This window comes from the organism of the source record quoted next, unplaced genomic scaffold (genome assembly GCF_019419815.1).
Source record: "Pyrus x bretschneideri cultivar Hongxiangsu unplaced genomic scaffold, Pyrus_bretschneideri_v1 Contig2, whole genome shotgun sequence".
NCBI classification, from domain to species: Eukaryota; Viridiplantae; Streptophyta; class Magnoliopsida; order Rosales; family Rosaceae; genus Pyrus; species Pyrus x bretschneideri.
Window position 1 is genome coordinate 10,950,076 of NW_025999501.1, and position 60,948 is coordinate 11,011,023.

A 60,948-nucleotide genomic window follows, 5' to 3' on the forward strand; every position below is an offset into this window, starting at 1 on the left:
TATTAATGATTACGTATCAACACAGCAACGCATGAAGCATTGCAATGTAATTGCGAAATTATATGTTCATCATGGTTAATTATCGTGACCTAATTAAGTCATTGTGGTTTAGAGCTGACTTTCATAATCCTATCTATTAACCGAATAAAAAATATATATCAAATCGAATTTTATAAGCACATCTATATCCATGCAGATTTTTAATCTATCTCCTAATTCAAACGTTAGTTAATATGATTATCTTGTCACATATGTAATACACGCATTCCACATGCTGCAAATTGGATAATTGTGGCAATATTGGGGGGAACAGTAATATACATCTGCATACTTGTCCTCAAGTTGATAAAAAATGCTTCTTGATGCCCTGAAATAATGTTTGCTCAAAAGAAACTAATCTCTGGTATCCAATCAAAGAAACGGGCAATCTAATCAGTCAACAAATAAAAACAACTTTAGAGTACATGTTCTTGGTCAATGCCTTCCCTATCCAAAAGCTTCAAGTTATCCGAGTATTGATTTGAAGGAACAAATGCAGAAGACAAAACTGATAGTAAAATATTAGGTTTTTATTAAGTTGGGTCAAGTTTTCAACTAACAAATTCTGCACTTGTCGTTTTATTTGATCTTATTTTCTTATTGCCTTGTGTCTGATCAAGTCTCTGAATGCTGATTGCTGTCCATAACAACTGTATCGGACTAGATTTTAATATTGAAGTTTAGAATGCATGCATGATCGAAAGTAAACGTGATGGTCTTCATCAAAGTGATAAAATGGGAGGTCTCTGTCTTGATGTTTGTGTTGTATTCCTTGATTGATATTTTAAACTAAATCTTAATAATATACCAGAAGCAACGACACATGGTTCAACAGGTCAAATATGCTGAACAGTGTATTAGAAGTTTTGAACATTGTATGAAATTATATGGAATATCTTTGCCATACTGATTTTTATGAGACTTTAGAGCGTGCCTTTTATTTTATATATTATACATAATGAATTAACAAGCTTGGAATTAATTACTCAGACTTGATGGTGAAAACCCAAATGGGCAAAATAAGCTAGCATGGGCTTGCTTTTATTTGTGAGATATAGGAATTTTGGTCATTTTTAATTATACCATAGTACCGTTGGTCTTGACATCATAGCTCACACATTTTGTATGTAAATACGCAGAGCTTTCTCACACCATAGCTCAAAGTCCACAAGCCTTCCTTAACCTAGCTTTCTAGTTATATAGATATATAATTGAGCAAAATCATAGCAACATGCTATCTTTTGTGATTTTTTAATTTTATTTTCTATCAGGGTATATGTTGATTCTAAAGGTGTTTATATAATTAAGAAACGTTAAGATATTAATCTGGATTACAAAGCCAAAAGACATCTTCTTACTTGAATCTCTCTACAACCACCCATAAGAGCTTTTCTATTTTATTTTTAAGAAGGTACGATTCATTAAGACGAATAAAACGTACAAGTTGATAATAGGTACATAGATGGGTCTTAATAAAAAACTTGTCTAGGATTTCAACTCGTTCGAAGAAAAAAAGATTGTCCCGCACAAGGAACTATCCTCAACGAAATGTAAGGGAAACATTACAATTGATTATCTTCTAATAGATCCTCTAAAATCAAATCTGGATGGTCTCCTTCCCAGGGTACTTCGACGGAAGCACCCAGTCCCATACGAGCCAATCTATGGGCAACTTTGTTTGCTTCCCGATGCACAAACTGCAGCATAATACCATTGATACCATGTAAAGCTCCTGTGATGTCATTGATTAGGGATCCCAGTAGCGAATTATCTTCCTCTTACCGACTCACAGCTGCAATGGCCACACTCGAGTCCCTTCCAATACCACGTTTGAGGTAAAATTTTGATGTTCAAGAAAAAAGTCCACAGCTCTTCTAGCCGCATTCAACTCAGCATGAAGATGAGATCGATGATACTTGGCACAGATACCCAAAAGTTGCAGCAAAGGAAGCTGCCATTACCATCTCGCACCGTAAGAGCTTTTCTATTAGTTATAATACCTAATAAAGAGTATTATATAAGTGTAATGTGCATATATAACAGAAATAGAAACCCTTAATTTATATGGAGTACAGAACCATAATGACATAGATATGCATCATAAGGCCATGCATCTATACTTCTTAAGTAGGTCCATAATAGGATAAGAACCTTATTGCTCATATTATATATTTATTCTCACAAATCCTTAGATCAAGGCCAAATTTTAACAACTCAGATTTATTAATTTCTTTTTCTTTCGCATTTAAGGAAAATGCTATAACCCGTTTGTAAACTGCTTATAAGTACATTTTTATTGAATATTTAAGCACAAAAACAAAAACAAAAAAATTAGTAAAAAGAATTTGTACTGCCCGTTTTTTGTTAGCCCAACATCTCTAAAATGTCCTACATAAATTTTACAAATCTTACGGTTCAACAAAAATGACGCAAAATAAGTTTTATGATTGTTTTTGTAGAAATTCAAAAAACCAATTAAAAACAATGAGTGTTTGCTTACATTATTTCTGAAAGCTTATTCTTTAATATTTCTGTGGATATTAAGAAAAATGTTCTAATGGATTTTGATAACCACATAGTCATATTTGACTATTACAGATAATTTTTTTGGTAACAACATAGTCATTTTTTAATATTAAAAAACATTAATAAGAATACAGGTGTGTCCTTCATCGGCGAAAACATCTCCAAAAATCCCTCATGGATTTTAAGAAGATTATGATGCTGCAGTACATTCCTAACTGTGCATTAAGTCTAGCAGTCCAAAGCAGTGCATGAAGCATGTTCATGGTTCATGACCTAATTAAGACAAGTGGTTTAAATCCGACCTCGATAATCCTAGCTATCAGTTGGCCGCCGAAACAAAAGTATATATATGTCAAATAATTAAGCATCAAATTGACATGTTAGTTATTGTAATTATCTTGTATATGGGAATAGAAGCTAGATTATTATATTCATCTTCACACTTGTCCTCAAGTAGCTAGATAGAAATAAATCATGATGCCGGGAAATAATGTTTGCTGATCAGAAGATACTAATCTCTGGCATTCAATCAAAGAACGAGCCATATAATCAGTCAACAGATAAAACAAGTTTAGAGTACATGTTCTTGGTCAAGCTCTTCTTCCCTATCCAAAAGGCTTCAATTATCTTCAAGTATGTTGATTTGAATAATAAAATGCAGAGGACAAAACTGATGCTCAGTAAAATATTAGGTTTAGAACAAGTTTTTGTCTCATAAATTATGCGCTTGTCGGTATTATTTGATCTTATTTTCTTATTGCCTCATCACTAAAAATAACAAATAAAAAATGGATAGATGAAAATTATTCTATGGGGTTAAATGGGGTTTCGTCGTCTGAAACTTTAGGCGACGTACATTCGTATAAAAAAGTGGTTGTGCAAAAGTCGTTACTCGAAGTCTTTATCTAATGAAAAGAAGTCATTTGTCAACAAAATTGAGTTTGGCCGACGAAAAAAAGCGTTTGGTAAAAGGTGCGCTTACCGCCTTGACTCAACGAAAATATCTTATGCAATGATATTATTTCGTTGCCTCACACCAAATTAAATACTATTACAAACTGGACTCGATGAAAATTTCATCGGGTAACCGTTTGAAACACAAAAATAAAATAAATAAAAATTTCTGGTTCCTGTTGTAGAGAAGAGAGTGACAACGAGATTGCCGTCTGCGAGTAATGTTGGGAAGACGGTGGATTTAGTGAATTGACTGGAGGCTCACTCTTTTTATTTAATATATTGGCTTAATTTTTTTTTTTTTAATTTTAAAATATAAAATTTATTTTGTAATCAACATAGTACAATTGACTGCCATGTCAGCAAAATATAAATCTGTATTTGCCACGTCATCACTTAACAACTATTTGATGGGTTATTAATGGAGGTCTAATATTGCAGCGAATTCATAAATTAATGTATAATATTGCAATGTTCAAACAATGAGGTATGAATTTGTTATTTAACTCAAAGTTGAGATTATAAAACTGTAATTTACTTTATAATAAGGAACTTTAACGAAAAGCTCTCGGTCATGTTCACTTTAATGAAAAACCATATTTTTACACTAAAAAGTCAATCATAGTACTATTCACTTTACCCTTTATTTTGTCCTTATCGTTAAAACTCAAAGTTTTCAAACCATTTTCATTAGTTGTCTTTTATAATAATTGATACTTTGTTCATAAAGTGAGCTTTGCCAGGGTCATAGAGTGAAATTTATATAACTAATAATCCACCAACTTAGTTGATCTTCTTTTTACAACATAAAATTTAAAGAATCTGTACAAAAAACTTCTTATGGTAAATCTCCAGCAGTCTACACATTTGCTGCAATAATTTGAAAAGAAAGTAGCAAAAAAAAAAAAAAAAAATCCATTTCTAGCTAGCTTCGGTTTGCCCAGGTTTCAACTCTGATCAAAGGAATTGAATTCCATTCCAAAGTCATCTCATTCCCATTCTCTCCTCCAACTCTCACTCCAAACGAGCTATCTGCTCCCACAATTTCTTTGGCCTCCATTAACATTTTCCTGCTCACTCTCCTACCCTCCAGCCCGAACCAGGGATGAAGATTTCCACCTTCTCTTGCTTCGTTCCACTTCTCGAACCAAGCCTGAGAAGACACATACGGCGCCACAAACATCAACTCCATCACCATCCTTGCCTCTCCTAGATGGCTTGGGAAGCTCGATTCCAAAGACCCTAACAAGGCTTCGTAGTGCACAACATTCGCGTCAAAGAAGGAGCTGAAACCCGAGTCATTTTCCCTTTTCGCGCAAGCATCTCCGTCACCAAAGGTTATGATACCTCTTGCCGAATTGGCTAACAAATCCTTAGCTAACCTTAGGAATTCCATGAGAAGTCCTCTGCTTCTTCTCCTCCTCATGTGAGGAAGCCCTACCATAGAGTTGAAGGCTAGAAATTCTCTCCTTCCACCTCTCTTGTTGGCCTTCTTGATTAGGCTCACCAAATCCTCGATCGCGATCTCTTCCACCTTCAAGTTTAGCCCAAAGACCTCGCGTGATGCTGGAGTTGCCTTTTCGTCTCCTCAAATCTCCAATGTGGAGGAGCAACCTCATCACTCTCTTCCACATCCCATTTAATTGCTGTCACTTTTAGTGTCTTGTTTCTCTTTGCCACAGCCTCAATCATCTGGGACAGTTGAACCCCTTCACCGATATCAAATTCCACTACATGAACAGTCTCTACATCCTCTGGGACAGCCTCGAGGATCGCGGTGTTTGCTGCGTAGTGAGCAAATCTCCCAAAAGGGAAGATTTGGTAGAACAAGTTGAATGCAGCCTCGTAATTCTTGCAAGATTCTTGTTTCAAATAGTCTCTCTGCTGATTATCAACAACTCCTTGACATAAGTTGAAGGCAAGGCGCTCAAGAGGTTCAAGAGGTTGACCAAGTGGGTTTACTTTCTCCAAAAGGCATCTCATGATTACCTCCTCCAGCTTCCTCTGCCCCATCTCCATGGCCTCGCCGAACGCCTTGAGCATATGGCGAATTCTCACTTCGTTGTTGATTTCCATCTCGTCTCTCGGCAGGGTTATTGATTGTTGGACGGATGTCACATCCATAGAGGATGCCTCAGATGTCACAAAAGAGTTTGGACTCCACACACCATTTCCTTCAACAAAAAATTGCGGTGAAGGAAGCTGATCACAATCTGAGGCATACATATTTTCTATCTCACCCATCAAATAATTCGTCTCGAATCCTCCCAACTCCATGGGAAATTCCTCTTCCGCCATCCATATGGCTTGCAGGGGATGATCACAATCTGCAAGTTGTTCAAATTCACCAGAAAACATGGTTGAAAATGGAAAAGAACTAGAAGTTTCTGAAAATTCGTCCGATGGCATGAATATCGAAGAAAATTCAGAGCTCCCCATCTGCTCTGTGTATTCATTTGTATCCAAAGTTGAATTTGTTTCATTCAGGCATGGCCAGAAGGTCTGAAACTTCATCTCTGATTGCATCATCTTTTTCTTTATTGGTGAATATTTTTAGAGGGTTTGAAGACTTTTTCTCTTTGGGTTTGATTTGCTGATGAATTTTAAGCCATCATTATATATCAGTTGGTGACAACGTAATGACAAATTAATTAAACATAAAATAGTTAAAAAAAAACAGATGATTATTGAAATGGAGAATTATTAATCACTATGTTATCTTCATAAACAAAAGCCAATTGCTTTCACCAACTTTCTACACACTGTACACGTAATTCAACAAAAAGTTCCCAACTCAATTCTCTTCGCAGTTTTGGCTGCTTCTTGAGGTGGTGACTTACACGTCACACGTATCCTTTGTATTTTAATCAAGAAAATTAGATAGATAATGATTCCTGTCTTTTCAACGTAATTACCTTTCATCATAAGAAATATAACCTTAATTAATTAACTATTTAATGACTTATTGTGTATTTAAAAAACCCGGGAGCATTTTTGCTCTTATGTTCACCATCCTATTTATTACAGTTAGATGAGTTTGAATTTCGAGATTCGTGTAGTAAATAGGTACAAATCTCAAAATTCAAATTCATCTAACGATGATAAATAAGATGGTAAACATACACCACACTAAATGGTGGTGAGTAAAAATGCACTCTAAAATCCCTCAATGTGACCAAGGGTATAAGTCCAACTTGGTGACATAGTCCTGGTCATCCTTCCATACAGTGACACCTAGCTAGCTCTTTCACCTAGGGCTGGGTTCGGTTCGAAACGGTTCCATTTTTTGTCAAAATCAAAACCGAACCGAAATTTCGGTTTAGTTTGGTTCGGTTCAATTTTTTTTCAGTTCTGTTTCGGTTTATTTTTTGGTTTTTTCCATGAATTTTTTTTTTAATCTGGAAGAAATCTGCAACGATTGAGCAGTAAAGATGCAGAAACTTCTGCATCAAATGAATACGAACTGGGACGATCAGCCATGGATCTGACATTATTGGGTGTCGATGCGTCATTCTTGTTACGGATCCGAGAGCTCTCGCAGAGAAAACGCATGCATGTGTTAAATCTTTGATTTTTCCATGAAAATAAACTCAATAGAACTAAATAGCAGCCAAGAGAGATTTTTACCTTGGTGGTTTATTTTTAGTCCCAAACCTCTCGTCAGCAATGGCAACACTTATGCATTTGCTGCCAAATTGGAAGATTATAATATGCAAAACCCCAACAAAATAATTAAAAGAAAATCCCATTTTAATTCAGAAAATCACAATATAAATCATATTCGTTTTGATTCGAAAATTACCTTTGAGAGATCGGAAAACCTGGGTTAGAATCTCCCAATTCGAAGGGGTTCCGATTCCAAAGGGGGGGGGAGGGAAAATCATGGTTTGGAAGAAGGAATCCGCGAGGAGGACATGAGAAGACTGGAGAGTGCGATTTGGAGGAAGAGAGGAAGGGGAGAGAGAGAGAGAGATTGTGTCACACCTCGATCTCGACATATGTCCAGGATCAACATGTGACGTCACCAAATACTCGTATATCTAACATACCCCGCCTCCAGGATATGAATAAAGCACCACTCAAGGTCTAAATTGCGTAGTAATTTTCGAATATTTTATGGCTGCATCTAACCTCCTCGTTAAACTGCCTACGTACCCTCAACAGGGATCAAGCCCTTCGTAGTTCACCAATTCACTATACTCGAACATTCATCACATAAATCACTATGCCTCAACATATATCACAATGCCTATCATACAATATTACAAAGAACAAACAACGGAGCACAATCATATTCACTAGTCACAATGGTCAATGAGTCTAATAATAATTACAATAACCATAACCCACATGCTTCCATAATCACATCAAACAATAATGCTAAGCATCACATCATCAATAACACATACCATTCATCGAATGCAGGGCTAGAGCGACACAGTTTGGCCAAAGCCTATATCTCGGAAGAATAGGATTTTGGACTACTCAATGGAGCCAAGACAACAAAGGGGATTCCAGACCATCACTCAACATAATCCAAACCAGGATACGATTCCGGACCATCACTCAATGGAATTGCGGAGTAGAAGGGATTCCGGACCATCACTCAACGAAATCCAACCAGGATACGATTCCGGACCATCACTTAACAGAATCGTGGGTTATAAGGGATTACGGACCATCACTCAACGGAATTGCAGAGTACAATGCGTAACACCAATCAGTGAAACAAGACATGGATCAAGTTACTCAACTTACAAAGACTCAACTAAACGAGAATGAAATAATGACACGAGGGGTGACACATGTTTCGAAGCAACAAACCCCATGACAATGGGTTAACGGTCCACTACTAGCCCTCACATTTCATCACATCAATCCAATCATACAATATAAACCATATTTCCAATGCAAGTCAAATCATACTTAATGAAAATAGATAAATGGTCAGAAATGAAAATAACACTTCAATAGAATTCATATTTAATAAACATAGATATGTGGCACATATATATACACATAATTCACATTTCAATATAAATTTCATTTATAACCCAAATTATATTCACAAATGATATCAATATAAGAAATTAAGGTAATAATTACATCACATATATTCCAGTCACTCTCTAATCAATGTGGCCCCACTAGACTTCACCTAGTATCCCGTGGTAATAGATTTAGTATTTAAACATGTCGAGACATGTTAACCAAAATCAACTCTCGGTCAATGATAGGGTCCACAACCCTACGTAATTCGATCCGGAAGATCCGTACATCGGATTTCCAATCCATAACTCCCCAAAGTCCACATTATGTTCATAGAACCACATACTAAATTCTCATTGCGATCCATCGGTTGGATCATCCATTCATATAATAATCAAGTAATGTACCTTAATCAAACTAGGTTCACAATAATCAAAACACATCATATGGATATCAAATATGAGATCAAGATATCAATTTAGCGTAAAATAGCATCGACGGCCCACTAGCCACGCCCCGCCGCAGGTGTCGGTCGGCCACCTCAACTCGCCGGAACATTCAACTATTTTTAAAAATTACTAAATTTTACAGGCAAGTAGATCTCAGTGAGTAGAGCAAACTTTATACCTGTGGCCAAGCCCAATTTGGCCTGGAAAAGCCCTAATTTAGCTCGAACCCGCCAGAAACCCTAAGGTGAGTGTTATTCGATTCTCCTTCCTCGGTGTTCCAACGCCCCTACCACTGGTTGGATCTTGTTCCTGGGTCTAAGGGGAGTTGATTAAAGGTGGTGAAACTCGCCAGAACGACCGAATCGTTGTCGAACACCTCTGGGTTCCTCGCACTGTTCTTCACAATTTTTGACCTAAAAACCCACAATCTTGGGTGAAAATGGTAGAAGGGATGTTGTAGAAGAAGTTGCAGGTGTTATATGGTGGTGGTTGGACGGGAAAGATGGCGAAAATCGTCGAAATTTGCTCGGGTGTAGGGGCGTGGGTGTACGGACGAGAGGGAAGGTCTCTTCTTCCTATTTTTTTATCTTTACCCTTTCTTTTCCTCTTCCTCTTCATTGGTTGCTTCCCCCCCTTTTTTTTTTTTTTTTTTCAATTCTGATGGTCCCCTTAACCCCATATCGATCTGGGCTGCTTACCCACAAAGTGGGAGATAATTAATTCCTAAAATCTATAGTATCACAACTTCAAAAGTCCATAACTATACCGTTAGAATCCGGACTCGCAAACAGTTTTCGTCTATGCGTTCGTGGGATCGAGCTCTATTCAGAAATATAAATTGTGACCTCAAAAGATCTACGGATTTTAAATAATTAATTTCCAAACTTCAAACTTCGCAATTGGTTTAATTAAAATCTAAATTCAAATAAATTAATATAAATTCTTGAAAATAACATAAAATTTGAATAATAACAATGTGTAGATTATAACAATGAAATCCAGGAATAGGATTTCACAGATTGAGGAAGCAAAGGCAGAGACTCAGGGAGGAAGCAGCAGAGGGAAGAGAGGGAGTTTGAGAAAAGGTGAAAAACTGAAATGGGAGTGTGAGTGACGGCTAGGGTTTGTAACTTAAGAAATTTTATAAAGTGTTAAATATTAGAAACCTTATGGTCAAGTTGGCTTGAAGCAACTACCCAACTTGGAGGTCAGGTGTTCAAACCCTGACGCGAACATGTTTTTGATTATTTATATATGATTTTTTTTTTTTGGATTCGGTTTCCAGACCTTAAAAACCGAAACCTAACTGGCCAGATTCAGTTCGGTTTGGTTTTGGCAGTTTTGGTTCAGTTTTTTTCAGTTCAGTGTGGTTTTCGATTTTTTTCGGTTTTTAGTTTTTTGAACCCACCCTACTTTCACCCTTTAAAAGAGCCTTATTAATTTAATGGGGGTATTTTGTTATAGGCGCCTCAGTTTTAAAATTCTTAGATTTAACATCCATAGTTTTTAGAGTTTTGATCAAACATTATATATACTAAAACCCAGTTGGATTTCGGCACTGTTCAGCAATAGTAAAAGGGCGGAAATGCCCCTGATTTTTTGTTTGCTTAGCCGTTTTGCTGCTGCTTTGCACAGTTAAATATCTGTTATGCCCCTGATTGCCACGCGTTGATCATCCTTTGTCTGTGTGGTTTGATTCCGTCACAGCGAATGCACGACGTTTCCCTTCTAGCCCACGCGTCCATCATCGATGGCCCTTTCAGTTCGATTTCTTCCCAATTTCGCTTCTCTCGCCATTCTCACCTTTTGGGTATTTTGGAACCTAGGTTTTTTTCTCTCGCGCATTGCCATTTTACTTGCTGTTTAGCGTTGCCATCTTTCTCCAGATCGGCAGGCCGATAGAACCCGACAAGGTCAGCATGTAGTTCTATGGAAGTACCGCCTGCAATCTCAGCCATGCTCGCGCCGCCGTCAATTTCATTGTTTTGTTCAGGTTCGCACATTCAATCTCATTATTTGCATGTTTAATTTAATATTCATGCAATTAATTGTGCTTTCAATTAGTGTGGAAGTTGATATGTTTGATTTTGTGCATGTACTTTATTTTTTCTATTTTCTGTTAGAAATTAATTTACTTTTCCTTGGAAATCATTGAGCTCCTAGAAGTTTTTGCCTTTTTTCTTAATTTGATCGAAATCCATTTCTTACCCACATAACCTAGAGCCTCCTGATGAGTTTTTCGTCGTTCTCAGTGTGTCTGATTTAATTTTTTTTTTTTTTTTCGATTTACAGATGGATTTTGTGTTTAAATTTTCTTTTTATAATTTTGGGGGTTTTGTTTATGTGCTCGGATGCTGTGTGTGACTGTCTGATTTCGTTCTTTTTTTGCTTTCAGCAAACGCTGGTGTTCTTATTTTGGGGTTTTGCTGAGGGTATATAATTTGTTGAAATATTTAGTTTTTAATACATTAACAATTTTGCTGGGTCAGTTTTTGTTACTGACTGTTTTTTCTTTTTTTTTTATTTTTTTATTTTTTTTTATTTTTTTTATTTTTTTATTTTTTATTTATACAATTTATTGTCCTAAATTCACAATCTTACACTTCACAAATTTCACTGCTCAACCTATACTCAGGTAATCAGTTCAAAGTTGGACTATTTTAACCCTTTCAGTTTTTAGACTCTATAATGTTAAATCCAGTGTTTTATTTTGATTCTACATTCATTTTGATTTTACTTTTGACTTTCAGTCTACGTTCATTTTGATTGAGTTGTTTTAAGGATTTTGTGGGAGGACTCCCTTTGGAATTGCCGAATGCTGTTATTTGTTGGGTGGATGCCTTGGAAGTAGAGTTAATTCTTACTAAAAAGGTATAGAAGCTTAGCTAGACCTTGATTATCATGTCAGGAAGTAAATAACTATGAAAGCAGCTTCACTATGGTCTGTAGTCATTTGCCACACCTTTGCATGACTCTTATATACCTTTGAAATTGAATTTGGGTTTTGATTATTTCAATTAGTTTCTCTGGTTTATATTTCAAGGTCAGCTGGTTTTGTATTTAGCATCAATCAATTGCTTTTTTCTTGGTGAGTACCTAAACGTTTACACTTTTAGTTTAACAGAAAATGATAAATTGTAGCAAACCCATAAACTTATTTTGTGACTATCACAATATTCCTTCAATATTCTACGTTTTGCTTACAATTCTGTTCTCTCTAGGATGTTTAAGGGCATTTTTGGTTTTTAAGTTTCACCGCCAAATACCAACTGTGTGATTGTGTTTTCTAACCCCTATGTTCTCAATAATGTTAATGTTTTTTGATACCATTTTTACATCTTTCAAACACAATGTTTAATACAATTTTCAAATCCGCAGTCATTTCGAACTCGGATTCAGCCAGCCTGTGGTAAGCCTTTATTTTTCAATTGCTTTCATTTGTTTATATGTGAATCGATAACTTTTTGGCAAATAATGAATGTTGCAATTGCTGATAAATTGATTCTTTGTTTAAAAACTTGAACTGTAGATCTGTGCAAAATATCCATATATGGATCAGTGCCATGGACTCTTCTCAACCTATGGACCTCAAATCTCAGTGCGTCTTCCATCATTTCTCCAACCTCACTATATATGGAACTATTACATTTGCAATCATATTAATTCCTTGAACACAATATTTATATTTCTCTGTAACCTGCTAATTTTGGAATATATTATCGTTTCCTTACTGGTACATGAAAATGAAAATATAAAAATACAACCGGTTTAAGAAGCTAATCTCTTTTAATGTTATTGGTTGTCTACAATAATTTTTAGTTATGTGAACTAGAAACCATGTGTGAACTTGCAAAGTTTCTCTTATCACCCCTCTGGATAGTTTTGTGAACGAAAATAAGCATGTCTCTGTTTGTCTTTGAGTTTTCTCTAATTAAAAGTCGGAACAATGTCAAGACAAGTAGAAAATCCGTTTCTCTACAAAAGAGGCAGTTGTCACTGGTAATCTAGGGAAAATAATTCAGTCAAAGGTGAAAATAAAATTATTAAAGTAAATAATAAACCTTATATAATTTGTTTCTAATCTTTGAATAATTATTGTTGTGTCATCCTGAGAGCACGATTGGTGCAGCTCAAATGGATCTGTACCAGAGCATCTTGCGCAGTAGTATGGTGGCTCTGCAGCTCACAACACTCTTATGTTCTTATTTTATTTTTGGGTTAGAGCATGCATATATTATCTGCTGCTAGATGTCATGATCAATCCCTATATTATATGTGAAATAAGAAAAGAAGGAACACTCTATAACTCTAATCAGATGTCCACTGAAAAGAAAACAAATCATATTATAGACCAATACGTGTTAAAATTGTGTTGAAATAGAAAGATGAATAGAATGTTTCTGATAGAGATTACCCATGATAACAAAATGGTCAGACACTATTTAATGGTTGTCAAGGTTGGATCTTTGTCTTAGTGAATAACAGTACATCTTATATCAGGGAAAAACACTAAGATCTGATACACTATCAATTTCGTATGACAGGAGAAATAAAAGCTTTAGAACGCACTCCTTTTTTTTTTAATTTTTTTTTTCATGTTTCAGTTTGTTTTTCAAATCAGTTGTCAATGCTATATGCTTTTTACTAACATATGTTTTTTGTTTTTAATAGTATACGAACATAAAAAAAAGCCTCCAAACCTCCAAAGACAGTAGCAAGATCTTTGTTGATGGTAAGCTATTATTCTCTGAGATCTGTTTCTTTTTGTTTATTTCACATGTGTGGCTATTTATTGAAATTTGATTTGTCAAGAACTGGAGATGGTCTCGATTTTAAGGTTAAAATTGAATCAACCATGATTTTAAAATAATGGTATTTTTATTAAACCTATAACGATGGACGCATAGGTTATACATGCGGATTGTCACATTATTGTAGTTCTCAATTGATTTATGGTAGGTAGTCTTAACTCTTTGTCTATGTACCAATTTTTTTTATTTTAGTGCTCAGGTAGAAATTACAGAGGAGCTTATTTGTTGGAGATTTGAAGAATAAAACTTAGCAGCGTGGTACCGCCGAAAGTGGTAATTGCTAATCAGGTTTCCACTCTTTTTTCCACACACTTTGGTTCAAAAGCAATATCATTTGAATGATGAAACATTAAGTTAGCATCTCAAGTGAACTGTATTTGCCACTTCTCTTTTAAATGAATTTTAAGATCAGCTCCAATCCATGTTTGTTTAACAATATTGTATCATTCATTATATAGTTTCACAAAGATCGTGCATAATTCTTGCTGAACTTGGTTTGGTTTTCTTTTGTTTAGGGATAGAGTGAGCGAATCATAGTTTGACCAAGTCTTGAATGATGAATTGAGCCAGATCATTGAGGTCTCTTTGTCAAGTTAAATTTTCATTCGACTTTTTATTTGTAATGCTCGGTTCTTCACTCAAACATTGCTTATGAAGTGAACGAATTTGCATAAGTTTGAATACATTTCCAATCCCGCAGCAACGCGCGGGTACCATTGCATATTTCAAAAGACACTTTCCATTACTCAAATAAAAAATATCATTAAAAGTCTAAAAATACAACTAACATCCTATTAAACATAACGTACCAATTATGGACATGATATATGAATGCACATATGTATTAAACATAACGTACCAATAACTTGGTACATAATTGGTACATTATATAATCTTAGTTTTGGTACGTATTAATATTTTGGTACATTACATATTACTAATTTTGGTACGTTATGTTTTTCTTGTTTTAGTATGTACCATGGTATTGGTATAATGTGTTAACTTAACTTTGGTGCGTACAATCTAGTGGTACGTTATGACCCTTAACAAAGAGAGAATTTTTCATATTAAAACTTTGTATTGAAAATTAATTATATCAAATTCTTAACAATTAATTAATGGGATAATGATTCAATCAAAATTTTCAAAAAATATCACTAAAAGTCTAAAAATACAACTAACATCCTATTAAACATAATGTACCAATTATGGATATGATATATGAATGCACATATGTATTAACATAATGTACCAATAACTTGGTACATAATTGGTACATTATATAATCTTAGTTTTAGTACGTCTTAATATTTTGGTACATTACATATTACTAATTTTGGTACGTTATGTTTTTCTTGTTTTAGTATGTACCATGGTATTGGTACAATATGTTAACTTAACTTTGGTACGTACAATCTAGTGCTACGATCACGTGAAGACTGGGCGAATAATTGCAGGTCACCTATGAGTCGGAACCACCTATAGTGGTCTATATGACAAGTCTGTGCACCTACCTTGAGTCCAAGGTGAGCGTAAGGTGCGAGAGGTGAACATCACGTGAAGGACTGTGCCCTGACCACGGGTGAGAGCACTAACATCGGGTGCAGTTATCCATATCTCATCAATCAATACTAGCATACAAGTCGGGAGTCACCTATAGTGACCTGAACTACTTAATCTATAGCTCATCAAACATCCCTGCACACGAGTCGGAACCACCTTTAGTGGTCTGTATGACAGGACTGGTTGTAAATAAGTACACTCAAGTGCTACGATCACGTGAAGACTGGGCGAATAATCGCGGGTCACCTACGAGTCGGAACCACCTATAATGGTCTGTACGACAAGCATGTGCACCTACCTTGAGTCCAAGGTGTGCGTAAGGTGCAAGAGGTGAACATCACGTGAAGGACTGTGCCCTGACCACGGGCGGGAGCATTAACACCAGGGTACAGGTATCCATATCTCATCAATCAATACTAGCATACAAGTCGGGAGTCACCTATAGTGACTTGAACGACTTAATCTATAACTCATTAAACATCCCTGCACACGAGTCGAAACCACTTCTAGTGGTCTGTACGACAGGACTGGGTGTAAATAAGTACGCTTCAAGTGCTACGATCACGTGAAGACTGGGCGAATAATTGCGGGTCACCTACGAGTCGAACCACCTATAGTGGTCTGTACGACAAGCCTGTGCACCTACATTGAGTCTAAGGTAAGCGTAAGGTGCGAGAGATGAACATCACGTGAAGGACTGTGCCCTGACCACGGGTGGGAGCACTAACACCGGGGTGCAGGTATCCATATCTCATCAATCAATACTAGCATACAAGTCAGGAGTCACCTATAGTGACCTGAACGACTTAATCTATAGCTCATCAAGCATCCCTGCACACGAGTTGGAACCACCTCTAGTGGTCTGTACGACAGGACTAGGTGTAAATAAGTACGCTCAAGTGCTACGATCACGTGAAGACTGGACGAATAATCGCAGGTCACCTACGAGTCGGAACCACCTATAGTGGTCTGTACGACAAGTCTGTGCACCTACCTTGAGTCCAAGGTGAGCGTAAAGTGCGAGAGGTGAACATTACGTGAAGGACTGTGCCCTGGCCACGGGCAGGAGCACTAACACCGGGGTGCAGGTTTATGAGCTCTCAAAGCATCTCAATATAACATGTGCAACTCATGGCAACCAGTACGATAGTATCGGAGTTACCTAACACATAAATGTAGTCATGCTATAACGTAATCGATTCAACTAATATCATAAACTCACCTGAACTTACCTGGGTATCCTGCGTTCACCTTTGCACTTGAAAGCATTCCCAATAATTATATGCAAGTAATATACATATGGATATACCATGATGCAATCTAATACTCAACCATGTCGTAGCATTTTCAATTATAAACAATACGGTGTGAAATGTACAATCAATAACGCCCTACTCTCGAACTACTTATTTTCAGGGATAATTATCCATGACAACCCAATTAACACTAATTTAACTAACTAATTCACAAAACTAAAACTTGCCTTTACCAATTTCCTTCGCGTTACTCAATTTCCCAAATAAGGCTTTTGTCTCAAATATATTATGGCTGCATCTAACGTCTTGTTAGACTGCCTACGTACCTTAAACAGGGATCAATCCATTCGTAGTTCATATAGTACTTCAAGCATTCACAATAATTATATATGAAGGTAATATACCTAATCAATTTAAAAGTGTCGATAGAACTCTCAATAATATGTATGATAAAAAGGAAAAGATCCACTCACCTGGAGTCCACGCTATGATTCTCTAGCGCACGCATCGAGGCGTCCTGAATGATTGGTCCTTGTGACCAATTACAAATTACATCTCAGGACTCTTATCCGTAGAATACGTAATTTACATAAAACACAACCTTAAGGGCATTCTAAAATAGTTTGAGACCCATTGACTACAAGTCAACAGTCGATCAAAGATCGACGGTAGGGTCTACAACCCAGTATAACTCGACCCTAAAGATCCGCATATCAGATTTCCAATCCGCAACTTCCAACAATCCACAATATGTTTCTAGAATAATATATTAAAATTTCATTACAATCCAACGGTCAGATCTCCGCCAATTGCCTAAAACAAGTGGTACGTGAACATTTATTTTACTAACTTACATATCCAATTCAGGACAATCTGTAAGTCGGATTCCCGATTCATAAATTCCTATGATCTTTAAATATTACGTATTATAATGTATCCAATTTTGGTGACGATCCAACGGTTGGATCGTCGATTCACATTTTTATCAAGTAACGTATCGTAACGAATTTAGGTTCCAACGATCAACCTACATCATTCAAATGACAAAACTAAATTCAAGACATTCGGAATAGCCTAAAAATAGCATTGGTGGCCCATTGGTCACGCGCCGCCGCACGCGTTGTCGTACGTTGCGGTCGGCTGCCCCGACTCGTCGGAAAATCCAACTATTTCCAAAAATTCTCAAACTTCACAGAAATGAATTTCTCAGTGAGTGGAGCAACTTTCATATCTGCCACAAAGTCCAAAAGTGGACGGAAGATGATCAATTTTGCCCACAAAGCCGGCGGGTGCCTAAAACTTCCCGGTGTCGATTCGTCTTCTACAGTGGTCCAACGGGGTCAAGGTTGGTTGGGTTTTGCTCCTGGGATGATGGGCTACAAAGCCCAAGTGGTGGCATCGGCCATCACTTTGCCGATTTGCCGGAAAATTAGAAAGGGTGCCCGGAGCACCGTGAGAACCGCCAACTTTCGTGGCCTCAAATCGACACATACCGTGGTTAATCAAGGTGGTTCTTGGGTGGGTTTTGTAGAGGGGAATGAGAGTTTCAAGATGGTGGTGGTGGCGTCGAAAAATTCCATCGGAGTTGGCCGGAATTGGCCTTGGAAAATGGATGGTCACACAGGTCGGGTACGAGTGCACGGGAAGCTTACCCATTATGATTATTATTATTATTATTATTTATTATTATTATTTATTATTTTTTTTCCTTCTTTCTTTCTGATTGGCTGCAGGCTTTCCTTCCCTCACTAATTGGTTCCTTGTCCCTTTAATTTAATTGGTCCACTAATCCTACAAAGTGGGAATTCAAATATTTAAATAACCAATTTCAAACGTCCATAACTATACCGCTATAATCCGGACTCGCAAACGGCTTTCGCCCATGCGTTCACACCAACAAGTACTATGAGAATATGTTAAAAGAATAAGTCATACGTCTCTCTAGACGATGGTCAACAGAAGTCAAAATCTTTATATCTATGACATTTTTGTAAATTCACGCTTTTAAAATAAAATAAAAACGTAAAATTTGGAACGGATTGTCACATATTTGGTCATAGCCGTTAGATTATAAGAAAAAAACAAAAACAAAAAAATGTTTGAAATATGGCTTGGTGGATCTAGAATAATTTAAGTCAAGCTTACATCGTGAGAGAATTTAGCGACGAGATAAAAATTTTCAGCATATCTTATTTTAGCCAAATAATAAGAGAATCAAGCAAATTTTTTTAGACAACTAGAGACATGCAAATTGATTTCAACCGTGACAATGATATGGATGATTTAAGAAATATTTTCTAATATGCGTGGGTGTATTCTATAAACAACAAATTTTCACCTTAGTATCCTCAGTGGAATAGTCAACGAGTAAAAAAAAATTAGCAGTTGAGGTTGGTAAATATTATATTGCACATCCTCTTTCTCTTTCCCTCTTTATTTCTGTCTATCTTTTCAGAAATTACTAGAATCTTTTCCGGATTCAATTATGCAGATCCTTTTGATCACGCAATCTTAATCGTTTATACAGACTAGGAATCAATTATGATTTTTGTAATTTTTTTCCCAAACCGACCCATCAGCGCCGTACCTTTTCACTGTTCAAGATGGCTGCAAATCCGAAAATAATTTTTCATCCTTCGCTGATTTTCAACAGAAAAAATTGAAAGTGTTTCAATTTGTTTCAAACTTTTAGGATAGTGAAAAGAACAAGAATGATGCGTATCTCATTAAAATGGTTGATCTCATTTCTTAGTAATTATAATTAGTACATAATAAATATATGTTAGTAATTCAATATCAGTTCAAGTGTAGTGAACTAGGGAACTAACGAAATGGGGTTTGCGTACACGTCACAATGTGCTCATATTTGTCACAATATAGTAGGGGAGAAGATAAATACACTGTGAAACACTTTGAACTTTGAAGTCTTGTCGTTGAATTTTTTTTTTTTTTTTTTTTTTTGAAACCCCTTGTCGTTGAATTATGTAAGTCATTTTAACCAGAGTTCTAAGATTTCGTTGGTGCAATTTTTCCTAATATTTATGGGCAACTTCACACGCAAGGGTCAAAAACAACACAAATTAAGAAAAAGTGAAGCCCTTGGACTAGTTAGTCAAAGTGTCGAGGTAGGGTGGGTTAGGATAAGGACAGGGTCATATCAACTTGACTATAATTCACTGATATTTGTCTAATTGTGAGTCTGATGGACGGAGTTTGACAAGAGATTTAGTGGAGGACTATTTTCCATGCATGCCTACACGTGGACTTTTGGATGGTGATGATAATGCAGCTTGAAATGTATGGGAGATCCACGTGAAATTGTTGGGTGGTTTGAGTAACGAGTAAGTATCGAATCCAACAGACAGATTAGTGATGAGATATTATAAGCATCCTATTTTTTCTTTTAAAAAGAAATTTTAACGAAAAATTCGTGATACTGTTCATTTTAACGAAAATTTTCATTTTTACACTAAAAACTCAAAATTTTCTAGTATTTTCATTAGTTTTTCTAAAAAAAAAAAAAAAAGGATTATACCGCATGGGTTTTTATAATTTATTTTTTATCTGTATGGACAAATTTGATAGGCAAACATGAGATCCACAGTTGTCACTACGTCACTTAACGATCAAATTGACAATTCAATTAACGGAACTATGGAATTGTAATAAAACACAAGTAAATTTATATGATTGAAATGTTTTTAAAATGACGTATGAAGTTTCAATTGCACTTACAATAAAACATGAGGGAATAAAATGTAATTTACCTTACATATTATTTATATATATATTGGATGGTTTGATATGTAGGATATGAAATCAGCCGAGCAAGATATATGATGAACACATACAGCTGAGGATATATATTATCAATTATAGCGGCTTTGTAGTTTATGTAGAACTCAAGTTTATAATGATATAGAGAAACATTGTAGTAATTCGTTGGCTTCGGACAACTCATAAACCCAGATAAATTCACCATCTATTTTTCTAAAAATACCCCAACGCCTTTTAAGAGAGATCCTTTGCCAAAATTTTCGTATGACGGAATCAAATGAATATCTTGGACTCCCTTCCATTTGGGGCCGGTCAAAATGGGTGGCCTTGGCATTTGTTAAGCATCTTATAAAACAAAAAAAATTAAGGGATGGAAATCAAACTCTCCTTCTCTTGATGGACGTGAGGTCCTTACTAAAGCAGTTGCTTACGCTATTCCTACTTACCGATTTGTGGTTACAAGTCTCTCTTCAAAACTGCGGCAGCAAATTATACATTTGTTTGGTTTTGTACTATGGCCTAAATTGGCATAATAAGGTTTATAAAGCACAAGATCTTGAGCAAAAAGTGTCAATTTCATTGTAGTGCAATAGTGATCAAATGGGGTATATGAAAAACGAGTAAATCATTCATTTATATTATAACACGTAAATTGATTAATAGTATTATGTAATAGCGTGACAATCATAAAATGTTGCCTTGTCTTGAAGAGCAACGCACATTGCACATAAATATTTTCACATAACGCATCGGGCCAATAATATTATGTGAAGTGAGAAGAAGCTTTCGTATCTATTTTTTTAATTTTGCTAACACCCTATCCACTAGAAGACCACATGGGGGAGCTTTTGTATCAAACATATTTACAAAATGTCACAATAACGGCATATCCTTTACCTGTAATTATTATTATATTATTATTTTGGATGGTCATAATTCATCTCTCACAGTCGGACCCAGAGCAATTTATATAATTAAGGAATGAACAAGAAAAGAACGTGGGGAAGAGAAAGTCACAATGTGCTCATATTTGTCACAATATAGTAGATGAAATTTGGGAGAAGATAATACACTGAAACACTTCGAAGTCTGGTCGTTGAATTATGTAATTCTTTTTGACCTGAGTACAAGATTTTGTTGGTGCAATTTTTCCTAATATTTATGGGCAACTCAGCCGCTAAATCTCCTTTCACATGCAAGGGTCAAAAACAACACAAATTAAGAAAAAGTTGAAGCCCTTGGACTTTTTAGTCAAAGTGTCCTGAGGTACGAAGTTAGAAATTTGTAAGAATAAAGGCATCCTCAAACAATAAAATACAATTAAAAATCTCAAGAATTTACTGCACAAAACACTTATATATTAATCCATAAAGTTTTTCATACAACATTTTACAGTATATGCATGACAACATCATTACTAATACTATCAAATATATATCTTTATAAAAATAATCATGTTTTCATTCATTTATTGATCTCCCATTCGATTTCTCAATCGATTCTTCAGAAATTTCATGGCCAAAAATATTCCTTGAACGGTGGCAGAAGCAACTGGAAGAGTTAGTGCTAATGTCACAAGCATGTAAACTAACAGATACATCTTGTATTTTTTCCATTGAATCAATTTTTTTATAGTTTAATTAGAACTGACGTTGGAATTGAAATGCAATCTATTTTTTCATTTGTAGTTTAATTAGGACTTCAGAATTAGAATGCAAAAGAACACACATGCATGCACACACAAAATTGGGTGGGGGCGGATGCCCCCGTAGGCCCTATACAGATCCGTCCTTGATGGGTAGGGTATGTTGGTGGATTAGTCGTGGTAGGGTAAGCTTGTGGATTAGAATAAGGAGAGGTTCATCACTCGAATTTGTCCAATGTAGCAAATGATAATAATAATAATAATAATAATAATAATAATAATAATAGTGATAACCGAGTTCTAGAAGCTTTTAAATAATAATAATAATAATAATAATAATTAATAATAATAATAATAATAGTAATAACCGAGTTCTAGAAGCTTTTAAATGGACCGACGCTTCCGGGCATATTGGATGCCTCTCGTTGAATAGATGAATCTTCATACATGGATCGTTGAATTAGTTGAGAAACGAGTGAGTTATAAGCATTTGAAATTCACCCAGAAACCGGCCAAAAATTCCAGAAACCGATGAGTTTTCCGGCGGGTAATAATATTATTTTTATCATAAGTTTATATTTAAAGTTTTCATACCCTAATATTCTAATTCATCTAATATTTCTATATTTCTTTTCTTTCTCCTCACCTCATCATTTCATTCCACTGATATTGTCAAAGCCATTAAATTTAGCCGTAATGAGAGACGGAGAAAATTATATTGTCCAGCCATTAACTTTGACTCATGTCAATCTCTTTTGTTGTTGTGAGTGGTCACCATCTTAGCAATCAGCTTTCCACGTGCCGCATACTAGGGCCTCGTCTCTCTTGAGCATCTGGTTGCACCGCCACTTTTTTCATTCATAGCTCCCAAAACCCTCGATAAATAATGAGTGGGCGCTCTTTTGACCACATCTTCGGCGGGCTCCGTGAATATGGAACTCTTATTCATGTTAATGGTTTTACGCCTTTTTTGCACAGAATTAAGGCTAGTTTCTGGCGATCTCGGGACAGCAACTCCATACGGTCCTCCTTATATTCGTGAGTCAACAACTTATTCATCTCAACGCAATGATTACTGTATTGTTGTGATTGCCTTAATCACAATTAGGGGGTTTAAATAGTTTTCAGTGAGTAATTCATGTCTTGTTAGTTGCAGGTTGAATAGGGCATTGAGAATTAATTGGATATGTTCGCTTTTCTTATGCCATTATTGTAATTGTTGAGCAGCAACAAGATGCTTTGGGACTAGTCCATACCAGTTCCCTCCGATGTACCTTTTTGTGGCGGTGAGTGAAGGGTTGTGGGACGGTGGGTCTGCGTGCGGACGGATCTATAAAATTAGGTGCTTGAGTGGACCTAATCTGCCCTGCAAGGGTCGTGCTACTGTGGAGGTGAAGGTGGTGGATTTTTGCCGTCAATCTCCATGCCCTTCTACCATAGCCATGTCAACCGATGCTTTTGCAGTCATCTCACTCTCACCTTCTACACGAATCAACATCGAATATGTCCAGTAAATAACTATCTAAATTTTCCACTCTTTTATACTTCTACTGTTGCTTTCCTTGTATCTATATACGTATAAATATATGTACACACACACAAACACACACACTAATATACATGTCGATGGTTTGATAAGTGCAGGATATGAAATCAGCTGAACCAGATATATGCTGATCACATACAGCTGCGGATATTTCTCAAAGAACTCTCTCCGACGGCCAACGCCTCTAAATCTATGTAATAATGGTCAATAATTTCAACCTTTTTATTATGATTTAATAATTTAAATAGGATGTTTCTTCATATGTTTAATCTTTACTGTTGCCTTGTTGGTACTGAAATCTGTTAAAATTAAAGTTGCAACTTGTAAGCTTATTTGCTTGTTAGTGAAAGTTGATTCATCTTCATTGAGTTCCATTCTTTCTCTTCACTGTTGGTTGTAAGTCTTGGGCTAGTTTGGAGCCTCCACTAACTGAGAAGCAATACTCTGGAGTTTGGAATAACCAACTGGATTTGGAAGTTGAGTAGTCTTAGTCAACTAAATCTTTCTTGCAACTCTCTGGTAAATCTACCAGGTCCTGTGGTGCTGGCATATCAAAATTGAGCTTTCTCAAGAGATTCCGATGGCTGTATTGGCAGCAAAGAATCCTGACAAACTCCAACCAGTTCTCTCTGTGAAAAAAGGGAAGCATGTTGTATTCCCATCCTCCATTGCATTGGTGGTAAATGTGGCAATGGTGGCATGTCTTCCAGATTGACCACAGGGGCCAGGACTGATCTAGCAAGGGTAGAATCTAATGGTTCCAGTGTTTGCTTCATAACATCAAGTTCCTGGCCTAATGGTTCTGGGAAGAACTCTGATGTTAAAGCTTGGCTTGGAAGATATTCAGGATGAGATTCCGGGGAAGCATCCCAGCATACTTCCTGATTGATGTGCTCCGTAAATGGTAACTGGTAGGATTTCTCATACTCCATGTGGTTTTGAGACCATGTGTCTGTGAAGCATCCTGCTGCTGGTGCTAATCAAGTGTCTGTGGAGCATCCTGCTGCTATGTTAAGCCATGTGCCTGCCAAGCATCGTGCTGATCTATCAGACCATGTATCTATCCTTGCTTGTTGAAGCAGATATCCTCCCTGCGTGTCCTTTTTTTTCGATCCAACCTTTTTTATGGACACGTTGGATGCAACAAAACCAGTGGTACCTGGCCAAAGCTTCAAAGACATAGCTCACAATAATTTAGGTGGTGAATTACCAGGAAGATGCTTGAGAACCTCGCAAGCAATGATGGCTGTTGAAGACGATACCGGGTCAAAAATTAATCACATACGATTTGAAGTTCTAAAGTTCAGTCAGGTATACTATCAGGATGCTATAACAATTACCAATAAAGGACTGGAAATGGGCTGGTAAAGATTCTGTTTTCAGCGACATTGACATCTCATGCAACAAGTTTAGTGGAGTGGGTTACGGAGTGGGAGGACGAGGAGGAGTTGTTATTCTTCATATTTTTTTTCCTTAATTTTTACTTTGTTCGTGCGATACGTTCATATAATTATAAACCCCGTAATGCCGGCAAGGACTTTCATCAAACATGTGGTAAGCCATTAAACGAGTACACCAAATAAGCGGCTAAAAGTGTAAATTTTTAGGCTCTCTCGCTCTCCCCTCTTTCAAAACGTGGTGCGCAGCATGGCAAAGTGTTGGAACTTGTTTCTATCCACACTATATACGAATAAAACGTTCTTTGTCAATCAAAAGAGGGTAAAAACTATTTAGTGTCTTATTACAACAAAAATAGGTAGGGGCGAAAACATAATTTCATAAAACAAAATTTTGATTTTTTATGTTTAAGCCTCATTTACAATTCATTTTAATACCTCTAATTCTTAAAAAATTAAAAATAAAAAATAAAAAAATAAACTTCTCTCCCTATCTCTCTAGTTCCATGTTCTCTCTCATTTTTCCCTCTCTCATTCAATTTTAAAAACAAAAATAAAAAATTTCACACACTTTGTGGTCATGTACTAGTTTTTCTAACAAATGATATTCTCCATACTAAGGGAGGTGAGCTTACCTTCATAATAGTGCTATAATGTGTTTTAAGTTCGTTTTTGACGAGAATCAAATCTAAAAACTCTTGCAAACAAGTAAAGAGCAACAACAATATACTGTATTACAAAGTGACAATTCTTGGAACTTGTTAGATTTGCTACGCGTACGGTTCCTGCCCGTGGGTCTTGCGACGGAGTCGTTGTTGGACCATAAACCGTAAAAACGAACCACTGTTTGGGCCACATAAAATGCATCCGGGCTTACTATAAGCCCAATGGGCAGTTGTAAAAAATGGGTAAAAGCAATTTTGCCTACAAAAAAGAAGAAAAACATTTCGGTTAGGTAAAAATATTTTTAACATTAGGAATCAATCATGTTTTTTCTTTACTTCTTATATGATGAAGGCTACAAATTAAATTTATTCACCCGAAAAAAAAAATTAGAGGAAATGAACTTCACTTTTGTTTGACATTAGAAAGCAAAATGATAAGTTTGGTAATCTAATTTCTACATTTCACTTTTTTTTTTTGGTAAGAGAGAAAAATGACTCTGTAACAAACTACAAATAATAATAAAAAAAAACAACTTGAAACAACAACTATAAAAAGGTACACTAACCAGTTTCCATTTGACATGTGCTTTGTGCATTCTTATTAGCTTTATCATGTCTAATGTTGTTACTAAATATTATTTTGGAATTTTTTTTTAAAATGTCATATTACCTTATAGCCCTTTTTAATTTGTTATATAAACTTAAATTTTAAATGATTTGTCATATCAAATTTAAAAAATAATTAATTTGTCATCTCATCTTAACTTGGTTAAGTTTTCTATCCAAAATAAGCCATGTTCAAGGCACATGACTTATTTTCAAGGTTCTTTGGAACATTTCAATTGCCTTTTATTTTTAATAGACATGATTGACCATGTTGAATTCTCAAAGCTTGTAATTAGTTAAACTTCATGTTAGTGAGCCTAATGTACTATTTTAATAGTTCGCCATAAGTTAATGAAAACTAATTTATTGCCCACCCTAGCATACATATATCTTTGTATAAATAAATAAACTTGTGAAAAATGAGGTTAAAAGTCCAAAATAACATTCTTTTGGATGAAAAACTTAATATAATTAGTGCGAGATGACAAATTAATAATTTCAGAAAATTCGTATGACAAATTGTTTAAAATTTTAGTACCAATGACAAATTAAAAATATGTATAAATTTATATGACATTTCAAAAATTTCCGCTATTATTTTATTTTCTAAGACCATCTTCAAATGAGATGTCAAAATGTTCACATCAACAATAACGGTAAAAAAAAAAAAAAAAAAAAGACATCACAAGTGTTTTCCAACCGAAATGCCAATTCCTATGTGGAATGACATGGAATGGTAGCAGAGGAAGTTGCTGTCAAATTTGACAGCTGCTTCAAATCTATTTTTAGAAATTAATAAAAAATTTCATAATTTTTATTCTTATCTTTTGTTTAACAAAAATACCAATTACAACTATAAAAAGTAAATAATGTAATAAATAATAGTTTACATTTGACATATCAGTTGGATAAAAAATTAAAAAAAAAGATCAATGTGCTACATATTTATAAGCCTTTAAATTTAAATTTTATGTTTAAAATTTGACATCTCCTTTGGAGAAGCTCTAAGCGGGTATATATAGGGAAATCTAGGCCGGCTTATTATTTTTTGACAGTTTTTCAGAATCATTTTTATTATTTTTTATTTTTCATGCAAGTGCTATATATTGGGAAATCTAGGTTGGCTTGTGACTATGATTTCAAATGCAATACATCAATAATATGGTTAAAACGACCTGTCAAATCCACCCAGCACAATCCGATGATGGACCATCGCCTCATTTTTACTCAAAACGATTAGGGTTAGATACGCCTTTGTGCTCATGCACAATGGCACAATGGCACAATGGTTAGGAGTAGACATGGGTGGGTTGAGCTGCGTTAAACCTCAACCCATTAGCCGACCCATTCAATTGGGTTATCATTTGGTGGAACTTGCGCGTGACCGAACAACATTAATCACCATCTTACCCAAACTACATACATTCAGTTTGGGTTGGGTGTTTTTGCGGGTTGAAGATGGACTAATGCTTCCAAGATTTGTGACCTTAACTTGCTCATGCTTTCAAGTAATGAGCATTATCAGCATCCCATAAAGAAAAGAATGGAGTTTGAGCGAGTCTGAGTTTCTACAGGTTAACAGTTTAAAACCGACTACTAATCCATGTCCAGGTGGTTGGGCGGGTTATAACACAAATCCAAAAAGTTGATCATTAAATCCGACTCAACGTACCCCACCACATGAGTGTAAGGTAGATTGGTCGGGTTGTTTAAAAAGTACCCACACATAAAATTGCCGTTAAACATTGAATAATATTTGACAACTTAATAGATGTGTAAGAGTTCCTACTCAAATTATTCATTGCCGATTTCATCTAACTTTGTGCTTATGATAAGAACCGTTCATATTATAAATCGTTTTATAAATATCGTCTATGCAAACGTTTAGTCATCAAACTGTATAAAATAGATTAATGGAGTTGGTAAAAGTATTACAAACTGTTCATGTATTTGCTACAATAGATCGCATTTGCAAAAAATCAATTAAAACTAAAGTCGTTTAGTCATCGAACTGTATAAAAACAGATGAACGGAATTGGTAAAAGTATTATGAACCGTTCATGTATTTACTACAATAGATTGACTAAAAGACTTTAATTTCCGAACAAAACATCTATAAGAATTATTCATAAGATTCGAACCTAATACTTGGCTACTCGACAAATTATTCATAAAATTTGAGTTCCTACTCAAATTGTTTGTTGCCGATTCATTGAACTTCTTGTTTATGATAAAAAAATGTTCATGTTATAAATCATTCTATAAGTATTGCCTCTGCACCCCAGAAAAAAAAAAAATCAATTAAAACTAAAGTCGTTTAGTCATCGAAATGTATAAAAACAGATGATTGAAATTGGTAAAAGCATTCGTTTGGTGAATATTCCGTCCAATGTTGATTTCGGGGTTCGGCCCAAGACACTTGTTAGGCTAATTTCAATGCCCTAAATCTGTTTTTTAGCATATGTTTTGTGAAATTCCGATGTTTTAATAGCTTCGTAGTGGTTCGCCACTTAAATTTGCGATTGGCGGCGATCCAACCGTCAGATCTTCACAAAATTTTAGTACATTATTCTAGGAGAAAAAAGAGCCCTTATAAAATTATGGATCGGAAATCCGATGTACGGATCTTCCAGGTTGGATTACTATGTTTGTTTACTATTCCGTTGTCCAAGTTGACCAAGGGTTGACTTTTGGTCAACAAGTTTCAAATCGTTAAATTATCATTACTAGAAACTCGGTAGAGCCTAGTGGGCCTATCGCGGTTAGCAAGCTATGCCAGTTAACGTGCAACTTGGTTTATGTGCAAGTTAAGAAGAGAAGTCTTTTAACAAGTTAGCTTCAACAACACGACCAATGAAGAATCTGTTAACAAGTTAGCTTCAACAACACGACTAATGAAGAATGAAAGTTAAGATGACTATTTAGGCCTTTAAAACTTAAATAAAAATCTGAATCCACCCCAAAATTATTTTCTACTTGTATCCTAATATTATTATTCTTCTGCCTTTTGTATGAGATAGAAGTGTTAACAGAGAAGCGAGAATCTTGTTTTTAGGTTTGTAGGCTGGTGGTGTGAAAGCATGCAAATTCTAACTGGACTTGGTCATTCGATTATAAATTCCATATGTAATTCTCCACAGGGTTTGCTAATTCATTTTTCATGCACAGTGTATTGAATAGCTTGTATTTAGATTAAGTACTCTTTACACCAATATTATTTTTAATTAAGGAATTAACACCACTTGAAACCCATATTTACTATCTAAACAACCCCCACAAACTCAATTCAAAATGTAAATTTATTTTTGCACTCATTTAGTAAATAAAATCCTAAAAATCCATCTTTCTCAAATTCGTGAATTGAAACCCCCGAGGACTCTAGTTTTGTTAGGTTAATTCTAAAATGCTTTTTTGATTGAGTGACTAACATGGATTTGTAATAGTTGAAGACCTTCCAAACTTTTTTGTGATGTCTGCCTTTACCATTGTAACTTATTTTATTCTCAAAACAAAGAAAAATGACGACTTTTGAAGAGGTTTTACAAATTTATTGTTGCTTACAAATTGGGAAGAGAAGTCTTTTAACAAGTTAGCTTCAACAACATGACCAATGAAGAATTTGTTAACAGGTTAGCTTCAACAACACGACTAATGAAGAATGAAAGTTAAGCTATTTAGGCCTTAAAAAGAGTTTAAAAACTAAATAAAAATCTGAATCCACCTGAAAATTATTTTCTACATGTATCCTAATATTATTATTCTTCAGCCTTTTGTATGAGATAGAAGTGTTAAAAGAGAAGCAAGAATCTTGTTTTTAGTCCGACACTGCATCAAAAGCTTTATTAAGTTAGTTCAGCTTAGTCTATTCTAAGCCAGTTTATCTTAATCTCTAAAGCTAGTCCAAAGTAACAAACACACCTTTACATTATTAATAATCACATGTTCCATGGCCAATTGTCAAGCTTTACCAACATGATTGCATGACTTTTTGATGTTTATCAACCATGACAATGAAATCAGCTTCAAAATCATCCATAATCAAAGGTAACAAATAAATGACAATTTGTCCTTCTTTTCCAAAATTGACCTCCAATTCAAGATGACCGGACTTATCAACGGTTTCACACAGTAATAGTTAAGTAATATTTGTGTTCACTATCATTATGTGATGGTGATACTTATTACCTTTTTATCACCATTAGATGAATTTAAATTTCGAGATACGTGTAGTAGATATACGCAAATATTAAAATTTAAACTCATTTGACGATAATAAGTAGGGTGGTAGCATTACTACCACTTGATGGTGGTGAGCTATGACAGAGTCAAGATTTTACGCCCAGGCCCAGTGTGGGATAGGCAACCGTTTGGGGCCCAAAAAAATGTAGGAGCACCAAAATTAGTTGGGTGTTATATTCATGTATGTTTGCATAGGAGTATAAATTTATAAAATTTGGTTAAATGACCAAGAAGTTCAACTAGAACTACTGGTTCATGTTGGTTAAAATTAAGAAGAAGGTCTTGGGTTCAAAATGTTATGCGTGTTTATTTATTTTTCAATCTTTTATGAATTTCATAAGAATATAAATTTATAAAATTTGGTAAAATGATCAGCATGAAGTGGTGATTTATGTTATTTAAAATTAACGTGGAGGTCCGGGTTCAAAACGCTATGTGCTTTTTTTTACGTTCTAATTTTTACAAATTTCTTTTCATAAGAATATAAATTTATAAATTTCGTTAAATGATCAAGAAGAAGTTTTATAAGAAACAATGGTTTCTGTTGTTTAAAATTAACGAAAGGTCTAGAGCCTTGAGTTCAAAATGCTATGTGCTTTTTTATTCTTTCCAATTTTTACGAATTTCTATTTGATTATTGATTTCTCTTTAATTACTAGTTAGTAGCTATGAGGGTTGTAGTTTTTAGACATTCATTCCAATTCAAGTTAAATCTTCAACAAAGAGTTATGTGTATACCAAATTTGCAAACCATATGACATGTCACCAATAGTAAATAAACACATTTATCGAAATTTTACATGTGAAAACAAATAATTTTTCTTAAATGAAGTTAGGGCACATTTTTTGGTTCGCCCCGAACCTAAAAAATCTTAGGATTGACCCTAGTAGGGGTCTCACTGAAATGTTAAAAAATACATAAATAGATAATATTTACAAGAGAGTATAACTGTATAATACATGCTTGGAGTTATGAGCTAATTAATTTTTTTGATGCGCTAAATGCTTTTTTCTTTGTTGAAATTAACCTTCCAATATCAAGTCAAGATAGAGAGTAATTAATCAGAAATAAAATAGGATTATGAGAAATTGACCTTTCAATATCAAGTCAATGAAAAATGCTATGGAGATTATATTTTTTGACCATATTTTGGAGGCCCATGATGTTGTAATTGATGATTGGCTTCATTCTTTAATGATTCACATAAATAGTCCAGTCATTAACTGCTATCATCATGTGGTCTCAAAATATAGCTCAAGTAAATGGTATCCCTAACATCACTCTAAGTCAATATAGAATAGATTGGGAGTTTTCAAACAAAAAATGAGAAGAATGGATTGGGGATTGGAGAAGAAAATATATGAAATTTTAAAATTTAGTAAAAAGTTAAAAAAAGAGAGAAATTTACAAACCTTAATATGGTTGTGGGTGGGGAAATTGAAGGACATAATATAAGAAATTTCAAAAGTTACTGATTTGTTTATAAAATAAGATGATAAATTTAGTTTTAGGGTGAGTATTGTTGTATTGAAAAGAAAAAGAGATCTTTTTTTTTAAATTATTGGTGAATAGAATTTAAGAATTTTATGTAAACTAAAAGAAATATAATACTAAGTTTATAAAGAAAAAATGAACTTATAATACCAGTTACTTAGAAAGCTGAAAGAGTGAGGGTAGGCCTAGGCCAGTGCTGGTCATATAGTGTCTATGCCCCTGGTGGAAAGCAAATATACACCCTAAAAAGTATAGATTAAAATCTTTCTGGCATTGAAATCAACATTTCTTACCAAGAAAATGATGCATTCCAAATTAGAAATTCACATGTTCATTGTTTAATACGCAAAGCACCCATTAAAAACCAAAATAGTGAAGATATTTGGTACATAAGAACGTACGTGCATATTTTTTGAGGCAATAAGATTGAAGGGAGCCTATTTATTAAAGGATGATGACGGTCTGGTTTTGCAACAACCAGGCCTTACAAGAAATAATCTATATACATAGAGAGCTACTAGACCCACATCCATTGTCTTATTTTTCCACTCACGTTATAATCCCACCCACCTTTAAAAAGTTAAAAAAATTAAAATGCTATTTTGCCACCATCTATTATTCCGAAAATAACCTTTAATATATACGTACATATGAAATTATAAAATTGTCTCTTAAAAAATATAACAAATAATATGTAAATGAAAACCACTAAGGTCTGAAAATCAAATGGAAACGACAGAGGTATCCAAATTCAAAAGAATTTGACAACAAAAAATTTAAAAATACGATGGACAAATTCAAAAGACCTACACACAAATTATTCTTCTACGTTTTCAATGGAAACATAATCTTCTATGTCTTCCATAGAAGCGTCATCTTCTACATGTTCAATAAAAAAGTCATCTTCTAAGTCCATTGCTATTTGTTACTTTCTTTGGATGAAAGGAGATGAAAATATGAGTTAGGGTTTAAGGTAGACAAATCATGCCCAATTTTTTTTTTTTTTTTTAAATTAAGGAAACCAAGATAATTAATGTCCTTATCAGTTTTTTTTTGTAAATGGACAAATTTGTAATTAAAAAATTCATTAAAAGGTGGGTGGGAAGATAAGACATTGAGGTGGGAATAACATCACTCTATATATAAAGTGAGCACCCTAAAATTGTCACAACCCGTCCCGGAATTTTTAATTCCGAGGACGTGAAGTTACGAAAATGCCCTTAAACGGGACTAAGGGGCGTAAAGTTGGCATTGGTTTTTACTTGAAGTTCCTAAACTAATGTTAATTGGAATATTCATTAGTTTTAGGGACTTAAATTTAAGACTTAGAATTAGGTTTATATGTTATAACTTGATGATTTGGGGATTGGGTAGGACCCCACATTCCTCAAATCTCTCCCCCATTCCCGTACCTTGTCCCTCTCTCTCTCCTCCCTCACAAATCTCTCATTCTCTCTCAGTTCTCTCTCTCTTTTGAACTCACACAGACCGCCCACAAAACCACCCTAAAACTATACCAACGAAGGATCTAAGACCACCATCGTACTCCTGAGGACCACACGAACACGATGGTACCAATTTCAGGTGAGTTTCACTTCGGAAAACATGGATTTCAATTTCACTATGTGTGTGCACTGTTCATGCACACGTAAAACTTGATGTTTTTGGGATTTTGAAGCTTGTAGGAAGCTTGGTGAGGTCCTAAGGAAGCTCGGAGTGCTTCGTTTGAAGGAATTGGACATCGGGATCACGAACTGTAAGTTTGGCCGAATTTTCATATTTTTTGGAAAGTTTGATCCCGTTGTTTTTAGGCCCTAAAACTAGTCCAACGTGGTAGATTATGATTAGGGCTTCATTTTGGTATAAATTACGTGAAAAATGGACGTAAGAACACGGAGAACGACAAGTTCAAAGTTTGGCCGGAGCTTTCGAGGCTTTTTCTGGGGAATCCCCGCCGAGTTAGGGGTCAAGGCAGGTATGGATGTGTTCGTCTCGTCAATACCTTCATTTTGATATAAAGAACGTCGAAAATGGTTAAGAAATGAAGAAGTTATGACACTTTGAAATTTACCCAGAAATTCCGGCAAAACACCCACCTCCGGCGAAACCAGTCCGGCGACGCGAGGAAGAAGACGCGCGCGTGGGCAGCGCGTAGACAGGGCGCGTGAGAGCTCCAAATTTAGTTCTAAAAATTTTCACGTGTTCGTGACGTCGTGTAGATCACCGTGGTATATTCACATACCCAAATTGAGCAACGTATGAGAAAGTTATTGACGAATGTTTGTGTATGTGCGTTAAATAACGTCAATTTGGTTACTTTTTGTATAGGTGAAAATTATACAGAAGAAGAATGTAACCAATCTAGGGGAGGCTCAGGGACCTACGAGACGTCGAAGTGATCTGTGAGTGGGTAGTTTTGTTTTTCGTGTATATATATATATATATATATATATACACACTTGACGTTTTCCCAGAAATTGAAATATGAAATGAATGGCAATGCATGAAATGTTATGAAAGTAGGAATTGATATATGATGCATATATGTATGAATTGGTGCGGTGGACGCACATGTGAGTATCAGGTAAGTATTTATTGTTGTTATGATGATGTTGATATATGCTTAGAGAGCTCATAACCTGCACCCCCGGTGTTAGTGCTCCCGCCCTGAGCAGGGCCCAGTCCTTCACGTGATGTTCACCTCCCCGCACCTCATGCTCAGCTTGGATCCAAGCTAGGTGCACAGCCCTGTCGTACAGACCACATTAGGTGGTTCCGACTCGTAGGTGACCTGTGATTATTCGCCCAGCCTTCACGTGATCGTAGCACTAGAGCATATATATATACGTCACACCCAGTCCTGTCGTACAGACCACTTTAGGTGGTTCCGACTCGTGGGCAGGTTCAGTTGTTTAGTTATTGAGATTGAGATTTGAGCTCTAGATTCAGCCGTACAGGTCACTTTAGGTGACTCCAGCTGCCAGTAACATGTTATTGATATGGTTTATATCTGAGCACTTGCATATCATTATGAGGCTTTGATTGGCATACCTGTGAGTATGATTGGCATACCTATGAGTAGGATTGGCATACCTTGAGCTTGATTGACATATCTATACATACGTATATATGTTTATTTTCTGGGAAAGTATACAAGTTTTACGGAGAGGGGTTACCAAGTTTTTGAGAAGTGTTTGGATTTGGAAAAGATTTGTTTTACTGACCCACTCAATTTTGGTTTTGCGCCCCTCCAGGTTCAAGAATTGCAAAGGTGTGGTGACTAAGAGGAAATTCAACGGTGTTCTGACAGAATGGACCAAATGAGGACTCACCTTCGGGTGTTTCATCTTAGAAGTTGTATATTTTAAAGCTTCCGAACTGTGTAAATGGTTACGTCACTCTCACGTGACGGCCATCATGCCCTCCTTCGGGACGGGGTGTGTCAAAAATGGTGAAATGTTCAAAATACCATAAATTGCCCTTTAAGAATTTCATAAATTACAATTGAATCAAAAGAAGCTAAAGTATGTAACCATATTTTTATTTTGAATGAATTTAATATTGAAAATTATAGAAAAAAAAAAACAAAAACAAAAACAAAACCTCCCACGTTAGTGGATGGTTTCACGTCATTAATTCATTTTTTTTTAAAATAAGTTTTTAAAAATATGTAAATTAATCATTTAAATAAAAATATATAAAAAGATCAATTGCTACACTTGTATGCGTGTGGCAAAAGACTAGTTAATATATAGGTGAGAGATAACCACCGGTTGGTCAGAATTGAAGTCTGATTCTTCTAATTATTCTGTTATTTTGAACAAAAATAAGATTCTACGATTTTATTTTCCAAGAATTATTTAAACTGTAAAGTAAAAAAATCAATTAGCCTTGGATCTAATAGTAGTAGTCTTCACCTGATTTTCTATCCAAAAAAAAAAAAAGTCTTCACTTGTTAATTATATTTATCTACCTATATAACAGATTCTTTTTTTATAATCAACCTGTCACATATTAATGTGTCTTACTTGTAGGTATGTTATGTTTTTTCTACCTTTTAATTAGGTTTCATATCTCATGTATAGATATTATATACATTCATATATTTGTTACTTGAGTTAGGGTAGAATGTTTTGCAGATAAATAGTAGATTAGTTTTTTTTGTTACAAGATATGTGACATCCCACATCGCCCAGGGGTGATCCTTAAATGTATATTCCCATCCCTACTTAGCACGAGGCATTTTGGGAGCTCACTGGCTTCGGATTTCATAGGAACTCCGAAGTTAAGCGAGTAGCGCACGAGAGCACTCCCAGGATGGGTGACCCATTGGGAAGTTCTCGTGTGAGTTCCCAGAAACAAAACCGTGAGGGCGTGGTCGGAGCCCAAAGCGGACAATATCGTGCTACGGTGGTGGAGCGGGCCCGGGAAGTGGTCCCACCCGGGCCGGGATGTGACAATTTGGTATCAGAGCCTAACCCTGGTTGCGTGTGTGCCGACAAGGACGTCGGACCCCTAAGGGGGGTGGATTGTGACATCCCACATCGCCCAGGGGTGATCCTTAAATGTATATTCCCATCCCTACCTAGCACGAGGCCTTAGATGCAATGATAATATATTCTTTTCATGAGTCTTTATATTCTTTTCACATGGATGCAATGATAATATATTTTTATATAAGCTTGAGATTTGATTGTGGCATAACTTTATCCTATTTGCGTTGTCTCGTAAGCAACTTTTTTGATGAAGATGTTCTTTTTAGTTTGAAATAACAAATTTTGGACCAATCGAAGTGATTCTAATATTCAATGTCAATAAATAAAGTTAAAATTGTTAAAAAAAAAAATAATTAGAAGTGAACTTGACTTGATGCGTTGGCTCGTTTGTTGAACTGAGAGAGTTACTTGGAATGAAATCAATTCAACATATAAAGGGGAATGTTGAATGGTAAACGGTTGAATTGATTTTGTATATACATGTGTTCATATGCCAGGTGGTTAAATTCCGTTATTAACTTTTATGTGTTAAAATGTCATGTGTCTTAAGCTCATAAGTTGATAAGATGAATGGCTAGGATTGAAAGATGTGATGTTGTGACGTTGGAAGAGTGATTCGCTCTCATACACTCTTCACTTGAATTGTATGGAATAGTGGAGAGATTTTTAGTTGTGTGATGGGAATACAGGATGGTATATCATATGTCATTATACAAATGATGTGATATGTGTGTTAAAAAGTTAATAACTTAAAAAATAAAAATTTGCACCACTTATATAAAAATACGTGGTGTACCACTTGTGTTCCGATCACAGTAAAAAATTTCTCAGAATAGTGAGGTCATACGCTCTTTGCAAGTTTTCTGAAAATTCTCCTACACATTCTCTGCAACTTTCCTATCATTCTTAGTCCTCTTCTTCTTGATTCTGTGTACCTCATCCTCAATAGCTTACTGCTTCCATGTCAAAATTCTTTAGCAGATTCAAGTAGCAACAAGTTTGAAAGGCCAATTCCGATGTCTGTCTTTAATTTCCGTGAGCTCAAGATACTATACTTTCTTCGAACATCTTCAGTGGCTCCTTTCCTTTGTAATAACCTAGCCAAACTGTTCGTCATCAAAATGTAACATATACAGTGCTTTCGATGAGAATGGCATCGTCGCAATTTAAAATTTCCTGCATCTTGTTTGACAAGCAAAATCATAAGAAAAGAGAGAAAATTTGGAAAGACGTTAAGAAATGATATGGAGTATTTGAAGTTAACAACATACCTAGTGTAAAACCGAGTGCAATAGCATTCTGGAATTCATACTATCGACTTCACTTAGACTATCTCCAATGATGACTTATAACCTAAAATTTCCCTTTTTTTTCCCCCAAAATCCACTCCAACCCATTACTCAAAATTAACCTAAAACCTAAAACTCATTTGAGGGTCAAATACCAGCCCAGTTTTAAGCCACAAACCAAAATGGGCCCCACCAACTGAGATTGAAACTGGGGCTGTGAAGCCCAGTTCCCACTTCCGGACTCGCCCACGCGCTGCACGCGCGATCACTTTCAGCCAAACAACAACCCCACATAGGGCTGTTCCCTCATGTTTCAAAGCAAAAAGCAGCCTAACGGCTACTTTTTGTAATCCAATGGTGACGTTAAATGGGTCGTTGGTTAATCCAACGGTCCAGGTTCAAATTTTTTTTTATTTTTATATTTATGTATTTATTGAATCCAACGGCTTAGATCAAATATAATTAAATATAACGGTAAAAAAAAAAAAAAGATCTAACGGTTCAAATTTAAATCCAACGGCTAGAATAATTTTAAAAAATTATTTAACTTAAAATTCAACCAAAAACTCTATAAATACCTATGCATTTGTTCAAACATCCACACAAAACGCACTTTTCTCCTACAATTCTTCCAATTTTTCTTTATACCATTTATTCTCATTTCCAGAATTTTCAAGATGGCAAAAGAGCATGTTAGAGGTTGTAATTGGACCTTTGACGAAGATATTGCTTTATGTTTGGCATGGATTTCGATTAGTGAAGATGGTGCCGTCGGCACCAATCAAAATAGAAAGGTTTTATGGGGTAAAATCGTTGATAAGTTCCATGAAAACTCCAATGCCGGTCGAAGGGAAGTTGGTGGTGTTTATGATCGGTGGAAGATTATCAACAAAGCGTGCACTTTGTGGAAAGGAAGCTTGGAGAGAGCCATGGTTGACATGACTAGTGGAAGGGGCGCCTCAGAAATTGTGAGTTTATTTGTTGATATTTTAGTTGTCATGTACATAATAGTATTTTGCAACTAATGGTTTTTATATATTTGTTGCATAGGGTGACAAAGCAATGACAATTTACAAGACAAGAACTACACCAAAAAATCAAGCTTTTAAGTTGCATCATGCTTGGAACATCCTCAAGGATTGTACGAGGTGGGGAACCGATGCGAACCAACAATATGGAAGATTATTTCATAATGAAGCCCCACCCCCAAATGATGTTAATGAAGGTGTGAATTTTGCCGACAATGAAGGTGTTGAACAAATGACCCCAACTTCTTCTTTTGCAAGGCCCTCGGGTAGAGATAAGCAAAAGGAAGCAAAGAGAAAAGGGAAGTCCCAAGATCCGACACGTGCACAATTTGCTAGCGAAATGGCAATAATGAACAAAATCCAGTGCCGTCGGCAAGAAGAATCGGCCCAAATGCTTTTGGCCATGAAGGAAGAAGGGGATAGGGAGCAAGAAAGGTACGAAACTAATTTGATAATGGAGGACCTCGACAAATACACTCCAGAGAGGAAGAGATACTTACGTGGTAAGCAAAAGGAAATTTTACGAAGGAATGCCACAAGGAGTATATTTCAAGATGATGATTCATCTCAAGACTATTACCCAAGTCCATCACCAAGTCAAGATGGTGAATATCATTATTAAGTTTATGTAGTCTATTGAGTTTTTGATTGTATTAAGTTTATGTAGTTTATTAATTGTTTTTTTTATTTTTTAAGTTTATGTGGTTTATTAATTGTCTTTTTTATTTTTTAAATTTATGTGGTTTATTAAATATCGTTGGTATTAAGTTTATGTGGTTTATCTTGATTTTCATGTATTGATTTAGTGATTTTTCAAAATTTATTGGAATTTAAATATTTATAGGTTAAAATGTTCATAAAATTAATTTAGGATAGTCTACATAAATTTTTTTTTAAAAAAAGTTAATTTAAAAAAAAATAGCCTTAATTCATTCTTTGATAATCTGGGGCTAAAATTTTAAACCAGAAGGGTTGGAGTAGAAAAGCTGTTTCTGGGCTAAAACCTAAATTTTCTGGGCTAAATATTTTTAAGTTTTAGGTCACCATTGGAGATGATTTTAATGGGATAAGTCTTTGTTGTTGTATGATTTGACAAGCGAAACAAGTAAAAAATATAAAAGAAAAGGTCGACATCATCTGTTACATAAGAGATATAATATTTCAAACCCTTATTTTCCTGCCCCATTTTTCTGGTTAATTAAAGACTTCGAAGTCAAGCTAACATCGAAAAATTTCATTAAGGTGTTTTCCACAAGATTATAGCCACCAGCCACCGTATCCATTAACAGCACCTAATTATCTTCCAGCAGTGTCTCTAAAAGTTTATCAAGATGAAAATTTTGCTCCATTTTTTTCTATTTTTAATGACTGTTAAGTTGATCCACCTCTGTATTAATGTCATCCCAGTTCACAGCCAATGTCTTCAAGATGAGAAACTTGCATTGCTCCATTTCAAACAAAGCCTTGTATTTGATCCTTCCACTTCCTCTAAGCTCGTATCGTGGAATTCAAGCATTGACTGCTGTTCTTGGGCTGGTCTTAGTTGCAGTGAAGGACGTGTCGTTGGTCTTGACATCAGTGGTGAATGTATCTCAGGCAACATTGGCAATTCAAGCAGCCTATTTAATCTTCAACATCTTCAAAGCCTCAATTTGGCCGACAATGAAGTTGGTCATGGCTCTCAAATTCCATCTGCAATTGGAAAGCTTACCGATTTGAGCTATCTAAACTTGTCTAATACTGCTTATTCCGGGCAAATTCCCATTGAGATCTCACATTTGACAAGGTTGGAAATTCTTGATTTAACTACCCCTTACTTTCCAGGAAATCCTTCACTGAATCTTGAGAGTCCGAATTTGAATGTGCTCATTCGGAAGTTTTCTGAATGTTGAACTTCATTTAGATGGCGTCAGGATATCAGAACAGGGGAGCAATTGGTGCCAAGTGATATCGTCTTCACTCCCAAACTTGAGAGTGTTGAGCTTGTCAGCTTGTAATCTTTCAGGCCCTATTAATAGTTCATTACTGAAGCTTCAATCACTCTCAGTTGTTCGGATAGAGAACAATAATCTGTCTACTCAAGTTCCGGAATTCTTCTCAAAGTTCAAAAATTTGACTTCCTTGCTCCTCATGAATTCTGGATTATATGGTACATTTCCAAAGAAGATCTTCCTCGTACCTACACTGCAGAGTATTGACTTATCTGGTAATCCGCAGCTTCAAAGATCCTTACCAGAATTTCCGAAGAGTGGATCTTTTCAATCCCTGGTTCTCAATGGGGCAAATTTTTCAGGCCAGTTGCTTCCAAACTCTATTGGCAACCTCAAACTGCTGTCCAACGTAGATGTTTCAACTTGCAATTTCATTGGGTCAATCCCGAGATCAATGGAAGACCTTACACAGTTGGTTTATTTGGACTTGTCGAGAAACCAGTTCAACGGTACAATTCCATCCTTCTGTATGGCTGTTGACGTTTTGATGTATATTTCATGAATAAAACTGTTACAAGATGCAGCATATATGGAAGAAGAAACAAGAAGAAAAGAGGAGGGAAGATGGCAGCTAATGCCAACATCATGATGACCTGCAATCCCTCTAAACTTAATCTATTATCCAGCTTTGGCTTTTACAGCAAGAAGAGCCGAAAGCAATGGATGAAAACAGTAGGTGAGAGGGAGGACCGAAGATAACAGCTAGGCAATGACACAAGCTGAGCTGTTTCTCCATCACCACTAGACACCACTTGTTATTCTTCTAATATTTAACCCTACTTTTAATAATGACATCCAATACTCCCCCTCAAGCTGGATCTAGTAGGTTGATGGATCCAAGCTTGGAGAGGAGTCTTTGAAACTGATGAGAAGCCAGAGGTTTGGTGAATATATCAGCCAGCTGATCGAAGCTTTTTACATAATGTGTCTGAATCACCTGCGACTGTACTTGTTCACGGACATAGTGACAGTCGACTTCAATATGCTTCGTCCTCTCGTGAAAGACGGGGTTTGATGCTATGTGCATGGTAGCCTGGTTGTCACAAAATAAGGTCATTGGTTGAGCTGTGAACACACCTAAGTCACATAAAAGTCCTTTTAGCCATATCAGCTCACACGCGGTTGAGGCCATTGCACGATATTCAGCTTCAGCACTTGATCTTGCGATGACAGTTTGTTTCTTGCTCTTCCACATGACCAGGTTTCCACCAACAAAGGTACAATAACCAGTGGTGGACTTGCGATCGATTACGTTTCCTGCCCAATCAGCATCATAGTACCCCATGATTTGAGTGTTGTCATTCTTTGCCATGAGGATGCCACGACCAACAGACCCTTTTAAGTAACGTAAGATTCTTTTGACAAGGTTCAGATGCTCGATGGTGGAAGAGTGCATGAACTGACTGGCAATACTTACTGAATGTGAGATATCTGGTCTGGTGTATAAGCTGATATCCAAGAGTGGCGTGCCTCCCAAGTCAAGCTTGAGCTTGCTATCAAGAGGGGTAAGTGCAGGCTTGGCATCACTCATATTGGCATCTTTAAGTAGGTCCATGACGTACTTTCGTTGATTAAGAAATAGTCCCTTGTAAGAAGATGCCATTTCGATTCCAAGAAAATACTTCAACACCCCAAGATCTTTAACCGCAAATTGTTGTTGAAGTGACTGTTTGAGTGTGGTGATTTCAGCAGCATTATCACCTGTAATTATTAAGTCATCCATATATATCAACACAACTAATTTGCTTGCAGCTCTTGTGCGAACAAATAATGATGAATCTGCATTACTCCTTTTGAAACCAATGCTATGAAGAACGGTACTTAGTTTTGCATACCAAGCACGTGGTGATTGCTTCAGTCCATAAATTGACTTATGTAACTTACACACCAAATTAGGCTCTTGGCTTTGAGGGTGTCCTGGTGGCAATCTCATATAGACTTCTTCTTCAAGATCACCATGTAGAAAGGCGTTCTTCACGTTCATTTGATACATAGACCAACCTTTATTGACGGCAACAGACAATAGAACCCTTACTGAGTTCATTTTTGCAACAGGAGCAAATATTTCCTTGTAATCCACCTCAAATGTTTGAGTGAATCCTCGAGCCACTAGCCTGGCTTTATGCCTCTCAATCGAACCATCAAAATTAAACTTAATCTTATAGATCCACTTACAGCCCACTGCCTTTTTTCCTTGTGGAAGTTTGGTGATGCTCCAGGTTTTGTGTTGGTCTAGTGCTTTGAGTTCATCTTTCATTGCTTCTTTCCACACAACTTGATTATTAGCCTCATAAAAGTTTTGAGGCTCACTGTGACTTGAAATGTTGTTAAGAAAGGCAGCATGAGATGGAGTTACCTTTTGATACGACACGCAATTTGAAATTGGATGCCTCGGTTTATATGTGACAAAATCTTGAAACCTTGTGGGAGGTTGTCTATCACGCCGAGGATTGCGTCGAGGTACTGGGAGGTTTGTCTCATCCTCGTTCAAATTGTCATCCACACCCTGAGGATTTTCTATGTTGCCGTTGTCATCATCATGCACCGAGTCATCATCATGCACAGAATTATCAGGATGAGTACCTTCATTATTGACTTTAATGGGAGGTGTAGAAGTACAGATTCTTGGTAGAGGAATTAGGTCTAAGATGCACTCCCCCTGACTTGTGGCTTCATGTGATTTGCTGAAAAAAGGGTTAGCTTTATGGAATCGTACATCTTTAGATACAATTATTTTTCTTAGTTAAGGATCATAGCACTTATATCCTTTTTGTGTTGATGAATAACCAAGAAAAATACATTTGAAAGCTCTAGGGTCCAACTTATCTCGATGGTGTGACTGTATATGACCAAAACAGACACAGCCAAAGACTCTAAGATGTGAAAGGTCGATTTTTCTTCCTTTCATGACTTCAAGTGGAGATTTAAACCCCAAGTACTCGGCTAGGAAGTCTATTGATGATGTACACAGCCGCCATGACTCCTTGTGACCAAAATCTCTTTGGTACGTTCATTTGTAACATTAATGCTCTCGTTTTTTCCAGAATGTCACGATTTTTCCTTTCAGCTACACCATTTTGTTGAGGTGTGCCGACACAACTTGTTTGATGCATGATACCATGCTTGCTCAAATATAATGACATGATATGGGACATATATTCGGTGCCATTGTCAGATCTTAAGGTTTGAATTTGAGAGGAAAAATGGTTCTTAACAAGATTGTGAAAATCCTTAAAAACTTCAATCACTTCACTCTTAGACTTTAAAAGGTACAACCATGTGTCTCTAGAGAAATCATCGACAAAAGTTACATAATACTTATAACCATCAAAAGATTCAAACGTTGGTCCACATACATCTGAGTGAACTAGTTCGAAAACTTTACTAGTCCTAGATAAGGATAAGGTAAAAGACAATCTGGTGGCTTTAGACAAATGACATGTTTCACACGAAATTAAATCATTCCCTAAGTTTGGAAACAAGGAAGACAAAACAGGTTGGGAAGGATGAGCTAAACGTTGATGCCACAATTGACTATCTTGGGATGGACTGGACTTGGCTTGAAATCCTCTAGGACTGCTTTTTGATATGTAATAGAGGCCATCTAGGTAAAACCCTTCACCAATCGTCTTCTTGGTGAGGCAATCCTGAAAAATGACATTGTGAGGAGAGAAAATGGCCAAACAATTTAAGGTATTGGTGATTTTTCCCACAGATAGAAGTTGAAATGGAAAAGAAGGAACAAATAAGGCTACTGACTCAATTTTGTCCGATATTAAGTTGATATTTCCCTTCCTTAAAACCTTAGAACTCTCACCATTGGCAGTTGAGACTTGAGACGGTTTTGAAAATTTTTCAAACTTGTGAAACTTAGAAACATGGTTGGTCATATGATCTGTGGCACCCGAATCAACAATCCACAAATCATGCATCATATTTACATTAAGAGCAGTTTTAAAAGCAGTCATGATACCTTGCATGTCATCTTGGGCCATGTGTTGTGTTTCTGTCAGAAATCCAGCAAACTTGCCTAGCAAAGCTATTGAATTTCCATCTTCAAAGCCGACCGTTTGGTCACTCTTAATCCTTTCTTGCTTGCTTTGAAGATACACTGCAAACTCATTTATGAGTGCAGCTGGATTTGCAGTGAAGCTCTTGAGTGCATCAAACCTATGAGAGGTTGAGGTAGTTGCATTGTTGGCTCTATGTGGTGCACAGTTCAGTCTTTGTGAGCCCTTGTTATCCTTCATGAACTCTGGCTTTAATTCTGGACGTAAAATCCAGCATGTCTCCTTAACGTGATCAGTATAGTTACAGTGTTGGCACTTTAAGTATGGATTCTTCACTTTGTATTTTCTTTCGTTGGCTAGATAAGCCCTTGCTTCAGTTACACTGGTCTTTGTGCCAGTGTTCATGACTTTCCTTCGTACTTCTTCACGTTGGATTGTTGCACATACGCTGGTGAAGGAAGGTAGTTCGGGGTTCATGAGTATGTGGCTTCGTAGGTCTTCGTATCCTGAATCGAGACTTGACAAGAGTTGGAATATCTTGTCTTCTTCTGCCCTTTTCAGTAGTAAAGACGCCTCAATTGTGTGAGGCCGATACATTTCCAGCTCATTCCACATGCTCTTCATGCTGCCTAGAAGTTGAACAAAGGGCTTTCCTTCTTGTTGTATGTTGGAAATGTTCTTCTTCATTTGAAACACACGTGCAGCATTGTTCTGGCTGCCATACATTTCCTTGACTGTCTCCCATAGTTTGAATGATGATTCAAAATAACTGAATATTTCAGCTAGTTTACGTTCCATGGAATTTAGGAGCCATGACATAACTAGCTGATCCTTGCAAAGCCAGATTTCATAAGTTGGTGAAGAAACATCAGGAACTTCGATGCTTCCATTTATGAACCCTAGCTTGGACCTTCCACCTAGGGCAAGACTCACTGCTCTCGACCAAGGTAAGTAATTAAACTCATTTAACAAGACCGAGCTTAATCTTTGATTTGGATTGACATCCACCTCAGACACGGTTGAGGAGGAAGGTATCTAGGAATTTTCATCTCCAAACGAATAAGAATTCTCTTCCGCCATGTCGGAGATGAAATACGATCAGCTGGAAGAAATGCAGAAGCAGGTTATTTTTCCTGCTCTGATACCATGTTGACATTTTGATGTATATTTCATGAATAAAACTGTTACAAGATGCAGCATATATGGAAGAAGAAACAAGAAGAAGAGAGGAGGGAAGATGGCAGCTAATGCCAACATCATGATGACCTGCAATCCCTCTAAACTTAATCTATTATCCAGCTTTGGCTTTTACAGCAAGAAGAGCCGAAAGCAATGGATGAAAACAGTAGGTGAGAGGGAGGACCGAAGATAACAGCTAGGCAATGACACAAGCTGAGCTGTTTCTCCATCACCACTAGACACCACTTGTTATTCTTCTAATATTTAACCCTACTTTTAATAATGACATCCAATAATGGCAAAGCATCTGACCATAATAAATCTTTCTTACAATCAGCTAACAGGTCAGATTAATTCCTCTCACTGGGAAAACCTTGCTAATATGGTGAAACTCGATTTGCGACACAATCTACTTGATGGGACAATTCCACCTTCTGTGTTTTCGCTTCCCTTGCTGCAAAAGTTACAGCTTTCCAACAATCACTTCTCTGGTCAGTTGCCTGAATTTGGAAATATTTGTACCCTATACAACCTTGAATTGAGCAGCAACAGTTTGGAAGGTCCTATACCTATGTCCATCTTTAATCTACAAGAGCTTAGAATACTCTCACTTTCTTCAAACAACTTCACCGGCTCTTTCCTTTTGAATGATATTCTGCAGCTGAAAAATCTCTCAAGTCTTGATCTTTCATGCAATAGCTTGTCTATTAATTACAATCACACCAATTCCTCTCATTCTTCATTTCCGAAAATTACCACATTGAAGTTAGCTTCTGGCAATTTGAGAAGAATCCCAGTTTTTTTTTGAGAAATCAGTCAACATTAAGCACTTTGGAGAATCAGTAATCTTGTTCAACTAAATCTTTCTTGCAACTGTCTGGTAACTCTACAAGGTCCTTTCCTCAATCTTACTTCTACGTTGTCTATGCTTGACCTTCATTCCAACCAGCTTCAGGGACAAATCCCAATGCTTCCACGATTGGCCACTTATTTGGATTACTCAAGAAATAATTTCAGCTCAAGCATTCCGGCTGACATTGGTGATTTCCTTACATACACCATGTTCTTCTCTTTTTCAAGAAACAAGTTAATGGAAGCATTCCAGAATCAAGGTGCAATAAACCATATCTTCAGGTTCTTGATTTGTCCAATAATTCTCTAAGTGGCCCGATTCCCCAGTGCTTGACTGCGATGAGTTGGACACTGGCAGTACTTAATTTAAGGGGAAACAAAATTTCTGGCACTCTTCCAGATAATTTTCCTCAGCCCTGCAGTCTACAAACTCTAGACCTCAATGGCAATGTGATTGGTAGTCAGTTCCCAAAATCTCTAGCCAATTGCACAATGTTAGAGGTGTTAAACCTGGGAAACAATCAGATAACAGATGTCTTTCCGTGCTTACTGAAGAGCATATCCAGCTTGCATGTACTTGTCTTGCACTGCAACAAACTTTATGATCGCATTGAATGCCTCAAGACCAACAGTGCCTGGACAAAGCTTCAAATTATTAACATAGCTCGCAATAATTTATTGGCGAAATACCAGGAAGTTTTTAGAAAACATGGCAAGCAATGATGGTTGACGAAGACGGTGCCATGTCAAAGATTAATCACCTCCGATTTCAAGTTCTACAGTTCGAGCAAGTGTACTATCAGGATGCTATAACAGTTACCAGTAAAGGTCTGCAAATGGAGTTGGTAAAGATTCTAACTGTTTTCACCTTGATTGACATCTCATGCAACAAGTTTAGTGGATCAATACCTGAGGATATGGGAGAACTGAAATCCCTCTATGGCCTCAACTTGTCCAGTAATGCTCTCACTGGCTCAATCCCATTGTCATTAGGCAACCTACGACAACTTGAATCGTTAGACCTTTTGGACAACAGATTGAGAGGAACAATTCCATCAAAGTTTTCCAAACTTAATTTCCTCTCATTCCTGGATCTCTCGAACAATCGACTAGTCGGGAAGATTCCAACCGGCACTCAGATTTAGTCTTTTTCAGCAGATTCCTTCGTAGGCAATAAAGGATTATATGGGCCACCGTTATCGCTAGGTAACATAGATGACGGATCAGCAAGGTTGTCACCGACATTAGAAGGCAAACATTCAAATCCTGCCCACGGAATTGAATGGGATCTGATTGGTGCTGAAGTTGGATTTATTGTTGGCTTTGGAATTGCTACTGGATCTCTTGCGTTTTGCAAGAGGTGGAGTAAATGGTATTATAAAACTACGTATAAAATCCTTGGTAAGATATTCCCTCAGCTGGAGGAAAGATTTGGCCCTCATCGAAGACATGTTCACATACACCAAAGCTGGACTGGTTGAAATGATTACGAAGAGCAGTACACCGTGCTCTGCAGTAACATTTTCCCTTTGAAATGTTTTGTATTATGAGTTGTGAAGTTCCAGCAAACGGGATTGAACCCTGTCGAAAGACACGGTTCGAGGCACAACCTTCTGTTAACTTGAGTCCTTAAGAATATATATTGTAAGAATCATTGTAGACATTGTAGGAGTCTTTTATTAGGAAGGAAATATGTTGTGTTTATAGTTTTCCTTGTAAGACAAGGTTTGTGTGTGTATATATTGTACAGCTTTGGTGAATAATAAATAAGAAAGTATTTTGGGTGTACAATTCTACTTAGCATCGAGAGCTAGGTCTAAAGAAAACCTAACGTACCACCGTGCCGCTGCTGCTAAGAATCTGCGGGGGCTATATTGTTTCTTCCCTTGCCGTTCCAACTTGCGAGGACTGTTTCCCTGCACTTACCGTGGGTACCTCAGGGCTGCCTCTGAGATGTTTTAGGGGCTTTGTGCCAAATTTATAAAAGGGCCATTCTTAAGACAATCTTAGAAAAAAAATTGAACAATGTATTAGTGCTAAAAAGCAAATACAGAAACAAACTTAAAAAATCACAATAATTATCGGTTTCTAAATATCATTAAATGTAAAGAAAGCTACAAAAATAATCATATTACTAAATAATCAACAACCAGTTCAATCTTAAGAAACAAATGAACAAAACTTAAAAAAGTCTAGCATTGAAGCTTCACTTAAAGATGCTTCTTCATGCATTCTTTGCTATAAAATCATCAATTAAACCTTCATAATCAATTTTGTCTATGAAACCACTTTCTATCAATATCAAAGCAAGTCCATCCAACCTTTCCTACAACATGGTTGATTGCAAGTATGCTTTTAATAATTTTAACTTTGTTAAACTTCTTTCCGTAGATGCAATCGTAACGGTACAATCAACAAAATTCTATATGCAATGCTTGTAGTCTGGAAACTACGCATTCTCTTCAAGTAGTTCAATATGTCAATGTTCTTCATTTCTTTCGGAAAACATTCTCGTAAAAGCTTAAACTCTACAAATAATGCATCCCCATCAACATTAAATAACTTAATTTTCTTGAGAAAGTTTTGAAGATGATCACAACAATCTTTCAATTTATCATTGTCCATCGAATTCAACCTTTCTGAAATGAACAAAAACCCAAATATATCATCATATGCTTAATATTCTTCAAACCTTATCTTTAGTGAACCAATAGCTTGACCTATTATATGTAAGAAGTAATGAACCCTAAAGGATTCCTCCACTGATTGTTCAGTTGATTGGGATGATTCATAATCATTCTCATCAAAGTGTCTTTTGCTACAAACTTGATGCTTTTCTGGAACCACGAAATCAATGTTCATTTCAACAAGAAGCTTTTTAGCATTAATTATGGCCTCTGCAAACTAGTTTCTCTATACTTTTCAAAATAAGCGATCAATCCTTGTACTTGTTCTATAGCAACATCAATGTGCATCTCTTTAGATTGCAAATCTTTGCTAACCTCATTATAGCAACCAATATTTTGTAACAAATACTTTATATATAGTTCTAGTTAAATACTTCAAAATTGAGACATGAAGTGATGAACAAAGATGTACTTGTATGGTGCGAAAATATCAAATTTAAGCCACAACGGAATGTTATGCGTCAAATGTTTCACTTTTGAAAAAAGACTAGAATCCTCGCAAATATAATATATGCATTATTGATTTGTCAAACTTATTAGCAATACAATACAGTTCTTTAATCACGGATAATAACCAACATGAAAGATAACAGTCATGGACTAAACCTTACAAATTGTAGAACCACCATAAAGGCATCACAACGAAAAGACTGCAATACCGTTTGATGATCTTGGAATCGTCAATAAACAAGCATTACTATGAGTTAGCTCCAACAAAAGTCGAGTTAATATCCTCTTCAAAGTCTTTTGTCATGCACATAAATCAAAAGAAAAAGAAAAATTACCATCTTACTCTGAAAATAGTCGCCGCTCAATGATCTTGAAGATGCTATGAGTACAAAAAAGTCCTAAATTTGAAGACTCATTTGACATCTCTCTTGGAACACAAAAAATCCTACATGGCACCTTAAATTTAATTTTATGAACTATCTTGAAAATGCTTTGAGTACACCATCTTACCAAACCGACTCCTTTTGGGATGCAATTCTAATACCCAAAACCGAACTAAAATTTTGGTATTTCCGAATTTCAGGATTCTCGAAATTGTTTCGGTTTTCCAGTTCGGGATCGGGAATGACTACAATCCTAATTTAGAAGATCGAATGAAGAACGCAGACCCCAAGTTCCAAATTTGCAGACAACCCCTAAAAAATCAGAGAGTCAACAATACAAAGATCGAAGAAGCCCTCGATCAAAATTCAAAAGCAGAAAGCCAAATACAAAGATATCAAGCAGTAATTGAAATTAGAGGATTTTCAAAACACAAATCCTAATTTTAATTCTAAATCCCCAAATTGAACGTTCAAAACCCTAATTCTTAATTTCAGAATCCAAATCGAAACCAAGGTACAATAATTTCATGAGTCTTGGCTCCTTCATATCAGGGAAGCTTCAATTTGGAGGTCGTTGGAGGTGGAACCATGGAAGCCTGGATCTGGAATATGGAGGAGTCATAGAAGTGTGGTGGTCGGATGTGTTGAGTCTGCTCACAGAGGGAGGAAGAGAAGAGTAGAGAGTGTAGAGACAATTCCAGAGATTAAAGAGAGCATGTTGACATAGCTGAGGAGATAAGGAGAGAAGGATCAGAAAGAGTGTGGAGATATTTGAGAGGTTAGAGGGAGTGAGGTCGTCTGAGTGAGAGAGAAAGAGTACTGACACATTTGAGAGATGGGAAAATTTATTTAAACTCATGTAACCTATTTTTACACCCAACTTACTTTTTGCACACATTTGATTTACTACCTAATATACCCCCATAAACCCAATTCAATATGTGGATTTATTTTTACACCTATAACTGTTGGTCTCTCCAGCCATCATGCTTTGTTTTTCAAGGTTAGCTTTCAGATTATCATCAGTTATTAGGACTTTTAGGCAATACTATTTCTGCAATTAGTATAACTAGTTGTGTATTGCCTATTGGTTCCATAACTATTGGTCTCTCCTGAGTTTAGTAAATCAATGCAAACTAGTGTACTACCTATTAGATCCATAATCGTTGGTATCTCCCGAGTTAAGTTATAGAACCATTGAATTTTGGCAATTAAAAGCTTCAATCATGATCTCTTCAAGCTGATAGATGAATATTGAATACCATTTCTTTAAAACTAAGACTTAAGATTGATTAATTACGCTATTTTCTTCTTTATCTTCCTCCTTGAAATTGAACTTATACAAAACAAGCAGGCATGTCTCCAGTTCTGCTTTCTTAAGCCAGAAATAATAATTTTTTTCAACAAAACCGATTCTAATAACAACTGTGAGCCTGTGACCAAAACCAGAGCCAGAAGCAAACCATATATCTAAAACTACTATAATCTACGGGGAAGAGATTTGAACTTAGGTACAAGAAGGTAGACGCAAAAAATTATAGTAAAATAACTTCTAAACTTTAAAAAATTGAAATCAAACGAACAAAAAAATTCATAAATTGAGTCATACCTTGGTTGGAGAATTCAAAACTTCAAAATCACCATCCATCAATAAAAAAACTTATTTTTCTCTATGAAAGTTATTAGGGTTTTAGTCAGAATGAAAGTAGGATAAACAAAGAGTGATCGTAGGGTTTAATTATAGTGTTTGAGTTTATTGATAAATTTGAGTTTTATTATTAATTTCATTTTGTACTTAATAGTAATTATGCAATAGGGTAAAATAGACAATTAATATTTAAAATTTAAGTTGGGTGTAAAAAGAGGTTACATGGGTTTAAATAAAATTTCCCTTGAGAGATTAGAGAGAGTGAGGTCTTTTACCCAACAATCTTAACCGAATCCAACGGTTACAATTTGTTCTAATATATATAATATGTGATAAATAAATGTATAATATGTATATAAATCGGTTCGAGATTACTAAACATCTGCCAACCAAGTCCCAATTCCTGTACCGAATCATTGGAATTTTTTTGGTATAGGTTACCAAACTTTTCGGGATTTTTTATTCTGGGATTTTTTGGTTTTGAATTCTGGATTTTTCGATTGGGTTTGGGTATTCAGAATTTTTTTTTGCAGCCCTACGTACATGAGATATGAATAGAGTCATAAAATAACAACGTCAATCTTTACATAAATTACTATTAGGGTGATTTAGTATAAAATCAATTAAAAGTTATGATATTAACAATAGGCCAATCAAATTTATTGGAATTATAAATAGGTCAATGAGACTTTAAGATACATTAAAACACCTCAATCAAATTAAAACTACAAATGATGCCATTATCATTTAAAACACTAAACATTTCCGTCTCCCTCATTGTAAATCGCTCATCAGCCATAAAACACTCTCAGACTTCAACGTCCACCGCTTCCCACCACCTTCAACCTCCATTTTTTGACCTCACAACACCTTCAACCTCCATTGCCTCCCACCACCTTCATCATCTGACGAACGATTCCAATGAACAATTCGCACTTGCACTGATTCCAACGAACAATTCGCACTTGCGAGTGAGATATCACGATTAAGGTAATTTGTTTCTTCCTATTTTCTTCTTGTTCTTCAATTTTTACGTTTTAGGTTATTTGAGTTGTGTTTTTGAGAGATTTGGTGTAATTCTGCACACTATACCTTTTGGTTTTGAATTTGAGCTTGTTTGGATGTTAAAATTGGTTTGGGCATATAACAAATTTAGTATGTTTCAGTATATTTGTTGGCTCTCTATATGTTTATTCATGGTGGTTATGTCGTTTAGTTTAATTGCCACTTCCCGTGCTCTTTTTTCTTAGGTTATGTGCTCCATTTCAAATTCTAAATTTGGTGGATTCAAACACTGCGTCTGTTTTCTGTTTTGTGATTGTGCATTGAGATTCAAATAGGTTTGTGGATTCAGACACTACAATGCAATGTCTACTTCTTGTTTTGTGGATTCAGACACTTTGTTGCATTGTCTGTTTCCTATTCTGTGATTGTGCATTTAGATTGAAATAGGTTTGTGGATTCAGACACTGTAACACTGTCTATTTCTTGTTTTGTGGATTCAAACACTTTGTTGCAGTGTCTGTTTTCTATTTTGTGATTGTGCATTGAGATTCAAATAAGTTTATGAATTCAGACACTACAACGTAGTGTTTATTTCTTGTTCTGTGGATTCAGACACTTCGTTGCAATGTCTGTTTCTTGCTATGTGATTGTGCATTGAGATTCAAATAGGTTTGTGGATTCAGACACTGCAACGCAGTTTCTGTTTTTTGTTCTGTGAATTCAGACACTTCATTGTAGTGTCTATTTCATGTTTTGTGCTTTCACGTTAATGGATTCAGACATATAGGATTAATATCGCTAACATGTCCCCCAAAAAAATTAAAGGGATACATAAACAAGCGAAAGGCAGCACTTTAAAAACAAAAGCAAAAGGGCAAGAAAACAGAAAGGCATATGATCGAAAAGCTAAGCATTTGGACCATGTACAATTTAGATGCAACTATTAGGAAAGATGATACGTCATCCATTTCTATTAATGAAAAATAGTTTGGAAAAACTAAATGTGGTTAGTTTTGTTATTAGTAGTGGTTAGTTAGAATAGTAAAAGTTTAGTTAATGAAGTTAAGGGTATAAATGTAAAGAGCCCAAGGCTATAAATATACACATCCATGTAATTGTTTATTCACGGAATGAAATACAATCTTGTAGAAGAAGCTTTGTTTTTCTTTACAATTCACAACATTGGAAGTATGGTGACAATTAAACTGAAAAGCTCCAACTAGCTTCCATGGCGAGCATTGTTTGCTCCCATTTTTCGGCGATTCAAGTTCTTGGCGTGATTGATGGTTCTGAGATCTGTCCACCGCCTCTCTTGTCTAATCGCTTGCTGAATCCTGCTTTTGAGGAATGGTATGAAAAAGAACAAAATATCCTGATTTGGTTAAATTCCACACTTTCTGAAGAGATAATTCCGTTCACGGTTGGGGTTTCGTCCTTTCTCGAGCTTTGGGTGAGCTTGAACAGCGTTTTGGTGGTGTTTCGGAGGCTAACATTCATCAATTGTGATCACGCCTTCAATCGGTTCAGAAAGGCTCCAATTCTATCTATGTCTATCTCCAGCAAATTAAGGAAATTTCAGATTCATTACATGCTGCGGGTGCTTCTGTCTCCGATCGTGATCTCACATGGTTTACCTGATGAGTTTGAGTCCTTCATTGATTCTATCATGCTTCGCTTGTCTTCTACGTCTCTTGATAAACTCCACGGTCTCTTACTTATCAAGGAACTTTCTATGGCTCGAAGGAAGATAGTTACCTCTGTAGTTGAACCATTTCAGGCTTTCTCAGTGCAATCTCAGCCTCCTCTACTTCCTACTCCCTCTGCCTTTGTCGCTCAGTCTTCACCTCTTCAATCTGCCTCTCGATACAACTCCAATCGTAGCAAGCCTCCTCGAGGTCAATTTGTTTCTAATTGGGGAAATCGCAATCATCGTGGTAATTTCACTCCTATCGCGAACTCACCAAGGTTGTTCTACCTTCAAATTACCTTTTCAAATTTGTGGTTCTACCAGTCATTAGGCTATTGACTGTTTCGATCGTATAAATCCCGAGATCTGTGGTCGTATTCCTCCGGCTAAACTTGCTGCCATGTGTGTACATCATTCTGCTAAATCCTCTCAGCCTTGGTTAATTGATTCTGGCGCTACATTCCACATCACCAATGATGTTGCTAATATTTCTTCTCCCACTCTCTACACTGGAGAGGACAAAGTGTATATTGGAAATGGTAAAGGTTTATCCATTCATAATGTTGGTTCTTCTACTCTGCACACTCCACATCATTTTTTTAAACTGCAAAATGTTCTTCATGTTCCTTCCATGGCACATAATCTTTTATCTGCTTATCAATTTCTTAAGGATAATGGTTGTTCATTGACTCTTGACCCTTATGGATCCACTGTCAAGGATCGTATTTCGGGGAAGATGCTTTTGCGGACCGATTAAAGATGGTTTCTATCCATTGCAAAGTTCCAGTAACTCTTCTCCTACTTTACATTCTGTTTTCCTCAGTGTTAAAGCTCCTATCAAAGTGTGGCATCGGCGCTTAGGTCATCCTTCTTCTTCAATATTTCACAGGATCATATCTACTAATAAGCTTGCAATGCATGGCAAATCTATAGTTGACTTCTTCTGTTCAGACTGTGTTTTAGCTAAGAACCACAAGCTTCCTTTTGGAGTGGCTTCTTCAACTACAACTCGCAGTCTTCAACTGTTGCACTGTGATTTGTGGGGACCTGCTTCTGTTAAATCTAGTAGTGGTTTCCAGTATTACTTACTTCTTGTTGATGATTTTAGTAAATATAGTTGGTTTTTTCCTTTGAAGGCCAAATCTGATGTATTTTCTACATTTGTTGTCTTCAAAACCTATGTAGAAAATTTACTTAGAAATTAAATACAAGTACTGCGTTCAAATTCAGGGGGTGAGTTCACCTGGTCACTCTTTTGCATCTTTTCTTCGTACACATGGTATACTTCATCAATTTAGCTGTCTGCATACTCCTGAACAAAATAGTTATGCTGAGAGAAAGCACAGGCATCTAGTTGAAACAACTCGAACTTTACTTGTTGCTTCTCATGTACCTCATGTGTTTTCGGTTGAAGCCTTCTCTACTGCCATATACCTTATCAATCGTCTATCAATCTCTGGTATTACACTGTCTCTTTGGGAAATTCTCTTCCATCAGCATCCGGATTATTCCAAACTCAAAGTTTTTGGATGTCAATGCTTTCAATGGCTCAAACCTTATGTTCATAGTAAACTGGATGCTAAGAGCAAAAGTTGTGTGTTTTTGGGCTATAGTCTTCAACACAAAAGGCTGTCAATGTTTTGATCCTATTGACAACCGAGTATACATCTCTAGACATGTGATTTTTAATGAAGACACATATCCTTTTCAATTCCTGCCACTTCATCAATCTTAATTTGACAGTGTTTCTCCAGTTTCCTCATCTTCAATGGATCTTTACTTTACCAAGTACACTCAACCTTTTATCCCTGATGCTGCATCTTCATCTTCCCCTAGGCTGAGTTCATCTCCACCTACAGGTGCTTCTCATCCTGACAGCTTTGTTGTGTCCTCATCTGTGCCAAGCATTTTCCCATTTCTGTTAATGTTCATCTTATGGTTACTAGATCTAAGGCAGGAATTTACAAACCTAAGGCTTATGCAGCAACTAAACATCCACTCCCAGTTCTTCTTGATTTTGTTCCAAGCATCTATTTACAAGCCTCTAAGTATGCTCACTGAAGAGCTGCTATGCAAGATGAATATAATGCATTACTTTCTACTAGGAACTTGGTCTTTAGTTCCTTCTCATTCTACTCAAAATGTTGTAGGCTGTAAATGGGTGTTCCGTTTCAAGACAAAAGCTGATGGTACTGTCGATCGATACAAAGCCCGGCTAGTAGCCAAGGGCTTTCATCAGAAAGAAGGAATTGATTTTCAAGAAACCTTTAGTCCAGTTGCTAAACCGATTACTATTCGAATTCTACTTACCCTTGCTGTTCAACATAATTGGCTTGTAAACCAATTAGATATTAACAACGCCTTTCTTCATGGTGATTTAAAAGAGGATGTTTACATGTAGCAACCCCTGGTTTCATTGATCCTCTCTTTCCCAGTCATGTTTGCAAGCTCAAAAAATCCTTGTATGGCTTAAAATAAGCGCCTCGAGCTTGGTTTGATAAACTGTTTCAAGCATTGCATGCTCTTGGTTTCACCCAATCATTCTCTGATGCCTCTTTATTTGTACTGAATGGTCCTTAGTTGGTTATAGTTCTTGTGTATGTGGATGACATTCTCATCACTGGGCCGAATTTTACTCTTTGTCACCAATTTATTCAACAGCTTAGTGACAGATTTCCAGTGAAGGATCTCGATCCTTTACACTACTTCTTGGGGTTGGAAGTTCAGAGGTCTACCAAAGGGATCTTTCTTCATCAAACAAAATATTTGCTTGATCTTCGTCAGCGGACAAATATGGAAGGTGCAAAGCCTTGTTGCACAACTCTTGGCTCCCAAAAACTGGATCACAGTGGGTCTTTTCTCTCCAATCCAACTGAATATAGGTCTCTTGTTGGAGGACTTCAATACCTCACTTGGACTTGACCAGACCTTGTTTTTTATGTGAATCAGTTATGTCAATTCATGCATGCTCCGTGAAACCAACATTTTCAAGCCGCTAAAAGAGTTCTTCATTTTCTCAAAGGTTTTGTTTCACAAGGTCTATGGTTTACCAAAAGTTCTGTTGATCTCTCAGCCTACTCCGATGCTGATTGGGCTGGCTGCATGTTTGATAGGCGATCCACTAGTGGCTATTGTGTATTTCTTGGTTCAAATCTCATTAGCTGGAGTGCTAAGAAACAAAGCACGGTTGCTCGTTCCTCCACAGAAGCAGAATATAGGTTTCTGGCTCACACAGCTGCAAAATTTACTTGGGTCTGCAAAATTCTTCGTGATCTTCACTGTTCTCTTCCTAAACTGCCTACACTGTGGTGTGATAACATCTCCACCATCTCATTAGCTTCCAATCCTATCTTTCATGCTCGTACTAAGCATGTCGAAATTGACTACCACTACATTCGAGAACTGGTTTTAGCTCATCTGCTTAAAGTGTAGTTGGTTTGCAGTGCAGATCAATTGGCTAATCTACACACCAAGTCCTTGTCCAAAACCAGGTTCCGCTACTTGTGTTCCAAGCTTCCTCTTGGCATCAATTATGATTCCACCTCTCGCTTGAGGGGGTGTATTAGGAAAGATGATACGTCATCCATTTCTGTTAATGAAAAATAGTTTGGAAAAACTAAATGTGGTTAGTTTTGTTATTAGTTGTGGTTAGTTAGAATAGTAAAAGTTTAGTTAAGGAAGTTAAGGGTATAAATGTAAAGAGCCCAAGACTATAAATATACACATCCATGTAATTGTTTATTCACGGAATGAAATACAATCTTGTAGAAGAAGCTTTGTTTTTCTTTAGCAACATGACTGCCTTCAACATAATTGTTCAAGAGATGAAAGACATCCTCAATAGTAAGCAAATTGACTTGCTAAAGAAAACTCCATTTTGGCCCTTAATAAAGCCATTCTACAAGGGACATATGAGCAAAGATGACATAGTCAAGTCGGACCTCTACTTCAACGAGATGGTGAAAGTTTTCAACCATCAAGCCAAGTCATTCAACTTTGGGAAACAAAGTATCAAAATAACCTCCAAATCAATGCCGAAGGTTTTGGGGTTACCAAATGAAGGAAATATGCCTAAAATGATCGGGCCAAGGTACAACTCAACTTTTCGACAAAGGTATTTTGGCAAATGGAAAATATCGAAAGTGAGACTTGATAATGCACTTTGAAAATCAATTGCATGGGCTACAAATCCACCTCAACAGAATTCAAGTCACACAAAAGGAAAAGGAAAAGAAATGAGTGAAGAAGAGTCTGAAGTTGTTGAGTACGACAAGGATGTGGTAGTGTTAATCCTTCTTAAGTTATGCCTCATGATGCTTTTCAACAACTCTGCGAACACGCTAAACTCGAAAATTATGGAGTATTGCGAGAAGTTAAAGGAGTTATCTAAATATTCATGGGTTCAATTTGTTTGCAGCTACATCACACTTCTAGCTAGCTTCGGTTTGTCCAGGTTTCAACTCTAATCAAAGGAATTAAATTCCATTCCAAAGCCATCTCATTCCCGTTCTCTCCTCCAACTCTCACTCCATACGAGCTATCTGCTCCCACAATTTCTTTGGCCTCCATTAACATTTTCCTGCTCACTCTCCTACCCTTCAGCCCGAACCAGGGATGAAGATGTCCATCTTCTCTCGATTCGTTCCACTTCTCGAACCAAGCCTGAGAAGACACATATGGCGCCACAAACATCAACTCCATCACCATCCTTGCCTCTCCTAGATGGATCAGGAAGCTTGATTCCAAAGACTCTAACAAGGCTTTGTAGTGCACAACATTCGCGTCAAAGAATGAGCTGAAACTCGAGTCATTTTCCCATTTCGCGCAAGCATCTCCGTCACCAAAAGTTATGATACCTCTTGCCGAATTGCCTAACAAATCCTTAGCTAGCCTTAGGAATTCCATGAGAAGTCCTCTGCTTCTTCTCCTCTTCATATGAGGAAGCCCCACCATAGAGTTGAAGGCTAGAAATTCTCCCATTCCACCTCTCTTGTTCACCTTTTTGATTTTGCTCACCAAATCCTCAATCGCGATCTCCTCCACCTTCAAGTTTAGCCCGAAAGACCTTGCGTGATGCTGGAGTTGCCTTTTTGTCTCCTCAAATCTCCACTGTGGAGGAGCAACCTCATCACTCTCTTCCGCATCCCATTTAATTGCTGTCACTTTAAGTGTTTTGTTTCTCTTTGCCAAAGCCTCAATCAGCTGGGACAATTGAACCCCTTCCCCCATATCGAATTCAACTACATGAACCATCTCCACATCCTCGGGGACAGCTTCAAGGATTGCGGTGTTTGCTGCATAGTGAGCAAATCTCCCAAAAGGGAATATTTGGTAGAACAAGTTGAATGCAACCTCGAAATTCTTGCTACATTCTTGCTTCAAATGGTCTCCCTGCTGATGATCAACAACTTCTTGGCATAAGTTGAATGCAAGGCGCTCAAGAGATTGACCAAGTGGGTTTGCTTTCTCCGCAAGGCATCTCATGATCACCACCTCCAACTCCCTCTGCCCCATCTCCATGGCCTCACCGAACGCCTTGACCAGATGGAGAATACTCACTTTGTTGTCGATTTCCATCTTGTCTCTCGGCAGGATTAGTGATTGTTGGACGCAGGACCCATCCTTGGAGGATGCCTCAGATGTCACAAACGAGTTTGGACTCCTCACATCATTTCCTTCAACAGAAAATTGCTGCGAAGGAAGAGTATTGCTTCCCTCACTGCCTTCCAAACATGAGGCATACATATTTTCTATCTCACCAATCAAATAATTCGTCTCGAATCCTCCCAACTCCATGGGAAATTCCTCTTCTGCCATCGATGTGACTTGCAGGAGATTATCACAATCTGCAGGTTGTTCAAATTCACCAGAAAACATGGTTGAAAATGGAAACGAAGTAGTTTCTGAAAACTCGTCCGATGCCATGAAAATCGAAGAAAATTCAGAGCTCCCCATCTGCTCAGTGTATTCATTTGTATCCAATGGTGAATTTGTTACGTTCAGATATGACCACAAGGTCTGAAAGTTCATCTCAGATTGCATCATCTTTTTCTTTTTTGACGAATATTTTTAGAGGGTTTGAAGACTTTTCTCTTTGGGTTTGATTTGCTAATGAAGTCTTAATCCATCTTTTATGTATCGGTGGGTGACAACTTAATGACAAATTAAGCATAAAATAGTAGAAAAATCAGATGGTTATTAAAATAGAGAATTATTATTAGGAGTTATTAATCACTATCTTATCTTCATAAATAAATACCAATCGCTCTCTCCAACTTTCTACACA

At 36.4% G+C, this 60,948-nt stretch overlaps 5 protein-coding genes, 2 long non-coding RNA genes and 1 pseudogene across 9 annotated transcripts; 6 read left to right on the top strand and 2 right to left on the bottom strand.

The window, feature by feature from the left end:
- Positions 1-5,061: 5,061 nt before the first annotated feature.
- On the bottom strand, positions 5,062-5,796 carry LOC103930180 (scarecrow-like protein 26). The gene has a single exon (XM_009339481.3). The coding sequence runs from the start codon at positions 5,794-5,796 to the stop codon at positions 5,062-5,064; it is 735 nt and encodes a 244-aa protein (XP_009337756.3).
- A 5,125-nt stretch (positions 5,797-10,921) lies between these two features.
- Positions 10,922-14,201, top strand: LOC125476923. Of its 3 annotated transcripts, none has more exons than XR_007258172.1 (5): positions 10,922-10,950; positions 12,336-12,366; positions 12,487-12,555; positions 13,629-13,689; positions 13,961-14,201. It is a non-coding gene; the product is annotated as an uncharacterized LOC125476923 (long non-coding RNA). The 3 variants fall into 3 exon arrangements; XR_007258171.1 differs by lacking the exon at positions 10,922-10,950 and adding an exon at positions 11,513-11,828; XR_007258170.1 differs by lacking the exon at positions 10,922-10,950 and having other exon boundaries at positions 12,151-12,366.
- An 8,694-nt stretch (positions 14,202-22,895) lies between these two features.
- Positions 22,896-23,670, top strand: LOC125476980 (annotated as a pseudogene).
- Positions 23,671-34,036: 10,366 nt separating this feature from the next.
- On the top strand, positions 34,037-35,240 carry LOC125476648. The gene is made up of 3 exons (XR_007257969.1): positions 34,037-34,185; positions 34,286-34,359; positions 35,212-35,240. It is a non-coding gene; the product is annotated as an uncharacterized LOC125476648 (long non-coding RNA).
- Positions 35,241-40,134: 4,894 nt separating this feature from the next.
- Positions 40,135-41,263, top strand: LOC125476839 (receptor-like protein 7). The gene is made up of 2 exons (XM_048583403.1): positions 40,135-40,657; positions 40,776-41,263. The coding sequence occupies exons 1-2, from the start codon at positions 40,135-40,137 to the stop codon at positions 41,261-41,263; spliced, it is 1,011 nt and encodes a 336-aa protein (XP_048439360.1).
- A 4,982-nt stretch (positions 41,264-46,245) lies between these two features.
- Positions 46,246-47,525, top strand: LOC125476840 (receptor-like protein 37). The gene is made up of 2 exons (XM_048583404.1): positions 46,246-46,746; positions 47,031-47,525. Exons 1-2 carry the CDS (start codon positions 46,246-46,248, stop codon positions 47,523-47,525), a joined length of 996 nt encoding a protein of 331 aa, XP_048439361.1.
- LOC125476841 (putative receptor like protein 25) lies at positions 47,525-47,947 on the top strand. The gene has a single exon (XM_048583405.1). The coding sequence runs from the start codon at positions 47,525-47,527 to the stop codon at positions 47,945-47,947; it is 423 nt and encodes a 140-aa protein (XP_048439362.1).
- Positions 47,948-59,096: 11,149 nt separating this feature from the next.
- Positions 59,097-60,707, bottom strand: LOC103930179 (protein NODULATION SIGNALING PATHWAY 2-like). Its single transcript, XM_009339480.3, has one exon. It carries the CDS (start codon positions 60,705-60,707, stop codon positions 59,097-59,099), a length of 1,611 nt encoding a protein of 536 aa, XP_009337755.2.
- Positions 60,708-60,948: the final 241 nt, after the last annotated feature.

What these genes read in the sequence shown, in the direction of transcription:
- LOC125476841 (XM_048583405.1), top strand. Translation starts at nt 47,525, where the DNA reads ATGGTTGACGAAGACGGTGCCATGTCAAAGATTAATCACCTCCGATTT.
- LOC103930179 (XM_009339480.3), bottom strand. Translation starts at nt 60,707, where the DNA reads ATGATGCAATCTGAGATGAACTTTCAGACCTTGTGGTCATATCTGAAC.
- LOC125476840 (XM_048583404.1), top strand. Translation starts at nt 46,246, where the DNA reads ATGGCAAAGCATCTGACCATAATAAATCTTTCTTACAATCAGCTAACA. An exon ending in GCAATTTGAGAAGAATCCCA is followed by an intron (nt 46,747 to 47,030) that starts GTTTTTTTTTGA and finishes CTCTTTTTCAAG; the next exon opens with AAACAAGTTAATGGAAGCAT.
- LOC125476839 (XM_048583403.1), top strand. Translation starts at nt 40,135, where the DNA reads ATGACTGTTAAGTTGATCCACCTCTGTATTAATGTCATCCCAGTTCAC. An exon ending in CATTCGGAAGTTTTCTGAAT is followed by an intron (nt 40,658 to 40,775) that starts GTTGAACTTCAT and finishes GTAATCTTTCAG; the next exon opens with GCCCTATTAATAGTTCATTA.
- LOC103930180 (XM_009339481.3), bottom strand. Translation starts at nt 5,796, where the DNA reads ATGGAGTTGGGAGGATTCGAGACGAATTATTTGATGGGTGAGATAGAA.